The 68,711-nt window shown below is 53.0% G+C and overlaps 3 protein-coding genes and 1 long non-coding RNA gene across 5 annotated transcripts in view; 2 read left to right on the forward strand and 2 right to left on the reverse strand.

Moving 5' to 3' along the window:
- Positions 1 to 230: 230 nt before the first annotated feature.
- On the reverse strand, positions 231 to 15,842 carry LOC119848768 (phytanoyl-CoA 2-hydroxylase interacting protein). The gene is made up of 5 exons (XM_038384969.2): positions 15,336 to 15,842; positions 5,210 to 5,393; positions 2,856 to 3,030; positions 1,432 to 1,549; positions 231 to 875 (listed from the first exon to the last, which is right to left on the reverse strand). The coding sequence occupies exons 2-5, from the start codon at positions 5,372 to 5,374 to the stop codon at positions 341 to 343; spliced, it is 993 nt and encodes a 330-aa protein (XP_038240897.1). The 5' UTR covers positions 5,375 to 5,393; positions 15,336 to 15,842; the 3' UTR covers positions 231 to 340.
- Positions 15,843 to 19,780: 3,938 nt separating this feature from the next.
- POLR3D (RNA polymerase III subunit D) lies at positions 19,781 to 33,148 on the forward strand. The gene is made up of 9 exons (XM_038384967.1): positions 19,781 to 19,887; positions 21,141 to 21,318; positions 22,729 to 22,772; positions 23,058 to 23,209; positions 24,535 to 24,659; positions 25,396 to 25,567; positions 28,543 to 28,814; positions 29,872 to 30,024; positions 31,074 to 33,148. The coding sequence occupies exons 1-9, from the start codon at positions 19,796 to 19,798 to the stop codon at positions 31,194 to 31,196; spliced, it is 1,311 nt and encodes a 436-aa protein (XP_038240895.1). The 5' UTR covers positions 19,781 to 19,795; the 3' UTR covers positions 31,197 to 33,148.
- A 2,284-nt stretch (positions 33,149 to 35,432) lies between these two features.
- LOC119848566 (profilin-2-like) lies at positions 35,433 to 35,864 on the reverse strand. The gene has a single exon (XM_038384534.1). The coding sequence runs from the start codon at positions 35,862 to 35,864 to the stop codon at positions 35,433 to 35,435; it is 432 nt and encodes a 143-aa protein (XP_038240462.1).
- Positions 35,865 to 63,593: 27,729 nt separating this feature from the next.
- The window catches only part of LOC122457543, a 14,308-nt gene continuing 9,190 nt past the window's right edge, over positions 63,594 to 68,711 (forward strand). The window contains exons 1-3 of one of the 2 annotated variants that reach the window (XR_006277111.1): positions 63,594 to 63,979; positions 64,411 to 64,540; positions 65,955 to 68,428. This is a non-coding gene — a long non-coding RNA (uncharacterized LOC122457543). Of the gene's footprint in view, positions 63,980 to 64,410; positions 64,541 to 65,141; positions 65,394 to 65,824; positions 68,429 to 68,711 lie in introns of those variants that run through there. The other variant, XR_006277110.1, reaches the window with a different exon arrangement.

The following is a 68,711-nucleotide window of genomic DNA, read 5'->3' on the forward strand; positions in this document are numbered from 1 at the left end:
TGGCGTGAATCAGATTAGCAGCCAGCTCAGGTGTTTCCCTTCTCATACTGACAGAGGTTTGTCTGCAGGAGTCAACGGAGGCCAAGATCCCATCTGAGCAGTACCGGAGGTCCTCTCCTACTAGGGCCGGGATCCTGCCAAGTCCATATTTACATTGGACAGCGAGATTGGAAATCCACAGTCCACGCTCACTCCAGCCACAACTCCCATACAGGTCCCGGTTTCCACCCCTGGCCCCATCCCAGACCACGTTCATTGCAGAGAGCCTCAGGTTAGTCCAGTCCTGCCTCATGCATGCCTCCCCCCACACGCATCCCCTCCAGCTCCCCCCCTCAAGTCACTAGCGCCCCACGCTGATATTGCACGTCTTGCAGCTGGGGTCCTTTTTGGCATCAGCAGTGGAGAGGCTCATGAGTTGGTGGCCGCTGATCTCTCCCAGTACGCCCAGGCTGAGGTCGACGGGCTCGGTGTATATGACCTCCAGGATGATGTCCTGGGCGTGGTGATAGACCAGCTCGCCGTCCTCTGTGCAGCAGGTCAAGAACTTGTTGCAGGAAATGTCCAGCTGGGGCAGGCGCTCCCGGCAGAAGTGGTCTCCCGGGGAGCCCTTGGGGGCCAGCACCAGGACGACGTAGTGGTAGGCGGTGTACATGCAGTAGAAGTCCGCAAAGTAGAGGTTGGTGTTGGGGCTGAAGAGGCGCTGGGCGGGAATCTGGAAGCGGTAGCGGCCGTAGGGTGAGTCCTGGGGAGGCTGGCCTGTGTTGAACTCGGTGTTGCAGCTGAAGAAGATCCCGTGCAGCATGCCGCTGGTGGGTGAGCCGTGGCTCCCGCTGTTGTCCTTCAGGGAGGGCTTCATCATGTTCCCACAATGCATCCTGAGAGGCAGGGGGAGAAAGAGTGAGCTGCAGCCTGTCAGCCCAGCGAAGGGGGTATGGCTCTTGTGCTCCATCTGCCACACTAGAGACTAGCTGCTCCTCAGGGTTACCCCAGCACGCCCCACTGAAATCTGGGTTCGGATACTATTTGCTGGTGTGGGTAGAACACAAGCTAGTGTTGGGAGACTAGTGGTTAGAGCAGGGGGTGGGATTGGAGTCAGGACTCCGGGGTTCTATTCCCAGCTTTGAGAGAGGGGTGGGGTCTATGGGTTAAAACAGGGGACTAGGCATCAGGACTCCTGGGTTCTATTCCCAGCTCAGGGAGTGTGTTTGAAATCAGTTTTACTTTAGAGCGGTGCAGATAGGTCTGGGACAGGACAGAGCCAGAGGGGAGATCAGCCTTGCAGTCCCAGCTCTGTGTTCTTTGTGCTCTCTCATTCTAGGTCAGGAAAACATCTCCTGGAGATGGTGCTTCTCCCCCCAGGCTCCCTGCATTTGCTAGGCTGGGTGCGTGTTCCAGCCCTGCTAGGGGAGCCTGGGCGGGTAGGGGTGTTACCTGACATGCTGGAAATATTCCTTGTGCTGGTTCCTATAGAAGACAGAGAATCTGAGCATCCTGCCCGCAATGAGCTCAGCCTTCTCCTGCAGCTGGGCCAGGTGCTCCTTGGCATAGTCTGCAAGGGGGAGGGAGACATTTGCCATCAGTGCAGCCAGCTCCCCTCCTACCCACCCCTGTGCAACCTGCCAGGCCCCTCCCCATCCCCTCCAGACAGCTGGCTCCCCCTCTGCACCCGTGGCAACCAGACAGCTCCCCCTCCCCATTCCCACCTTTCTGCCTCCATCTGATGGCTGCAGCCAGCTCCCCCCTCCCCTTGTTTATTCTCTCCCCTGCCTTTACAAACGGTTCCCACCCTTTCCCCTAACTGGCAGCAGCCAGCTCCCCCTGCCTTTGCTTCCCCCTCAGGGTACGACTGGCTCCCACACCCTAAGCCTCCCACTCTTCCACTGTTGCTCCACAAGACAGGATTTTGCTAGCTCTCACCTCCCCACCGCCATCCCGCTTTCCTGTCAGCCTCTGTTCTGCCCAGAGTCAGCAGCCCCCGCTGCTCTTGGGTTTTTTTATATGCCTTTAGCCCAGGATGCTCCCTCCCCTCTTGGGCTGTCCTGCACCCATTCCCCTCTTCTGTTCCCTTTCCCCTCACCCCTTCACCAGAACACCCACAGCCTGCAAATAGGCTCCTGCCCCAGGGGCAGAGGGTCTGTGACGGCAGAGGATGACCCTGGATGGCAGCACCATTGCCCCTGAGGTGCTGAGAGGACAGGGGATTGTTGGGGAACAGAGAGCTCCCTGGGAGGGGACGGGGGACGGGCAGAGGCACACACAAAGCCTCCCTCTGCTGATTGTCACTATGGAATTGAGGTGGAGGATCAGTGGAAAGGCTGTGGGGGGCTCCAACCTGTGTGAGAGCAGAGCAGGGGAGCAACAATTCCCCCCTATGCCCCCACCCCAGCTAATGCAGAAGAAAGGAAATCTACTTGTGGGCACCGTGCTGGTGGCAGCTGGTCTGTGCCAGCCCCCTCAGACTTGGCAGCAGGCCCATTAGGGAGCAGTCGCTGGCTAAGAGAAATGGCTGCACAAAGAGGCTGGAGCCCCAGGGGGGCAACCCATGGACAGCTCATTCTCATTTAATATTCAAGCAGCGTGAACCACCCCCCCGCCAGGGCTCGCACAAGCAGCATGAACTCCCCAGACCTTGCATAAGCAATATAACATGACAGAGTTTTTTCCCCCCAGGGCAGATCCAACGTGGGTCCACAGTGAACTCAGCTCTGAGAACCAATTCCCCTCTGTGGTGCAGCAGGCTGGAGATTCCCTCCCAAGGATGGGACGTAGGGGCTCATCACAGTCTGTGCCAGCTGGGCACGGACCATGTGGCTGAGGTTCCGCTACCAGTTATTGCACACGCAGGGCACACTCACCCCCCGTGCAGAACTCCACAGTCTCGCTCCAGCCAGACACCAGGTACTCCCCATCACTCTGCTTCACCGCTGTCTGCACTGCCACGCTGTACTCTGTCCTGGGGCTCAGGAACCAGTGGCCCCTCACAGTCATGGGCAGTGGGACTGCCTTAGCGACCAGCTTGGTGGGCACATCCTGTTCAAGGGCAAGAGCCATGCAAAAATAAACCAGGCTTGGGATCAAAGCAGTATGGCTAGTGATCCCCTCCGCACCACAAAGCCTCCTCCCACAAGGAGCATGACACCCGGGCCATGGTACCCTGGGAAATACAGCACCCATCCAGGAATAGCCTCAGAGCATTGCACAAGGCTGATCTGGCAAGACCCTCCAGCAGCTCTGCTGAACTGGAAGTGCATGCCCATGATGAACAGAGAGGCACGTCATGGAGACCTTGGGAAAACCCTTCTTAAAAACAATCCTAGTCTATTACAATGACAACAGCCATGGCTCCACAATCTGCTGTACAGTAAGCTGCATGACCTACTGGTGTGGAAAACTGTTGGATATATTGCTGCAGTGGCCACTACTCTAAAACAACTGTCACTATTAATACGTTGCTCTTAAATAGCATAGACTGACCGAGAATGCTGCCGAATTCTCTATAATAGAATACCACTGCTGTCTAGCATCACCCTCGCACTCGTTACTGTACTACACTGCAGAGGAGCACCGTTACTAATTTCTGTAGTATTTGTTGCCTAGTATCTACTGAAGTGGAATACTGTCATATCTGTTACTGCAGAGTATTATAATATTCATTAGCATGGTATTAATATCTGTGGAATACTCTGGTACTTGTTATTGCAGAATAATTTATTACCATGGTATTTACTGTTGTAGTACCTGTTACTGCAGAATATGTAAAAAAGAAAAGGAGTACTAGTGCCACCTTAGAGACTAACAAATTTATTTGAGCATAAGCTTTCGTGAGCTACAGCTCACTTCATCGCTCAAATAAATTTGTTAGTCTCTAAGGTGCCACAAGTACTCCTTTTCTTTTTTGCGAATACAGACTTACACGGCTGCTACTCTGAAACCTGCACAATATGTAGTATCTATTGATTCATTGCAGTGGAATATTGCAGTACTTGATATTGCAGAACACTGTTGTCATTATTGCCATGGCATTCATCACGGTGGAATACTGTAGTACGTGTTACTGCAGAATGCTGCGGTAGCCATTAACATAGTATTCAGTCCTATGGAACACTAATTCTTTTTCCGTTTGAGCCATGTCTGAGATGGTGCCTTCTGTGTTGCACCACTCAGGTGCCAATATACTTCCCACCCCACCCGGCAAGAGTTGTGCCCAACTCCTCTTGCATGCAAGATGGGCAAAGAGCCCTGGAAACAGCCAAACAAGCTCCGAGGTGTCCTGAAAACCTTTGTTTTAAGGAATAAATTGCCGTGTCAGTAGGCCACGAAAGCATCAGTGCAGTGCAGTGCTGTTTCTGTGGCAACGGCAAATGCTGAAGAGTTAGGAGACGTGGGGGAAAAAGACGCTTATTACTGGGGAGGGGAAAAAAATAATGTTTAGCATTAAATAGCATCACCGTGGTAACCATACTGCTAAAAGGATCCTGAATTAGTGACTCCGTGCCAGAGGGAGAAGGAAGAATGAGTAATTCACTCCACGTCTCCTCTGGTTCTGTGTTGGAGGGTAGGTTTAGCACTCTTCTCCATACTGATTTGCGGGGTACAGCTACCTCCTCACCAATCCCCACACTGGTTCACGGGAACAGGCCCCAAGTCTCCCAGGGCTCTGTCCCCCTGGCATCAACTCTCCTAGGCAAAACCTTTTAACTTCACAGAAGAGTTGGGTGGGGAAAGGAGGTTCTTTTTCCATTAAAGCCTGGCTCAGGCATCTCGGACTGGTGACACTAGTGGGCTGAGAGTCCGAGGGGCTGAGATCCAAATCCTCCTCCCACTGAAGGATTTTGACATCAGTAGGACCTGGATTTGAACCTGACTCTTCTAGTTACCCACAGCAGCAGGCACAGCGCCCCCACTATGTTGTCTCCACCCATGAACCCAGTCCCTACCCCAAAGGGACCCCTTCCATGCTCCATAGGACATGCACCCCTTGGGTCCTCCACTGAAGCTGCCAGCAAAGGGACCCAGTATGGAGGCATCTGGGATGCAGATACGCAGCTGGAGGAAGAGATGGCAGCTGATGGGCTACACGTGGAGTGACTCAGCGCTGGGCTGAGTACTCGGAGAACACTCATTGGCTGAGGGTGGCCACAAGCATCCAGTCGCTGCCCACGTTTTCCCCCAACCCCACCCCCACCGGGCCACCCCACCCCCTGCTCACCCTGTGTTTGAATTTATTGGAGTTCTTGTTCTCCTTCTTGTTGAGGTCGATGAAGTAGTGGGTGACTCGCTCCAGGTCTCCCCCATCCATGGCCCAAGAGATCCGGAACGAGTCGCATGTGATGTTGTTGATCTCGATGCTGCGGGGGGTGGAGAGCAGCTCCATGGTCCAACCCGCCTGGCTCCTACGGCACAATGAGGGGATCAGTACGGTGACAGGAAACCAAGGGGTAGAGGCCATAAAATCAATTGGCCTCATGACCAGATCCAGAGCCCATTAGAGGCAATGGACAGACTTCCCTTCACCAGAGTGGGTTTAGCCTCCAGCCCACAGCATGGCCCCAGCAGAACCCCCTGACCCAGCATGGGACTCCGTTGCAGCTTCCCATCCCTGATGTGAGAATTTGGGGGGGTGCTCTGAGGCAGCCTCTCTGCCAGCACGGGAGAGAGAATACTCCGCGGAGGTGTATGTTTACACAGCTATCTGGATGTACACACAGCTTCTGTGGGCACAACTCTGCCGATGGGGAGTGAAAATGCTGGCCCTAAATGGGGGGGGGGGCGCAGAAGAGCTGTGACTTGGGAGGCATGGGCGCTTGCATGGCTAGGAGGCCAACCTGGGAATGGCTGAGCACGGCCCAGCTGTAGAGGAAGGCTGACCTTGTTGTTAATGCACTGGCCCAGGACTCGGGGGGAACTGGATTCCATTCCTGGACTCCCTCAGCGCTTTACATATATCACTTACCATCCGATTTCCAAAGAGACTGTGCTGTGTGTCCACCCCTGATAGGCACCAGACTGGCAGCACACACCGTGTTGAGCGCTACAGAAAAATCTGGCCCCTGCTGTGGGTGGTGAACCCTTGAAAACTGATCCCTCACTGCTCTGTGCTTCAATTCCCCTGCTGTAAAAGGGGGGGCTACTGACACTTCCTTGGCGGGCCTCATCTAGCTAAGGTGTGAGCTCTGTGGGGCAGGGGCTGTCTCTGATCCTGTGGCCGTGCAGGGCCCAGCATGATGGGCAATGATCTCGGTTGGAGCTACTGGAATACAAGTAATAACACAGAGAATAGCTCTTCCCAAAGAGCAGCAACTCGGGCAGCTTCCGTCATTCTCACACTTCCTTTCCCCATGTATGTGCCCCTCTCATCGGAGCCCTAATTAATTCCATCTGAATCCATGGCGCCAGCTGAAGAGCGGGTGTCAGCCCACATGGAGGTTTGACAAAGCAGCCGGCACCTTGCAGGTGTTGGTGCCAGCAAGTATATCGCAAGCCTTGAACGGGACAGATTCAGAGCAGATGGTGCTGGGGAGGGAAGGGGCTCTAGGCCAAAAGACGCGAAAGGAGGAGGGATTTGAGGGGTTTTTTTTGTTTTGGAAGTAGAGGAATTGCAGGCAGGGAGGGGTTGGAGGCTGTGAATGCCAGGAGCTAGAGAAGATGTGAGAATGCCAAGAGGGGGATCGGTGTGGTATCTGGGTAACCCCCAGTTTTAACATCCTGGCCTTTGTCATTTCAGGCACTGCTTCTCACAGTGCTTAAAGCAGGTTGATTGCTGTTGTTGTACAGAGGGCAGGGTGCAATGACAGATGGCCATATGCTGCGGATACAGTGGAAGTGGGGGTTTCTTGCACATGCACGCAGTGTGTTGTGCATGGATCTGGCAAGGGAAAGTGAACAGCATATGCAGGGCATGCAAGGTGCATGTATGTGCAAAGAATGGGTATGAACCGGATGCAGATACTGTCCAGTAAGGTGTGTTTTGGTTGTGTAGGTGGTATGTTTGGAACATGTGCATACAAAGTACATGCGGTGTGTGAGCAGAGGTAACAGGTTCACATGACACCTGCATGTGTTACATGTGTGTGTAGTGGGCAGAACCCAAGGGTACATGTGGCATGGATGTAATGTGTGTGTGTTCATGCAACATAAGTGTGTGCTCTATGTGTAAAAAGGGCACCTGGTGAATTGTTGACATAGGCAGATTCACTCTGGATACAAGCCCTACATGAGGCCTGCTAATGAAGTGGGTTCTGCTATGTATTATTAGCTACTGATGGCTGCCAATAGGCAACTTTGAGGTGTACATGGAACCTGAGTGGTACAGGGGCAGAATTTCACGCAGCATTCAGCATGAGTGCAAACAGAACAGATTTCCCAAATGCACTCAGCCCCCAACAGCCCCCATGGTGATCCTGGGAGTCCAGTGTTCAGAAAAGCCCAGCATCCAACATCCGCTCAGCACGCTGAGCTCTGGGCCAACGTGTGGTGTCTGGAGAGGTTGCATGACATTATTTCTTCCATGCCTCTTTCATTTGCAGTGTTCTCAAGTCTGTGACCTTCATGGATGCCAGCAGCTTTGATGTAGGGATTATTTAAGAAGCAAAAGGAAAGACAGCCTAGGGCTGGCCTGAAGCTGAAGTTCCTTGTAGCATTATGAGGCCTGAGAGGAGTTTTTTCCATAAGGAGGAACTAGGCATGAGACTCTAAGCTCACACCCAGAGGTATAAATCAGGAGATATTTCACTTCCACCCACTTGGCACTGAGGGTGGTGGTGGGGAGATGTGACTTGGGGAGGCATGGGTGCTCTTCCCATGCAGCACTCCCTGGGCGGAGGGGAAGGTACCCTGCAACCCTTATAATCTGGGTGTTTCTCTTTAAAGGGATGGCACTATGTTTGCTTAACGTGGTGGGGGGGAGGGGGCGGAAGAAAAACAACAACATAGGACTTAGAGTTGGGGAAATGTATAATTACATGTACATGTTCTCCCGCACCAGCTGTTTGTGCTACAGGGAAAGCTGCTTTTATGCCCAAGGCCCAGCTAGCACTGAGGCCTCTGGGCTTGATTCTGGACTCTATCCTGCCACTGATTTGTTGTTTGATCTTAGGCAAGTCACTTCCCCATCCTGCTCTGTGCCTCACTTTTCCCATCTGAATAGTGGGGATATGGACTACTGCTCTATTTCATGGGGGCAGGGAGACTCTGCCCGTTGATATTTGTAAAGTGCTTTGAGATTGATCCTCAGATGAAAGGGGACAGAGGTATTATTGGCTGAGGTCGGGCACACCGAGGGGCACACTGAGTCAGCCCTGGTGAGTTTTGCATTCACTTCACGTTGCTCTGGCTTCTTTGGAAACAACTGTGCAATCAGTTTCAAAGGGTGAGGCTTTTATCTGGAGAAAACAGGTCTGATCGCCTGTGCTCCCGTGGGGAGGGGCACTGGGTGAATCACCGAGCAGCTAAAAGGCCTAATTCATCTTCCCTTTGCTCTTAGTGCCTGTGGCTGAGCCCTCCCCAGTTAAGGAGGCTGGGGCCTGGTCAGTGCTTGGATGGGCGAGCTGCTGAGTGAACAAAAGTGGTGCTAGCAAGTAGGCATAGGATGTTTGGAGTCAGTACTGAAAAGCTGGTTTCCGATGAGAAGTAAAATCAAGCTCTAACTAAGCTGCTGTGGCCATTAAAGATCCCTTGGTGTTTCTTCCATTAGCAAGACCAGCATCTACTCTCCCAGGGATTCTACACGGCCTTTAGAAGGATGGATTTGCAAATGTTTCTCTTTTCTCTTCCCCGCCCTGTTCCATCTCTCCCCTCCGCCCACCCCATGCTCTCTCCCATGGGCACCGGCTCCTGCAGCAGGATCACAGTTTGTTTCGTGTCAAATTTTCCTAATTGTCTTTCTTCTCTTCCCCCCTGCCGTGATAGCTCCTTTGTGTTTGGGAAGCAGGTGCTTTTATTTATAGCTGCCACATGAACAGCCCACACCTTCGCGTTTTGTTGCGATTTCTCAGAATTCAGCGCATCAGAATTTAACCCTGCGATGACTCAATATATCCAACCATAGGGAGTGTAGTTGTTGCACAGCAACAGGTGCTAGCTGAGGGGGGAAAGGCTGTTACCTGGGTGACGCACTTTTTAGAGGGTCAGTGCCACAGTTAACAAGGATCTGAGAAGGGCCGCTTTTGTTTGCTTATAGCTGCATGCAACAAAACCAAATGGCCATAAACTCTTTTTTAATATGAGGGGAAGAGGAGGAGAGGAGATGAATCCAGGCATCAGTTTAGCAACCCTACAATAATAACCAACTAGTGTCAAAGCAACTCGAGAATAACAATCAACCAGTGTGCACATCTCATAAGCAACCCTACAATAATAATCAACTGGTATGTAAAGCAACTTGAGAATAACAACCAACCAGTGTGCACAGCACTTCTGAAGAACCCTACAACGACAACCAACCAGTATGCACATCTCATGAGCAACCCTACAATAACAACCGAGTGTGCACAGCACTTGTGAAGAACCCTACAGTAACAACCAACCAGAGTGCACAGCCCAAGAGCAAATGTACAATAATAACCAACCAACATACACCACGCATGTGAGCAACCCTACAATAATAACCTGCCAGTATGCATAGCCCTGGTGAGCAGCCCTAGTGTGTGCCTCCACTAATACCAAACCATCATGCACATGGCTGAGAGCAATTGGGCGACAGGAGTGGCAGCCTGAGCCCACTGTGGACATGGTGCTGTTAACGACTGAATGGGAGATAATCCCCAACCCCAAATCTCTATTGGCTGGATTCTCCCGCCAACCACCGTAACATGGGCAGAAAGCTCTGAAAGCCACAGCTCTACATGGGTGGGGGCCCAACCAGTGTGAAGCACCTGCTGATAAATAGCCAGCAGCTGCTGCTGGTCTCAGCTGTGCTGTTTGCTCAGAGACTGATCCTTGGGGATCCGGCCAGGCCATTAACACTGTCCTTTAAATCAGCTGCAGTCCAACCTGCCAGCAGGCTGCCTGGTTTAATGAACAGAGCTGTATCTTGTGACTGTGGCTGAGGGCCTGATGCAAGGTTCCAGGGAGCAATTCATTGGCATCCTTCCAGCCCCGCTCGGCTCCAGCATGGGTCTCATTCACTCAGCACCCCCAGACATTACCAGTATTTTTCCTTTCTCTATTGATGCTTTTTTTCTCCCTTCTCTAGAGTGAATTTAGCTCTGGTGAAATGTGCTGGGCTGGCCGCACTGGGGAGGAGCAAGGCCCTCTGGCTCCAGGTCTGATGCCAATGGCTCTCTGGAGCAAGAGGGGAGTCCAGCCTCCATGCCGCATTCTGTCTTCGGCCTCCCTGCTGAGGCTGCTGGCAAATGAAAGGGAGGTAGTTGTGATGGTCAGTGGGTTTGTAATAGCCACCGCTGTCCACTGAGAACTCTCTACGAATTCACAGATCCAGTGCACTGATGCCATTTTCCTCCAGCACCTCCTGCTGGGAGAGGCTTATCTCTGCGGCATGATACTGTCCAAGGAGAGGAGGCTCTTTGTGCAAGCTCAGCACTTCCTGATGATCAAGTTTGGCTTCGAAGCAGCTGCATCAGGTAGGCTAAAAGCTCAGCCCTTTGGCTCTGTCTGGTTCAGGGTGGCAGAGGATGCAGGAGGAAGAACTTGGGGAGAAATTGCTCCAGAGCGATATTTCTCAGCCTGGCTGTTCTTTCCTCTGGTATCTGGAGGGAGGGGGGCAAAGGCATGGCAGCCAGAAGCGAGGGGTGAAGGAGGGATAAAACTTTGTGGCCCCTTGGTGTGGCTGCCTCTGCTCCCTGCACAACCTGTTCTTAGGGGGAAAGCACTGCCAGGAATCCAAACAGAGCGGGAGGGAGGCTGGGTTAGGCTTGGAGCCTGGAGCTCAGGAGCAGATGGAGAGAAAGAGAGCGGGAGGTGGATGGGACAAAGGAGGTAGAGGCTGGGGGAACAGACCCTGGACTCCCCCATGTGCCCTTTTGATGCACTTGGGCAGAGCTTGGCCAATGCACTTTACAGAGCTCAGAGCTGACCAGGCCCCTGCCCCACAGCACTTACAGCCCAATAATGGGCGGACAGGGAGGCTGGCTGAATGAATGATCTGAAGTGAAATGTGCCTCTCCAACCGCCATGCAGGGAGGCAGTCAGCATCCGGCTAACCTGGAGACCCATCTCCGCACCAAGCGGGGCTTAGCAAAGCATAAAACACTGTCAGAAGCAAGTGCTTGCTGCTCTGCTTTTGAAAGTGCTCCACAGGGATCTGGATGCCCTGAAGTCCCAAGTGCCATTGGAAGCTACTCAGCCAGCATTTCCAGTACAGGTCCTGACCTGCACTGAATGCACAAGCAGCTCTCACTGCGGATGCGGAGTGTGAGAGTGCACAGCTAGGGCCATGGGATTAGTGAGCAGTGTGATTCCTGTGTACCCCTTAGCAGGGTCATCCCTGGGTTCCCCAGCAGTAACACAGAACAGTCCAGAGGTCCAGTGAGGAACCCTGGTGTGGTGCATATAGAGAAGCTATGGTTTTGGAAGGGAAAAGATACACACACACAGGTCTCATCATGCATGGGTTGCCACCAAACAAAGTCTAATCTGCAGCCATGAGGTCAAATTTGGTGCAATGTGTACATGTGTTTTTATTACGCAGATCTTGGCAACGGGGATCAGTGAGGGGATTTGGATGGCCAGATCGGATCAGTCTCTGGCAGCAATTGGCATAATGTTCCAATCCATTGTTAGCACCAATTAATAAGTGGCGTTTGAAGAATGCATAGCAGGCTGTTTGGCTCGTCTGATGCACATGGGCTCATGCAAAGTTAGTCATAAATGCATGCAGATCTCCCACATGGGCAGAGACGTGAAGGCACGTGTGGCGATCCACAGAGAGAGGGAGAGAGGAAAAGGTGCATGTGAAGAAGGAGAGATTCCTACAGGAGCATGCTCAGATACAGAGAAGTGAGCATAAAGAGAGAACAAGCCTGGCAGTGCACAGACATGAAGACATACAGAAAGACAGCCACATCAGGCATGCATGCAAAGCTATTGTTTAGCTTGTGTATGCACAAGTAGACAGAGACACATACATGTATGGCAAAGCACATATATGAACAGCGACAGGCATATGCAGATACACACATGTGCAAGTAATTGCTTGGTCTCTGTTATTGGAAAATATATGCAGATATGTACAGGGGAAAAGGCACATACACAAATGGGGATGCACATGCATGACCAATTATAAAGAGACCCCTGACCAGAGCGACATACCCAACTGTGTGTGTAGCTGTCACAGAAAAAGAGCTGTACGCATGCATGTATAAAGCAAGGCATGAGTGAATAGCATTATATATATATATGTCCAGTAATGGAGAGGAAAACACTCATACTCAGGGAGATGCTGGTACACACGTGTGAAGCTAGTGCTTTGCTTCTGTGTATGCAAACGTGCATGGGGATGCACACACAGGAAAGGGGCAAATGGAAGCACATACATGTTGAGCGATCACCTTATCCTTGACAGGTTTCAGAGTAGCAGCCGTGTTAGTCTGTATTCGCAAAAAGAAAAGGAGTACTTGTGGCACCTTAGAGACTAACAAATTTATTAGAGCATAAGCTTTCGTGAGCGGATGCATTCCGATGAAGTGAGCTGTAACTCACGAAAGCTTATGCTCTAATAAATTGGTTAGTCGCTAAGTGCCACAAGTACTCCTTTTCTTTTCACCTTATCCTTGTACATGGTCAGAGAGGTGCCAATGTGCATGTACAAAAAGACATACAGACACATACAGAAATGGAGACACATACATATGCACGCCTGTGTAGCTCTCACTATATCTCCCTGCATGCTCAGGGCACACCGCACTGCCCAAACAGAGGCAGGCACATGTATGAGGTGCACATGCAGGCAAAGAGAGCCCAAGGAATGCACAGATGCAGCTGTCACTCCCTCTCTGTGCCTGTTCAGAGGCAAAGAAAGGCAGAGAAAGAAATATACAGAGACACACTCATGCAAAGACACTCACACAGGCTCAGAGGAACGAGTTACCTACGCTATGCATAGGCAGAGGAAGACCTGGACTGGGACATAAACAGATGTGCACATGTGTATGCACACACTCATGTAATTGTGCACACCCATTTCACACACACACACACGCACACACACACCCCACCCCGCCATTAAAGAGGGTTCTGTTCCAACCTCTGATTTGTAAATTAAAAGCCACTTGACTAAAGGGGAATGAGGAGCCTTGGCCAGTACTCAAGGGAGATAGTTCCCACACTTCTAGCCCAGATCCAAAGCAGGGTATGGAGAGAGCCAGGGAAATGCAGAATGTGTGTGGGAGGAATGGGGAGGGCGCTGGTCTCCTCAGGGACTGATGCAGTACAAGCCTAGCAGCCTACCTCTGATGTGAATGCCACTTCAAAAGAAGGGACGTGGGAAGCAAACCTAGCCCGTCCCAAACCCCTGCCTCATGATGGGGACAATTCTGACCTCCTTGGCTTGTTCCCCTGCATCTCTGCCTCTTTAAACTCCAGTCCCTCTCCCCACATCAGCCACCCATAGGGTCTCCTTCCAGCCCTCTTACCCTCTCTCAGAACAGCAGGCTCCATTTTCACCTGTCTGAGCCAAACCAGGGAGATGGAGCAGGAGGCTGTTGGAAGAGATGTGCTCCCTGCTGTTCAACAGATTGGCTGGGTGGCCTAGGGTTTGTACTGGCTGCCTATAGGAAAGCAATGGCCCCCTCTGTCCCCTAGGCTGTTGCAGAGAGAGTAATTCCCCGAGCAAAGCCTGCCAGCAACTAGAGAACCTGAGCTGTAGGGAGCCAAGGTCACCAAAGGCAGCATGTTACCGAACCTCAGAGATGAGTGCAGGCAGTATGAGGGTGCATCTTATAACCCCCCACTCGCATGCAAGCCCTCCCTCCTCACAGCCCTGTCACCCACATGCAGACATACTCCCCACTGCCTGTACACAAGCACATACATATGATCCATACATACCCGCTCACAAGCAGGTACACACAAATAGATGCACACCCATTCACAGCCACTCAAACACCTGAGTATACACACACACACGCCTATGGAAACATACATAACGACAGGCATACAAATACAAACACACCAATTCACATTAGTGCGCACAGCCACATACATACACACACATTTCTAACTGTATACGCACAAATACAGTCACACAAACACATATGTATGCATTCATACAAACCCACTCACCCACATATATTCACAACCACCCATCCACAAGCACATACATATTATGCATCCATGCACACACTCACAACCACACACATGTATCCACTCATATCACAATCAACGCATCTGCTCACACCCTTGTACACATAAGTACATATACACCTGCTCACAATCACCCATAAACATGTATACATAAAACACATCCCTATATATACATACCATACATACCTCCACATGCATGTCCATACATGCAAACGCAGAGAAAACCATGCACATGCATGAATCAAACTCATGCATAGACATCCATTAACATACATACATACACACCCTGCACCCATATACTTGCGTACACACTATACAATCATGCACATACAGTACATACACACCCATTCAGAGATACTCCATACTCACATATATCATGCAAGCACACCCACCCACTCACAGACACCCATTAACACATATATATGTACACCCCCCCCTACATACATCTATGTACACCTGCACACAGACACACCAATCTGGTCTCTAGTGGCAGCTCTTTTTAAGAGCATGGGATTTTAGACTGTCAGAGCTGCATGGCACATTAGCCCCCATTCATGGAAACCCAGTTAAAGTTCTCCGATCTTCCCCATTCCGATCGGCTGTGTCGTGAAGAAAGGAGAAGGTCGTTTCCTTGGGGAGAGTGAAAAGCAACGTGATAGGTACAGCTGTCTTCTCAAGCCCTTGGAACAGATTCCAGGGCTTGGAGAGATTGACAGATGGGGCCCTTGCCTGGGCTGCTTAACCTCCCTTCCCCTGCTGTACTGTCTTATTATATGGGGGCTTTTGCTGCCTCAGGGTTTCTGAAGCACCATCCTCTCTATTATCACTTACCTAGTGCTTCCTTTCCTCCATGCGCTTCACCAGACTTGACCAATTAATCCCTGGGAGGGAGGGATTTCTTTCTCCCATTTAACAGATGAGGAAACAGAAACATAAGTGACTTGCCCAAGGCCACGCAGTGAGTCAGTGTCACATCTGGGCTCAGCACTCCGGAGTTCATGGCACCTGGTCTGGTGCTCAGAACCACACACACACACACACACCCCATCTCCGAGTACAAGGTACAAGTGCCTTACCTCTCTCCACAGGGAACCTCTGACGCTAAGAAGTTAGTGTGGCTGCCTTGAGTATTAAATGTGTGTCAGACACACAGCTGGGGTGAGGTTTCTGCTTCACAAAAACTTGGCTGCAAAAGCAGTCTCTCCAGCTAGGTGCTGCTGCTTCCCATGCAGTCCCCTGCCTCCTGGGCTAATGCTGCTCCTCTGCTTCCGGCTGCTATTGCTGCTACCCAGATTCTTGCAAGTGCTAGGAAACAGCAGACACCCTAAAGAAGAGGAGGAAAAAAAAAATCAAAGCAGCATGGAGGAGAAAAAATATACAGTCCTTCTCCACCAATCAGGTCTCAGGCTGCAAAGCATCAGGTGATGAGCAACCACATTCCCTGCCTAGTTTCCCCAAGCTGCATCCTCCCGCTGTGCAGGGATAGCAATGTGAAATTATAGAGGCTTTTCCTGTGGTGGAGGGTGGGGAGTCACAGGATCTTGGGCAGGATATGGGGTAGGGAGGGGAATGCGGCCTCAGGATGGGTGCAGAAGTGTGACGTACTGCACGCATGGTACCAAAAATGGGGAGAGATTGGTGGTCACTAAGCAACGCTGAAATCTTCTCTGAAACTTCAGAAGAATGGGCCAGACTCAGCCACTGGTTTGACAGGAGTTGCAGCAGTGATGTATTTGAGCAGCTTTAGGCACCATGCTTGCATTTATACAGCAAGCCCTGACTTTATTCACACCTGGAAGCTTATTGGTTAACTGGGAATTGTTAACTTTGTTGGAACCTCAACCTTATTCAAAGTCAAAATTTTTCACAATCCCCTTATATTTACTATAAAAGTAAGAATAAGAAATGTATTGATGATAATATAATCCCATGTAATTTATATGTGTGAGTGTTTTGAGAGGTTGGCATAGCAGACTTGTCCTTGAAGGGGAAGGTTTTGTGAGGAGTGGAGAAGCGAGATTTTCTTTGCTTTAGAACTGTAGTAAAATTTTCAGTGCTTCATGACCCCTCTGGCTGCCTTTCATCACACACATACACTGTCCACATCCCACCGTGGGGTTGCAACCACTCATTTGAGAAGCGCTATCCTTATGGGTAGAGTGGGGTAATTATCAGGATTCCTGGGTTCTGTTCCCAGTGCTGGGAGGGGGGTGTTCGATTCATAGAGTTTAAGGCCAGAAGGGACCATGAGATTATCTAAACTGCCCTCCTGTAGATCACAATTTCACCATGATGCTAGTATGGAGCTCAATGTGTTGTGTTTGGCTAAGCCATCTCTTCCAGAAATGCAGCCAGGCTTATGTGAGTTCCTCAGCCGGAAGGCCCCTCAACATCCTGCCAGGGCTCCTCCTGGTGCAGGGAGTGCAGTACAACTTGCAGAGGAATCGCAGAGAGCGGAGGTGGGCCTGGGATGCTGGACTTTCCCTGCCCACATGGTGGAACAGTTTCACATTCCTAGTGGCTTGGATGGAAAAACCGGACGGTCAAGTGAAGGGATTTCAGGTTGAATGGAAGTCTCTCCATTCTCTTCCCCGACCCCACAGCTGCCCCATCGTGTCACAGAACAGCATCCCCTGGTCTGCAGCTGGGACCCGCTCAGTTGCACATTGAGTAGAGGTAACCGAGATGCTGGTAATTATATCATCCACTTAGCTGTCAGCAATTCAAGGGCAGCCGGGATGCTACCACAGCTGCCCGGCAGAGCTCCTAATGATGTTTCTCTGTCACTGTTCCCTCTGTTAGAATCAGAGCATGGCGGAACTTGCAGCGCTGCCAAAGGATAGTTCACCTGTCCTAGCCTTGGGCTTCCCTCAGCCTTAGGCTCATTGCCAGGGAAGCAGAATGGGGGCAGGGAGAGAGCAGGTGTGAGGGATACATGTGAATGGTCATCTCATTGAGTGTTTGTGTGAATCTCCGTGTGTGTGAGTATTTGCATAAGTGTGCAACTGCTTATGAGTGTACATTGATTTGGCACCTAGATACCTTGGGCACCATCCCTCTGCTTGTGTTACCCCTGTGCAGTGAAGATCAGCTATGACCTAGTCCCTGTGCTCCCTCAGCGTGCAAGTTGTACCAATTTACAGCCCACGTAGATTTAGTGATATGGAATGGCCATATATGCCCGCTGTGATTTGGCTCTGTGTGTATGCGTGTGTGAGTAGGAGCACAGAGGTAGGAAACAGCTCAGGCCTGGACCAAGTGAAAGTCACCCATTAATTCTTACTAAGTGGGCCCAAGTGGTTCATTGGTCTTGGACTGGCCTGCAGCACAGGGGAGAATTCACCTGAAGAGCAGATGTGATCCTTCTAAAAGGTTTGTAATTAGGCATTACTATCATCAGCTTATTCTGGACAAGCAAATCTGAAATTTCCTCTCTGTGTTCTGTTCCCCACCTACAGTGCATAATGAAAATTAAGGTTAATTAGGAAAGGATGAATCTAGAGGTACATGAGAGATTGTCAAACTTCTAGAAAGTATTTTTTGTAAGTGTGGCTTTGTGAAACGTTTGTGAGTTTTGCAAAATGTCTAACTGCATTCTCAGCTGATGCAAATCAGCATAGCTCCATTAAACAGATCCCATGTATACCTTTATTTTTCAAGGGAACTCTTACTGAAAATGGTGAGACCAATTCTGATCTCCTTTACACTAGTATCAACATGGGATCTTTCTATTTATTACTCCGAATTACACTAGGAAAAGTGAAATCAGAGTTGGACCCATGCATCTATTTCTAATGAAAAGAAAGCCTGTGCTATGCAGAGAATAGAGATTCTGGTTTAAAAGTAATTCTTGAGTGGCTTCTAGCCTCTTACAAAACAAAATTTAACAAAAGAAATCATGTTACAGCCCAAAATTTGTGTTTGGACAGAGCTAATAAGCAGAGCCTCAGAAGTCCTGTTCGAAATCTAGAACCCATGATTTTCAAATAGGATCAAATTTTGGCAAAACGAGTTCTCTCTTCCCTCCAATTAATGGGTTTTACAGGCACATTCAGGGGTGACCGTACAAGCACAATTGCCACAGAGATGGGGTGGATACTGCAGGAAACAGGACAAAGGAATATGGAGGTGCACAAGGACCGACTACAGCAGCATCCTCTTCAATTTACCGCTCTTATCCTGAACAGTTAACATGCTCCATTACTGCAGTTTCATGGCACAATAGAGGTAATGAAGGAACATTTTATTTCTGAGGGGCTGGTTTCAAAAACACATTTATCTTGATGCGTGAAAAATGAATTTGATAGCAATAATTTCATCTAGTAGGATTTTCCCTTAAGTTTGGAGAGCCCACTTTCGTTGCTGATATACCTCCCTTCCTGCAGAGGTGTTAAGTTAAAGCCCAGCACGACTATAGATTTTTCTATTTTCACTTAGCACTAGCAAGGAGATACTTGAGGCTCTTTTGTAGAAGGCAGCAGCCACTGACAGGAGCAAAGGATTGTTTTGGTTTTTATAGAGCCAGGGCTTGATTTTGAAAAGAAGCTTTGGATTTTTCTCCAGCAAATAATTGCAGGCCTGCAATTTATGGGGTCAAATAATTGGATGAACCATGCTTTGACATGTAGCTGCTTGGCTGCCTCCTGGAAACCAGGTGATTGGACATCACAGCACTGTAAAGAATGTCTGCAAAATTGTGTCTGAGTGTATAGTTGTGTGGGTGCAAAATTGCTGTTGCAAGTATTTCCAACCCCCAAGCATTCAAAACTCAAGAGCCAATCCCTGAAAGAATCATTATTGGCCTAAAATTCATGAGATTTAAAAAAAAATAATGTTTTGTGTTTTGGTTTCTGAGCCTTTGGAATGCATTCAGGTCACGTTCTCAAGCTTTTTTCCAAAATGAGAGCTAGAAACATACTTTTTTCTTTTAAATTAAAAAAAAAATCAGTGAAATCTCATGGAATCCGTTTCCTCCCGGAGCTGGGGCTTTTAAGAAAAACAGTAAGTATTGCAAGAATTGGCAACACTGCTTTGCAGAGAATGAGACGAGGGGCATCAGGTATTTAAACCATGGATGCCACTAGTAAGCTTCTAGCAGCATTTACCTCCTCTCATCCTGGGGAATCATACTAGTGACAGACAGTCTATCGTACAATTCTTAACATGGGCATTTCGGTGCCAATGTGATCTAGAGGGTTGGCAGGGTGATTGTGATGTTAGCATAGGTAGGTTTTAATCGCAGTAGGGGAGGAGAGTGAGTGGGAGTCTGGACTCCTGGGTTCTCTGCTTGATTTGCCCACTTATGTCCTTTGTCCCCCTGGCAAGTCCGTGCTCTGCCTCAGTTTCCCTCCCCGCCCATTAGCTGCAAGTATTTCCCCAGTGCAGTGGTCGCCCCTCACAAACATGGCGCCTCCTTCCTCCTATGCCAGAGGTCGCCCCTCACAAAGATGGCGGCACGCTCTTTTCTCCATTACGAGTGCGTGCCCCTCACAAACATGGCGGTGTGGCGGGAGTCCTGCCACTGCCCCTCACAAAGATGGCGGGCGCATGCGTGCGGGCTAGAGTTGAAAGGTCAATCGTGGGGTCACGTTTCTTCCTCTTTGTTGCTGCTGGTCGAGGCTGGGATAGGTAACAAGGATTGGGGTCTGGACGGGGGGGGTCATGAGCCCCCTATGGGGGGTGCGTGTCTGGACGGGGGGGGTGTCAGCCCCCTATGAAGGGGGGGTGTTTGGACGGGGGGGCGTCTGACTGGACGGGGGGGTCCTGAGCCCCTTATCGGGGGGTGCGTGTCTGGACGGGGGGGCTCTGAGCCCCCTATGGGGGGGTGCGTGTCTGGACGGGGGAGTCTCAGCCCCTATGAAGGGGTGTGTGTTTGGACGGGGGGGGGTCTGAGCCCCCTATGGGTGGAGTGTCTGGATGGGGGGAGGAATGAGGTGATTGAGCTTGCTATAGGGCGTGTGCCTGGAAATGAGAGTAGGTTCCCAGGCTCCTATGGGGTGTGTGAGCCTGACAATGAGTCGGGTGGTGTCAGAGCTCCCTATGGGGGTGGTGCATACCTGGAGATGGCAATATGGGGTTGAAGCCTGCGGGGGGATGGGGGACGGTAAGGATTGCATGCCTGGAGACGGGTGGTGGGGTATGAGTTCCATATGAGGGTGCCTGGAGATGGGGGAGCCTTGAAGGAGAGGTGTCTGAGACCCCTGCTGGGGGATGTTGAGCCCCTAGAGTGAGGGGCCTAAAGAAAGGGGGAACTCTTCCCCTGTGGCGAGGGTGAGTTCCCTTATAACCTGGATGCTGGGTAATTGAGCCCCTATGTGTGGGGAGAAGTGAAGGGGTCAAAGCCCCCATGTAATGAGAGGGATCTGACCCTGTACAGCAAAGGGTCCAGATGGGAGGTGGGTGTGAGCCCTGAAATAGTGAGGGCTGGGTATGTGGGCGTTCTTTCTGATCCCCTTTTGGGGAACTGGTCCTCAGTCCAGCAAAAGGCGGATGACTTGCAGAAAAGATCTCCCAGCTCGAGCTGTCGTCCTGTGTTCAGTGTACCTTCCTTACCTGCAGGCCGCCCTGCCGCCCCCCTCCCCCCACCTTCCGAAAGGCCCTTCAGTTAATCATGCCCCTGGTATCTCAGGTCTCTTTTGTCCCCTGTGATTTGTTAATTTCTTGCCCTAGCAATTATCCTTATTCCCTCTTCTCCTGATAGCAACAAATTCCTAATCCTCTTCCTCCTCCTGACTGAGCTGTGTCTGGACAGAAAAGGAGTCGGCATGGCTGTAGCACCACCTCCATTCCTTCCAGCTCAGGAAACGGGTTTCCAGGTGTCAGCTCTTTGGGTTGCTGGAAATTTCAGCTGTGTTGTTCCCTCTGATATTTCTCTTCCCCAGACAACTGGAAAGGATGTCGGAGGGGAGTTCAGGCAACGACGCTGGAAACCCAGGCAGTCTCCGGCCTGGACTCACTGGGGCACGAGGGCTGATAGGGAGAAGACCTGCCACCCCCATTACCCCCGGGCGCCTCCCGTCCATCCGTTCCCGAGACCTTACCCTTGGAGGAGTAAAAAAGGCAAGTGTCCCCAATTATATAGAGAAGACTGCCCTCCTGACTTTCTTTAACCAAATAAGTGGCCTATAAAATAACTTCGATCTCATTTTATAGAACCTGATCCTGCACCCACCAGGATCAGTACCACTGACTTTACTATGTGCTGGATCTGGCCTGTAGTATCCATGACTTGGTGCTGTACAGTGATCAAGAGCACACAGTCACTGCCCCAAAGAGTTTGTACCCTCAACAGATATGCTCAGTGCTGTTACAGTGACACTTCTTTGAGGGATGCTGCTAATTGTTCTTGGCTCCTTTTTGGAGTCTAACGAAAGATGCCTCCTCCTGACATTAAAAAGCTTAGAGACCTGATTTTTATTACAATAATTCCAGTGTCAGCTTGTTTTTTGCATCTTTCTGCCTGTCTCGGATGGAGGAAGGGGCGTAAACTAAACAGTAACTGCTTGGGTTAAGAAGAAAGTTGTCCATTTTGGGGTGGTTTACACCTTCCTATGCAGCATCTGATAAGGAGGAGACAGGATACCACACTAGATTGAGCACTGGTGTGGTCTGATATGGCAGTTCCTATGTAGTATAGTTGTTGCATCAGGAGCCTTTGCAATCAGAACTCCTTGTTCTGTTCCCTTCTCTGACACTAAGTCCTTCTGAGGCTTTGATCAAGTCACTCTTTCTATTTCCTTTCCCCATCTGGAAAGTGGGAGAATACGGATGTACTCGCCTTATAGGGCTGGATGTGAGGGTTAATCAATGCATGTCTGGAGAGCAGATGGAAAACAAGCCTTAGATAAATAGCATTATTCTTTTTTGAACTGGCAGCCTAGGGATGACCTTGCCAATCCCTGCATGTTTCCATGTCCTCTGTGGCCTCTTCTTTCAAAGGCTACCCTCTAACCCATTCCTGATGCCACATGAGCTATTTGTGTAACTGGGGCTGGCACCTTCTGTAGCAGTAACTGGGTAGGGAGTTGTATGGAACACACTGCATTGTCTGAGTCTGTAATGCAGCCAGACTGGTTCTGTCCCAGGCTTCCTCACTTCTGTTTGTAAAGCATCTTTTCATCCATAAATGCTCAAATAGTCAGAGCCTAGACAGATATTCGGGTGCCTGTGCATAAGATGGCTTGTAAACAGTACCTCCAGTGGGGAGAAACTATTGGACCATGATAAAACAAGAATCTGATGTAAAGTACCTCCAGAAGTCAAGATTTACATCAAGGGCCCAGGGCCTGGCTCCCTTCAGCTCCTACTGAAATCAGTGGGAGCTGAGGGCTCTCAGGATCTAGCACCATGTTACAGAGCTCAGCAGCAGATGGTGGGGGTCATCAAATAGCTTTCCGTTTGTTTTCTGTGGCTTATATTTGGCACTTTCTGAACAAGAGACTTAATCATTTTTTTGTTTTTGTTTTGTAGAAAACTTTCACCCCCAACATAATTAGCAGGAAGATCAAAGAAGAGTAAGTGGCCACCTTATATTGTCTCAGTGGAGTGGGATGTGATAATCTAAAACCCAAATTAACGTGTACTGGCTGCACTGCACTATTAAACAGCCTCCACGTTCCACCCCAGCGGTGGCTGTTTTGCAGTGATTGCTATAGACAGCTTGTAAAATATTCTGCATCTTCTTAGTGTATGTAACCACACTATAAGATGTGAGGATGGATCATTTCAAGTGTGTTAGGATTTAGCAGGAGCGTTTTAGGCTTGCAATAAGCAATACCCCATCAAACCTTTTTCTCCAGGCCAAAAGAGGATATCTCCATCAAGAAAGAGAAGAAAGAGAGAGATCGGGATCGGCAGCGAGATGGCCATGGACGAGGCAGGGGGAGGCCGGAGGTCATTCAGTCCCACTCCATCTTCGAGCAAGGCCCAGCAGAAATGATGAAGAAGAAGGGTACTGTTAGCAGAAGCATGGACAGCACTTATGGCTGTGGGGGCAGGAGGGTGTCACAGAAGCCTCTTTTCCCAGATTTCAGAGTAGCAGCCGTGTTAGTCTGTATTCGCAAAAAGAAAAGGAGGACTTGTGGCACCTTAGAGACTAACAGATTTATTTGAGCATAAGCTTTCGTGAGCTACAGCTCACTTCATCGGATGCATCCGATGAAGTGAGCTGTAGCTCACGAAAGCTTATGCTCAAATAAATTTGTTAGTCTCTAAGGTGCCACAAGTCCTCCTTTTCTTTTCCCAGAGTCTCCCTTCTGCTTTGCTTCTCCTCCTTGGAGATGACTTACAAGGAAGGCCAGTGGTGGGGAGAGATGCTGCATTTCAGTGGCAACTTGAATGATCCCTATGTCCGGCTTGCATGTATCTTTTTGCCAGAATTGTTAAAGCACTTTGGAATGAAAGGTGCTGCCATGGGTAGATTGTTTTTGTTAACGTGGGTACTGCCTTTTTTTGCAAAGGTTTGAAATAAAATGATCTGGGGTTTGGAAGGGCTCAGTGATTCACGTTGGGGTAAGAGAGTTCTTCACCACAAGGTTACCAGTTTCAATCCAGCCCATTAAAGTCACCACTGTTCAATTCATTGCGTGGTGGTTCTCAGTGTGGTTTCTAGTGGGCAAATGTCCTGGTGGCTTGTGCAACATGCACTTGGGGAAGTTAAGACTGGAGAGTCTTCCCTGGAGAGTGAGGCCTTGTCTTCATAGCAGTGTGAGTTCAAACTGTAACTCAAGTGTTATCTCAACCCATCTCCTGTTTGCACGCACACCCCTGGCTCGAGTTACATGGTGCTTTAAAGGCAGCTGAGCAGCGCTGTTGCAGGGTGTGAGTTGATGCTCAAGTACTGCTAATGCTCAAGCTACGAATGCAGTGGGGGTGCAGCAGCCTAAGTGGTGATAATGCATCAGCTGCTGATCCATTCACTCTACGGTACTTGGGTGTTTTGCACTGTGATCACGCTCACTCGAGTTAAGATAACTCGGGTAATAACCTGAGATAACTGTTGCAGTGAAGACTAGCCCTGAGCTGCCCTCTCTCCCCAGAGGTGCAGTTCCTCTAGGCCAGGGTGGAGGCACATTGGCAGGTTAGTGATGGGGAGAAGCTTGCACTGCTTGTGCTGTTCTGTTCTAGAGTTGAACAAGGGGATTCTGGGCTGCAGGGCTTTGAATCTAGAACCACTTAATTCACACCAAGAAAAGGGGGATTGAAGTACAGTGCTCGGCCATGGGATTATCCCTGTTCCAAACTTTCACTCCTGCACTCTCCTTCTCTTTCACATAGGCACCTGGGATAAGACCGTGGACATGTCAGACTTTGGACCTTCCCACATCATCAACATAAAGAAAGAGAAAAGGGAGACAGACGAGGAGACCAAGCAGATCCTGCGTATGCTGGAAAAGGATGATGTAAGCAAGGCTGGGAGAAGGGGGCAGTACCATCTGGGACGCAGGGCTACAATTCTCCATCCGGCTGGAACAGAAGAGCCTAGTCCAGGATTATTCCATTACATGGGAGCGGGGAGATTGAGGAGGGAGTTTAAGGCTTCCAGTTCCCTGACGTTTGTTAGTCTAGGAGTCCCCAATTCTAGCCCTTCCAGCAGGACACCTAGGGCCTAGTGGCTGTTTCCCCAGAGGGAGGGCATCCCTGCTGCTCCCCAGGAGTCAGTTTCTGCACCCAGCAGCAGCTTCAGGCTCACCACTGGTTACTTTCCTGATTTCACTGCCGAGAGGAGAGGATACTCACGTTACCTGATCCTGCAGCAGTCACGGACAGCTCCTGTTGACTCCTGTGGGGTTGGCTTGTACACAGATCAGACCAAGCACTCTTACAGATGGCATGGAGTCATAGGATTACAGTATCTGGGCATGGTTGGTGTGCAGGACTGGAAGGCAGGATTCCTGGGTTCGGTCCTTAGCTCTACTGTCAACTTGCTATGTCAGTGGCAACTCGCTTCTCCTCTGTACCTCAGTTTCCACTTCTGTAAAATGGGGGGGGGGGGGCTATCTGCATAGGGGTTATGAAGTATTTGTCCTCTCTGTGTCCGATGGCCCTGGTAAGTCCTTGCTGGCGGCTCTCGTCTCTCTGGCACTGAGGGATATTCTACCTTCTGACTCTTCTCCCTCTCCCGCTTTCCTCCTTCAGTTCCTTGATGACCCACGCTTGAGGAATGACATCCGGAACAAGCCAGTTCAGCTGCCCCTGGCCCACTCAGGCTGGCTGTTCAAGGAGGAGGGCGATGACCAGGAAGATATGAAGCCTTTGGCCACCAGCACCAAGGAAGAGATGATGGAAGTGGATTTGCCTTCAGTAAAAGGTACCGGATCCAAGCCCATCATGGTCAGACTCTGTGCTGGGATCCTTATGGGGATACACCCCAGGGGCTAAGCTCACCAGCCCTAGCTACAGCCTCGCAGCTTGAATGCTTGGGGTAGGGGAACATGGAGCTGATTTGTGCCAGTGTACTCACAAAATCCAAGCATTCAGCTAAGGGTACTGCCTATTGACTGAAAAGTATCCCTGGAAGGCCTCCCTAGCAGGACTCATACATTTGGTCTGGTCATTCTACTTCCAGCCTCCCCACCCCAGCGAATGGGGAGCAGAGGCATATCAGGGGTTCCCTGATCAGAAGAGAAGCAAGGTACAGAAGTTGCAGGGGGTGGACGGAAACCACATGGGGATGTGACCTCTTAGTATGTTGGACCATTCACAGCAGCCCAAGAAGTATGGTGCTGTTCAAGCCTGTTTGCTCTGATTGAGGATGGTTCTTGTCTCCAGCTCTTCAGAAGGGGATGAAAAACCACCCAGAACCTAGGGTTTATTCAAGAGGCTCAGTGTGTAGCCCAGACATTAACTACGTGTGACCTTTCCCATCATCCTAGTCACTAAGGGTCAGGTCCTTCATGGTGCTGAGAGCCTCAGTTCCCACCTTGCATAATGACAGGTTTCAGAGTAGCAGCCGTGTTAGTCTGTATTCGCAAAAAGAAAAGGAGTACCCGTGGCACCTTAGAGACTAACAAATTTATTAGAGCATAAGCTTTCGTGAGCTATACCTCACTTCATCGGATGCATTTGGTGGAAAAAACAGAGGAGAGATTTATATACACACACAGAGAACATGAAACAATGGGTTTATCATACACACTGTAAGGAGAGTGATCACTTAAGATAAGCCATCACCAGCAGCGGGATGGGGGGGAAAGGAGGAAAACCTTTCATGGTCACAAGCAAGGTAGGCTAATTCCAGCAGTTCACAAGAATATCAGAGGAACAGTGGGGGGTGGGGTGGGGGGAGAAATACCATGGGGAAATAGTTTTACTTTGTGTAATGACTCATCCATTCCCAGTCTCTATTCAAGCCTAAGTTAATTGTATCCAGTTTGCAAATTAATTCCAATTCAGCAGTCTCTCGTTGGAGTCTGTTTTTGAAGCTTTTTTGTTGAAGGATAGCCACTCTTAGGTCTGTAATCGAGTGACCAGAGAGATTGAAGTGTTCTCCGACTGGTTTTTGAATGTTATAATTCTTGACGTCTGATTTGTGTCCATTCGTTCTTTTACATAGAGACTGTCCAGTTTGGCCAATGTACATGGCAGAGGGGCATTGCTGGCACATGATGGCATATATCACATTGGTAGATGGGCAGGTGAACGAGCCTCTGATACTGTGGCTGATGTGGTTAGGCCTTATGATGGTGTCCCCTGAATAGATATGTGGACAGAGTTGGCAACGGGCTTTGTTGCAAGGATAGGTTCCTGGGTTAGTGGTTCTGTTGTGTGGTGTGTGGTTGCTGGTGAGTATTTGCTTCAGATTGGGGGGCTGTCTGTAAGCAAGGACTGGCCTGTCTCCCAAGATCTGTGAGAGTGATGGGTCGTCCTTCAGGATAGGTTGTAGATCCTTGATGATGCGTTGGAGAGGTTTTAGTTGGGGGCTGAAAGTGATGGCTAGTGGCGTTCTGTTATTTTCTTTGTTGGGCCTGTCCTGTAGTAGGTGACTTCTGGGTACTTTTCTGGCTCTGTCAATCTAAACTAAACCCAACCCAACTAAAACCTCTCCAACGCATCATCAAGGATCTACAACCTATCCTGAAGGACGACCCATCACTCTCACAGATCTTGGGAGACAGGCCAGTCCTTGCTTACAGACAGCCCCCCAATCTGAAGCAAATACTCACCAGCAACCACACACCACACAACAGAACCACTAACCCAGGAACCTATCCTTGCAACAAAGCCCGTTGCCAACTCTGTCCACATATCTATTCAGGGGATACCATCATAGGGCCTAATCACATCAGCCACACTATCAGAGGCTCGTTCACCTGCGCATCTACCAATGTGATATATGCCATCATGTGCCAGCAATGCCCCTCTGCCATGTACATTGGCCAAACTGGACAGTCTCTACGTAAAAGAACGAATGGACACAAATCAGACGTCAAGAATTATAACATTCAAAAACCAGTCGGAGAACACTTCAATCTCTCTGGTCACTCGATCACAGACCTGAGAGTGGCTATTCTTCAACAAAAAAGCTTCAAAAACAGATTCCAAGGAGAGACTGCTGAATTGGAATTAATTTGCAAACTGGATACAATTAACTTAGGCTTGAATAGAGACTGGGAATGGATGAGTCATTACACAAAGTAAAACTATTTCTCCCCCCCACTCCACCCCCCACTGTTCCTCTGATATTCTTGTTAACTGCTGGAATTAGCCTACCTTGCTTGTCACCATGAAAGGTTTTCCTCCTTCCCCCCCCTGCTGCTGGTGATGGCTTACTTTAAGTGATCACTCTCCTTACAGTGTGTATGATAAACCTATTGTTTCATGTTCTCTGTGTGTGTATATAAATCTCTCCTCTGTTTTTTCCACCAAATGCATCCGATGAAGTGAGCTGTAGCTCACGAAAGCTTATGCTCTAATAAATTTGTTAGTCTCTAAGGTGCCACAAGTACTCCTTTTCTTTTTTCGGTTCCCACCGACTCCCAATAGGAGTTGAAGGTGCTTAACATCTTGACAGGTGAAATAAATGCACCAGAAGTCAGTGTTCTTCCTGTGCCCCTGGCTAGTCTGCTGCAAGGGAGCAAGATTTGCTGGAGGTGGCTAGAGCCTCTTCTCCCCTGTTTTCCCCCCTTCCGCCCCCCGGAGGTGTGAAGCGGACACTCCCAAAGCATGGGAAGGTGCCTGTTGTGTAACAGGGCGTTCATGGTGGAGTGGGGGATAACCCTGCACAGGTAGCCTGTGACCTTGTCTGCACCCCAGTGAGCTCTGCTGTTTTGTCTCTGCTCTTAGTAAAAGAGGAGCCCCGCGATGAGGAGGACTCTGAGGAGCCACTGGTGGTTGCCAAGCCATCTCAGGCAAAGGCACCTCCCAGCTACCCCCAAGACATCTCCGTGGCAGAGCTGCTGCAGAGTCTGAGCCTGACCAAGGAAGAGGAGCTGGTCTTCCTGCAGCTGCCGGACACGCTACCTGGGCAGCCGCCCACGCAGGACACCAAGCCCATCAAAACAGAGGTGCAGAATGAGGAGGGGCAGATGGTGATGGTGAAGCAGGAGAAGAACCAGGTACAAGGTCAAGCGGGGCCCTCACTGAACCCTCCCTGGTATGGGAATGAGATGGACACTGTAGCAGGGGGGTTGTCTTGCTGCGCATCACCCCTGTTAGAGGGGAGCTGTGTGCATATATTGTAGCTAGGCGCTAGGGAAGCATGTGGACTCGGGAGGCCCATCAGCAGAACTCGTAGGTAAAACCGAGCTAAGAGCTGAGCCCTGTCAGACAGAGGCTCCCTCCGGGGCACTGTGCGTGTGCAGTGGAAGGAGCAATGCAACGAGGGACAGCATCTGTGCTGGCATTTCTGGGGAGTTTGCTGTATCCAGTGATGAGAGACCTGGAGTAGGGGAGGGCACACAGGCAACTTTAACAATGCTCCCCAATCCTTTCACTGGGTCCTTCACACACTCCCGGAAAGCACCTAGGATTTCATCAGTGCAGTTTCTGTAAGTATTTCAGTCTGCGTCTTGGCTCGTGGCAAGTCCCACTTCCCTTATGCAAGTTTCCCAAACCTGTTGGCCTTTGACATCCAACCAGCTTGAGCCAGGTGGCAGATATGCTCACAACCTCAGCACATAAGGAAGGCTCTGGTTTTGATGGAGGCTGCTTTGTTTCGACACTGATCGAACTTCCATTAAATTCTGAAAGAGGCAATTAATGACTCTTCAATGATACAGCACACCTGAGCCTCATTGCATGGGGGTGGAGGCATATCTTACAGGGTCTCTTACTCCTCTTTGGAGATTTCAGAGTAGCAGCTGTGTTAGTCTGTATTCGCAAAAAGAAAAGGAGTACTTGTGGCACCTTAGAGACTAACAAATTTATTAGAGCATAAGCTTTCGTGAGCTACAGCTCACTTCATCGGATGCATCCGATGAAGTGAGCTGTAGCTCACGAAAGCTTATGCTCTAATAAATTTGTTAGTCTCTAAGGTGCCACAAGTACTCCTTTTCTTTTTCCTCTTTGGAGAGACTCCTTCCAGGGAAGGCATGAGCATCCCAACTCTTGACTGGAGAAGAGCACTGGGCAAAGGAGCTGCATCCCTCTAACCCCGAATGTGTTTCCCCACAGGAGGCCAAGCAGGCTGAGAACATCTGCACCCTGGGGGACCTGCCAGAAGGGCAGGTGGGGAAGCTGCTGATCCGCAAATCGGGAAAGGTGCAGCTGGTTCTGGGCAAAGTGACTCTGGACGTGACCATGGGGACCCCCTGCTCCTTTTTGCAGGTACAGCTCACTCAGCGGCCAGCATGCATGGGAAATGGCTCGTCTTTGCATCTATGGTGAATTTAGTGCTGGTGAAAGGTGACATGCTGGCAGCCTTGGGAGTGCTTCCTCCACCCCCAAACGCTTGCTTGCTGCCCCGTGCCTGTGTGTTTGAGTCATGGCTTGGCCTTGAGGGACCCCTTCTATGCTTGAGAGGAGTGTTCTCTCTCCAGGGTCTGTTCAGACCTTGGCCTCTCGACTGAGATGGTAGTGAGAGCTAGTTGTTGTACTGGATTTTGTTTTTCATGATGTCTATCTCCGTGGTATATAAACACCATCTTATCGACTCCTAACTGCTAGGAATTGGGCTGAGGCTCCAAAACTCATTTCATGCGGGGCCCATCCAGCAGCCCTCAGATAGCAGTGACTTTAATCTACTCTCCACTTGGGCCTGACTTGAACCTGCGCCCCGGAGGTGTAAGGTTCTGTATCCAAATCTCACTCCCCTGAGCCATCCACTTGATGTGCCCTTTGAGGACTGAGAAGAGCTGCTGCTATCTTATTTGGGGTCAAGAAGAGGCCCCATGATATGAAGACTTATAGCATCCACACCCCAGCATTGGAAGTGGGGAGGTTATCTCAGATACAGTGGATGAGAGCGAGAACCCCAGCTCACTTGCTTTGGGAGGAGGTGGACTGGAGGAGCCTATAGTTTAGCAAGGATTTGGCCTACCCTAGTCATCTACTGGCTTTTTCTGTAACCAGCGCAGGGGGGATCCTGGTGCCCAGGCAGCCAGAAGATGAGTTTCTGGGCTCAGCTCTTCCTGCTAGGAAGGAAATGCTTCCCCTTCAGAGTTCAGATGCAAACAACAGAGCATTAGAAATCGGTGCTTGACGGGAGTGTAACTCACTCATGCAATGAATCAGGGCCAGGGAGTTAAGCTACTGCATGGCTGTCTCGAGTGGTCATGAACATAGTTTCCCCAAGCCAGGGAGATGCATTTTCTTTATACTCATGGGCAGAGTATGAATCTGGCTGTTTTTAATGGTTTCTCCTGTATTGTTGAAAGGAACTGGTATCTGTGGGCACTGGAGATGGCAGGACTGGAGAGATGATCATCTTGGGACATGTGAAGCACAAGCTGGTGTGTTCCCCAGACTTTGAGTCCCTGCTGGAGCACAGGCATCGATAAGAGAAAGGAAAGAAGGGGCGGAGTTCTCCGTGGGATTCTCCTCTCCTTTGCGGAGGTTCAGCCCAGAGGTGGGCTGCTCCTCTCGTCGGCCTGGGATGTCCATCCCAGTTCAGGTTCTGTTCTGGCTACAGGAAGCAGGTGCATGTCAAAGAAGGGTTTCCCACTGGGGCCGTGCAATGCCGTCTGTACCACTACGCTGCCCACGGGCATCTTGCTCTTAGAAGCCTCCCATCCATTTTCTTTACTGGCTATGGTCAGAGCGAGGGGAGTTGGGAGGGCTCCTCCCCTCCAGCTGTAGCTATAAACAAGAATTACAGGGGACAAATGCACTCCTGTCCCCACTGACACAAGTATACATATGTTCCCACCCTGTGTATATAGAAAAGCTACGGTGACTCCAGCCTCTGCCTGTGGACCTAGCTCTGGACTTGAGACAACTGGGGTTCGGGTTTCAAGCACAGGTGAGGTGTGCCATAGCCTTTTGGTACCAGTGAAGGAGATTTCCTTCCCCACTCCTGACTGTATACATGCCTGCAGCCTCCTACCACGTCCACCTGCCTTGCATTGCCAGAGTCCCTTCATCCAGCCACCACCATTGGGCTGAAGGAGGACTGGTCCAGGAGGCACGACAAAGCAACTCAAGCTGCTTCCCTCTGCTCCCTGTGGTTGAGTGAGATGCTTCTGCCACCCTCCCAAGCCCTGCTGGGAAGAGCCCGGAAGCCAAGCCCGGGCCCCCATCCTAGAGACTGTTAAACTTTCACCAGTGGTTTCTCTTTTGGCCAGAGATACAAAGTGAGCTGTTCCTATGGGCTCTCTGATCTGCCTGTCAATACCCAGACTGAAATTCTGACTCCATTGCTGTACAGCCTGTGTGTGTCTATAGGGTGTTCGCACTGCAGTTAGACACCCACGGCTGGCCCATGCTGGCTGACTCAGGCTCTGTCTAAAGGGCTGTTTAATTGCAGTGTAAACTTGCAGGCTTGGGCTGGAGCCTGGGCTCTGGAACCCTCCCATTCTCAGGGTCCCAGAGCCCAGGCTCCAGTTCAAGCCCGCAAGTCTACACTGCACTTAAACAGCCCTGCAGCCTGAGTCAGCAGGCACAGGCTGGCACAGGTTTTTATTTGCAGTGTAGAAATTTAGGAGGGGTGTGTAGTCATTCAGGGGCTTGCTTTCACGTCACCAAGTGATTGCCCAGAGAGAGACGCTGCCTCTCATCCTTGCGTAAGTATTCCTTTAAAAGGCTAGGCCCTGTGCCCAGTAAATGTGTGATATGGCTTTGTGGGTGAATCTCCCCCATCTGTGAAGGTGAGGGTCCTGTTTGCCTATGTCCAGATAGCACTTTGAACTCCTAAAGTGCTGTCCACGTACGAAGCGTGTGTTCAAATTTTCCAGCCTGCACCACTTGGAAGCCATGGAAGAATGTGCCAGTAACTTTACCAGCTGCCAGTCTTGCGTTTGGGAGTTTAATATTAAAATGTGGCCTTGGTCCAAAATGCATTCAGCACCCTTCAAGCTCCCCCACCTGGCTGCTGACAAAACAAGTTTCCAGTGCATTCATTTTATTATTGAGGCTGTAGAGAAACAGGATGGCCAACACCACCTGGGTTTAATGACCGCTTAGGTTCTGGAGTACTCCACAGAAACCACCTAATTCCACCTCTTCTGCTGAGTCTTCAGACACCCCAAACTCCTCCTCCGGTTTATGTGAGCCGCTAAAAATAGCTTTCTACCTCCTACAGCCGCTTGTGCCAATGAAGTGGTTTGCCACTGGGGCAGTGGCTCTTGGAAGACCCAGCAGCTTGTCTGTGTGGGCTCTGCCTGGTGGAGCCACTGGAAAGAACAACACTTGCTGCAGTGTAGTGTCAAGGCTGCTGGATTCTACGGGGAGCATTGCATGGGTTGCATGTGGAAATCAAAGTGGAATAAAACTGCATCCCTGTGCACATGTGGTATAGGTGTGTGGGCTACAGATTATTCCTAGCAGGCTATCCTGGGTCCTCTCTGTACTTAGTATCTTGTGTGCTCTCCTCTCCCTGAAACTCGCTATCTCCTCCACCCAGCATTTGGGAATCTGTTCTTCCTTGCTGCACAGTTTTCTAAATCTTGTCATCCGAGAAGCCCCCTTTTTCCATCCATCTGCCCTCTAGCTCCCTGCAATGTTGCAATATCTTTCCTCAGAAGTATCTTCTATGCCCTGTTTGCCCAGCCCTCTATCTGACAGGTTGGATGTACTATCACAAGCCAGATCAATAGAATCTGGGTGCTTTCTGTGGGGTTCATCTTTTCTCCTCCACCATACCTGTTGGTTGAGATGGGCTTGGTATCCTAGTCTGCTCAGTCCATAACTCTTGTTTAACATGCATTATATACCGATACTACTGTAGGAGGCAAGGAGAGTCATTAAATACAGTTGAGCATAAGCTTTCATGAACTACAGCTCACTTCATCACATCCGATGAAGTGAGCTGTAGCTCACGAAAGCTTATGCTCAAATAAATTTGTTAGTCTCTAAGGTGCCACAAGTACTCCTTTTCTTTTTGTGAATACAGACTAACACGGCTGCTACTCTGAAACCTGTCATTAAATATAGTATTCACTATCTGGTTAAAACAAACAGCCGCTCCTGGCAGGGCTTTGAGCTGTACTCAGGCTCCAGGCAAAAACCTGCAGCTCCACTGCTCCGCGCTCCAGCTCCGGGCTCCGCTCCAAAGCCCTGGCTCCTGGTGCCACCGCAGTTTTGATAGAAATGTGTGAAATCTGATGGGAACATAAAACATCCCACTCTCTGCAAATCAGAAGGCAGTAGCAAAGTCTCACTCATCCAGATAATCCGCTTTATTGGCCTGAAAATTAAGTCTGCATGCTGTGAGGGTATTAGAGGTCTGTCCGGCTGCAATTGCTAAGACCATTGGACATGTTTCTGCTGGGGTGAATGACAGTGTAATGGTCAACCTCTGAGTTGGGCTCTATGGCTTAATGTTCCCTTGACTCAAATGAGGGTAAAATAAGGGAGAAAGTGCCCATCTTTGTAAGCCCAACTTGCTTCTGACAGTTTGGCTGTCTTCCGATGCAAGTCCCCAGCACATCCATGGCATTGATGTGCTACACTTAAGACTTATGAGGAGAGGCTAAGGGAACTGGGATTATTTCGTCTGCAGAAGAGAAGAATGAGGGGGTATTTGATAGCTGCTTTCAGCTCCCTGAAGGGGGGTTCTAAAGAGGATGGATCTAGACTGTTCTCAGTGGTACCAGATGACGGAACAAGGAGTAATGGTCTCAGGTTGCAGTGCGGGAGGTTTAGGTTGGATATTAGGAAAAACTTTTTCACTAGGAGGGTGGTGAAGCACTGGAATGGGTTACCTAGGGAGGTGGTGGAATCTCCTTCCTTAGAGGTTTTTAAGGTCAGGCTTGACAAAGCCCTAGCTGGGATGATTTAGTTGGGAATTGGTCCTGCTTTGAGCAGGGGGTTGGACTAGATGACCTCCTGAGGTCCCTTCCAACACTGATATTGTATGATACACCAGTGTTTCTCAATCTTTTTGATACCCAGGACCGGCTTGCTGCCTTCCTAAACTGTCAGGGAGATCTCAGGGACTGGCGCCAGTCCAGGCCTGGTCATTGAGAAACATTGCTCTACACAACTATAATGGCCAGGAATGTCTTTATTATTAGGAAAGCCTAGTGGTTGGGATCTCTGTAGAAAGGCTTTTAATTCTCAGAATTTGGGTATTGTCTGTGTTGAAAGTCGTACTGTTGCAGCTCGTATCTCTTACGTGGCAAAACGTCAGAATCTAGGGCCTAGGCCCACTAGCTATTGCATTGTCCCCTACAACAAGGATACTGGAGGAATGTGCCTTTCTGACAGCCGAAGCTGCAAGCAAGTCCTGTTGCTGGAGGGTGATCCAGGCTCTCGGGAGTTCCTTAGTGTGCTGTATGTGCTCCCTCCCCTTTCTATTAGCCAATTGGCTGCTGCCTTGCATAGCAGGTAGGTTTGGCAAAATGCACCTGTAGAGCTGCCCCATAGATCAAATCATTCCATTGGTACTTAACTACCATAGGATGCTACCACATCTAGCCTTGGTGCCCAGAAGGAATGAAGTTAATGAACTGGGTGCTCTAAGGGCTGCTCTGTACCTGAGTGGGATGTGCAGAGTAACTGGAGGTGCTGCTGTCCTGCAGATATAGGAGTAAAGAGGAAGTCATGGCCAGGGGAAGGAGGTCGCTCAGGATTTGTCTTTATTGGTGCGTTGAGTTCTTAATGTAACGCACCATCTTGAAAGCCTTCAGGTTCAGTGTTCCTCCCTGGATCCCCTTTTGGCCCACTAGGATGAGGCACACTGGGTTGGCCAGGGCAACAGTAATGGCGTAGGTGCAGGTGTCACTGTTCTCTTGCTGTTTGGTCCGGAGGTCCATGGTGTAATTGTGGGTGTCTGTGTAGAGATTGTCCCGGATCACCAGACACCTGAGCCCACCCAGCGTGGCTCCCTTGGTGAGAAGGGTGTCTCTATTCCTACCCAGGAGCACTTGGATCTCCAGTTGAGTCATGTTTGCCAGAACCCCACCTGGATGGGCAGCCAGGAGCTGCTGGTGAGCCACGGAGATCACTGCTGCATCGCAGCACAGCCCATCTCTCATCAAGCTGCTGATGTACTCCTGCCAGCCCGACATTCTATGATCTGTGGAGCAATGTGTGCAGCTATGCCCACCTTGCTGACACGGAAAGGTGGAGAGGAAGGTTCCTCTTAATGTCTCTGCTGGTAAGGAGGTCCCTTGTTCTAACCTCCAGCTTGGTCTCAGAAGGGCAAGGCACACATTCAGTCCATACAGTCTCTTTTCATGAATGAATGGCTTATTTCAGGCCAAGAGGAGAGAGAGGCTTTCACTACTGTGACATCATGCGCTTCCTCCCAAGCACAGTGTAAATCCCTGGTGCTCACCAAACAAGGATGCTTCAAAGCCAGATTTCCAGATGCTAAGATCCTGCAGTGTTTTTTCTCATCTGCACTGAGCAACCTCCACCGACACCCCAAGCAGCTGGACCCTGGGTGTGAAGGCTTAGCTGCCCTCCATGGCTTCTGATCTCAACCCGGGAAACAAGCCAGTGCTATGACGACAATGAGATCATTTCTCCCTGTGATGTCACAGTGCATCCTAACTGATGTCTGTCTAGTAAGTTGATTCATTCTTTGCTGTGTATTCAGGACTTTCCTTAACATTCATTTTCCCTTCTGCCCTACTTGAGAGAACATGTACTGGTGTAGTTGTCAGGTCCTAATCCACCAGTGCACTCATGCTATTACCTGCTCTAGCTCCTGTGTGGGAAACTCCTCCAGAGCCAGTGCTTCTATAGCAGCTTTTACATTCTGGACTTACTCTGTAAGGAAGTACCACCCCAGAGATCACCAACCTTTCCACCCCATGGAAAAATGTTCTATTGCAATTAGCATGCAGGGCTTCCTGGATCGCCGCTGACCTACGCCCTCATCAGTTTGCTACTGTTCTGTCCCACCTGTGTCAGTTTCATCTGTTCGGAGATGCTGGTCTAGGGTGACAACCCTATTCCCTCACATCCAATGCTCCCTTGGCTACCGGGTTTTGGAGCAGTGCCGCAGCCAGGGGAAGGGCAGGGCATGGAACTGTTTTCTGCAAGAAGAGAAGGAGCAATACTCAAGAATTTACAAATGAAAATAGAGGTTAAAGGGGGCTGTGAGCAAATGCCTCATTTATTACACAGACAAGCTGAGTGAGATAATATATTTTATTGGACCAACTTCTGTTGGTGAGAGAGACGAGCTTTAGAGCTGCATCGAGCTTATTTTCATCTATTACACGTCTACAGTTCTTACAAACTGGTTTCCCTGGGTGTTAGCAGCCGTCTACATGGCAAAGGTTGAGTGAAATAGCTAAACTAACTGAGAAGACAGCAGGGACTGGGCTCTTCAGACAGCAGCTGAAGCATTCAGTCTGTCTCTGATTTGTAGCTAACAGTGAATGTGCCCTCTAGCATTAGCGGCTGGAGTGACTTTCTTGGGCAATCGCACCATGGAAGGGAGGTAGCAGGAAGCAACCCTGAGTCTATCGCTCTCCCCAGAGGCTGAGGAAGCTTCTCCCAGCAGAGGGTTGCAAGTAGGGGAAAGGGAGGGAAGAGTTTGACATTGCCCTTTCTTCCCTGCCTTCTGCAGGCCTGTATGCTGCTGGCGGATGATTTATTAGCAATGGGGAAATGTTGACCCCATCTGAAGAAGCATGCTGCAAAAAGGTCTTGGCCCCTTGCACAAGCAGCATGCATGCTGCTGTGACCCCTGGCTGGCCATAACTGGTGGCCAACTCTAGAGGGGGTGTGAAATATTTCCACGCCCGCGGAGGGAAGTCTTTCTCTCTCCTACCCCTGGCTTTCTTCCTGGCAGCACAGAACTGAGGGTGGAAACAACCTATTGCTGAAGGACCAGTGCCCTGTCCTAGGAGCTTTAGCCAAGTACCTCCAAGTGCAGGAATCGATCTCCAATGGAAGTGCTGCAGCTGGGGCTAGAGGATAGCTAAGGACTGAATGAGCATAGAGGACAAGTCCTATCCTCCCCGACTCAGCCAGAGGAGTACACCCATAGAGGCAGTCCCTTTAATGGCAGGATAGGGATGCACCAGCTCCCACTAAGCGTAGATGAAGTCTCAACACTGCAGTCATCTGTTTTGGCCAACTGGAATTTGATGTAGCTTCCAATATGATAGCTATCACCTGATCTGCCGTGCAGCCCACAGCAGTAAGGGTGCTTAGCCAGCCAGTTAAGGTATAGTTAGCTCTTCCATATCTACTCTCTGCTTCCACTCTACATTTTGCTGCCCCAGTATGCTACTATAAATGGTTCCTGCTCTTGTTTTCTTTCACTGGGAATTATTTTCTCTAGCTTAGTGCAAGCCAGGACAGTGCCTTCCTTGCCCGTTTCACCTTGCTCTAGTGTCTGCTCCACGAGGATCTCCACGCACCTCACAAACATTACTGATGGGGAAACAGAGGCAGAGTCGGTGAAGCATTTTGCCCATGGTCAGAGAGGAGCCATGTGGCAGATAGGGAGCGTGTATCTAGATCTCCTTGGTCGCTGTGTTTATCCTTTAACCACCTGGGCCACCCTCTTTCTCCTTTTTCATGTCCTAGCTGTCTTGTGCATAAAATACATCCGCTATTGGTACTAAGCTGGTGCAGATTGTGCTTTACTAACTTCTAGTACTCTGTTCCCAGTGCACGAGGAGGTGTACACCACTCACCTGCTGCACCCCCTCTTCTGAAGCAATTAAACTTCCTTCTCATATAACTGGGCCCAATCCAAGAAGAAGAAATAAATTTCCTCCTTTCATTTACTCATTTTGCCTTATTTTTGTTAGCTTAGCTGTGATTCCTCCCCTCCACCTTATTCATTCCTCCCCACCCATCCACCACTGCTCAGCCAGAACTGAGCCAAAGGCTTGTAGCCTGCTGTGTTCCTCCAGGTCACCTTCTTGCTTCCAGTCTGCCAGGAACGCTAGGAACAGAACCTCCCAGACCACCTCTGCAAGTGACGTTCTCCGGCCTTCTGGCGCAGGCAAACTGGACAGGCCAATGCGTCAATCCAGCGCTGCCTTCTTCAGCATCGGGGTAGTTAGCATTACCCCATTAACCATCTTCATCTTCCCCAGGGCAAACATCGGTCCAGCTGCGTGAGTGGTTGCAGCCTTTTCTCCACTGCCCTGAGGCAAAATCAGAGCCTACTCTTTGGGTTGGCCTCGTCCTAAGCTTCAAGCTGCTTTTTATGCCTATTTCCATTCTGCATCCTTCCACCCTACTGAACCTGCCCATGGTGGGTCCCATTTCCTCAGCCTCTTGGTGTATCTGCAGTGACCCTCAGTCTTTCATCAGTCTCTAGCTATAGAGTGTGGGGGTTAGGAGGAAACCTGGCCCATGGGGAAGTTATCCCATAAGTGCCTTCTTCACAGTATCTTGCCCTTTCCTTTGTAGTGGCTGCTGTCAGAGACAGGAGGCAGGACTAGTTGGCTGCTGGGATTTGATCCAATAGGGTATTTGTTCTGTTCACCCCACTGCAGCCTCTACAGACCTTGCAACCTCACTACCTGGGTAAAGGCGTTTGCCTAGGGCTCTGACACATAACAGGAGGCAGCGACATGTCCCCTGAGGGCTGGAAGCAATGTGGTCTGTGCCAAAGCACTGAATGAGATGGGAGAGAGTATTGGCTCTGGAAAAACCTCAGCCATATCCCATAAGGGGGGAAAGAGGTGTGGCTTGCCTGGGCAACTATGAAGAGACCACCCCATGCTATGATGCAGGAGACGGGGTCCTGCTGCAGGAGGGGGAAGTAAAGGCAATAGGTCAAGCCCCACCTTTCCTCAATGGAGTCCTCACTATCCTACAGCATCTGGGTGATTTGCTTTATCTGCTGCTTGTGGAAGTAGTCACGGGCATGTGATACATGGTGGTACCCCTGCACCGCTCCCACAGGTCACTGCTCGAGTAGCTGGCTGTTTTCTCCACCAGCTCCTTCAGGTTCACAGCATTGCTGGGGGCAGGGCTGGTGCCTGTGCCAACATGCCAACCTGACCATTCTCACCCCCAGGGCTTGGGTCCTGATGCCAGCCTCATCCAGATGGGGAGAGAGATGGCACTTTGAACTGGGCACTGTGAGTAGCTGACCCTTCCCTATTCCCTTGGGCCCCTCTTGCTAATACCGCCATGACTCTCAGCTTTGCTAATCCTGCTGTAGGGGAGTTATCTTCACGCTGGCTTCTTCCACTGCTTTACTACTCATAGACTGAGGGCTGGTATGGGAACACAATGTAGGCTATCCATTGCATGATGCATGGGGTATGCTCATCTCCCCTGCCTCCCGCTTCTCTGGTTGGGAAGAACTTTGCATTGTCAATGCGAGCTGTTTCCTTCTCCCCACCTGCCACCCATGGGCTGGTCACTCTTGGATCATGGGCATCTTGCCTTTTGGGGGGCCGTGCCCCTTGCCAGGCCACAGGTCTGCACTGAACAGAGCAGAGAACAGCCTCCTGAGCACAACGCAGAAGGAGCAAAGTGCGGAGATCCTGCTGTTGCCTCAGCAGCTGCAGGGAGAGAGGAGGACAGGGCGTGAGTGTTGGGGTGGGTTTTCTTACAAGTAGACCGATCTGGAAGGTGGCAGGGTCTACGTTGTGAGGGCTGTTGCTCGCTCCAAGCACCATCACCTTCGACACAATCAGAAACAGAGATTACGTGTTGCCAGTTGCAGCCTCTGAATCTTGGATCTGGTGGGAAGTGCTGGGATTTGATCTGCTGCAGCTCCCCCTAGAGATAACAAACTGGAACAACAAAGCACCAAGCCAGGTACAAAGAGGAAACCAAAAACACCCGCTAGGCTCCCAACAACAGTACTGCCAACCCTAAATGTTCAAAAATCATGAATTAGGCTTACTAAAAATCATGAGATTGGCTTTAAAATAATAAGATTATGTAAAAATAATAGATTTGGTGTTTGTCTTATGCTTTTTGAGCCTTTAGGGGGCACTGGGGCCACATTTTTAAGCTTTCTTCACAGCCATGAGGGCTAGAAACTTACTTTTTCTTTAAGAGGGAAAGCTGAAATCATCACATATCCACTTGACTCCAGGAGCTTGGGCTTTAAGGAAAACAATCATTATTATTAGATTCATGACAAAATCATGAGAATTGGCAACACTGTAACAACTGCCCTCTCCCCTATCTGCTGGTACCTGGCAGTAAGATCTGCTCTCTAGCCCATCCCAGAGGCTCATGAACTGGGCTTTGATCATGGCATTGGCTTCATCATCAGCGCTGGAACAATTCTGCAGAAAGGAACCTGTCAGGGACAGGAGCACAGGTACAATTTGCAAATACAGACTAACACGGCTGCTACTCTGAATACTATAGCTGGAGCTCCAGCCTCATCCTGCCTCCCATCCCCCTGCACCACTAACAACCTTACCCCAGCACTTCATCCTGACACCCCTAATTTGCCCCTCTCTGCAAAAGTGATGGCATAATGCCTAGACAAGAACATCTATTCAGGGACATCAGTATGGGGGCAGGAGACCCAGACTCTATTCCCAGCTGAGCTGGTTCTGCTATGGATTCAGTATGTGGATCTGAGTGAGATGTATACCCTGTCTGGGCCCCAATTTCCCCTTTTGTAAAAGGAGCTAATTATATCCCCTCTGTACAACAGTTTGAGAGCAATGGGTGAAAAGGGTGATCTAAAGGGCTGTTACTATAGCATTAGACCCTGCAAGCATAGGGACCCTTTGCTTTCAGCCCTGAGGCTTGGCGGCATCATGGTCCTGGGGCCTGAGCCTAGGAGCTTGTATTCCTGGGTTCAAATCACAGCTTTGCCAGTGCCTTTCTGTGGCCTTGGACAAGTCATTTAATCTCTCTGCATCTGTTCCCTGTTTACCTATTTTATCAATGAGGATGATGCAGAGCTGGATCTTGGTGACAAGTAAGAAAACAGCTGCTGTGAGCTTCTGTGATTCCCTGTACCGCTTGTCAGCCAGGGACGATGCCTGCAGGTGTATAAACTGGCACCCTGAGGCCTGCACGATTGCCTTGGCAAAATGGGTCTTCCCACAGCCAGGGGAGCCATACAGAAGACCCTGCAGGGGGAGATACGTCAGCACCGCCTCACAAGCTGCCCTTTTCCATCCCTGAGAGCCCACTCGTACCAGGCTAAAATCCCAAAGAAGAGCTCAGCTAACTGGGCCCCATGTGACCATGCTGGAACCAGGAGGGGAAGGGAGCTACGCTGCCTCTTAATCAAACAGATTCCTAGCTAGATGCTCTCCTTGTTTGCATTGGAGGGCAGGCCCCTCTCCCAATGCAAAGTGCTCTGCTGCTATTGGAGATGTCTCAGCCTAGTGGGGATCCTTGGGGACTGTTATCAGCCTGAGTGAACATCAGGCCTTGGGGGTGAATGAATGTCCCATTCAGCCTTGCCTCCTTTGGCAGGAAAGAGTGGTTCTGTGCAGAGAACTGCTGGATCTTCGTTAATTAAAACCCAAGGAATGGAAGGGGAGGGTCCATTCCTAACCCTGCCTCAGAACTCAGGCTCCTATTAGTTTAGCCTCAGTTTGAGGGTGGGGAGAACAAGGAACTTTTCTGTCCCCTCCCTACCCCACCTATCACCTGATCAATTAATTTACATTTCCCCATCGACAGCTACAACTTTGATTTATCATTTACCTTTTTTAAAAAAAATTAGCTCTTTCCAAACAGATGATTATAGTTGAGCATGAATAGCTGGTAATTGGGATTAAATAGTGTGGGGGTAATTCATTATTGATTATATGTGGGGGCATTATGGAAGACTTGCCCTTTCTATCTATTCCATCTCTCAGCATGCTGCCACCTCCTTATTCTGGGTCCAGCAAGGAAAGCTTCCCCATCTTTCCTATTGCTATTTGGAAACCCACCTATCATTGTGACCTTTTAGTCCCAATTAAACAAGAGGCCTAGGAAGCTTTCTACAGCCCAGTCCATAAAAGCCAAGGGTGCAGGAGGATTTAGGTTTGCTCCAGATAGATCCTGCCTCCCCGCCAAAAAATCTAAAGTGTGAGTAGATCAATTTACCCTCACTAAGAACTGCATGTAGCATATTCTATTTTTTAAGGGGGAATAAAGGACAGAATTTCCATTTAACTCAAGTATGGTTTTAAATTAAAGGTACTGGATTGTGACATTTTGTTTCCTGTAGATATAAATGTGAAACTGTAAGCTTTTTCTTTTTGTGTACAATAAAACACGGGTTGAAAGTCTTTTGCCTAGAAGATTTATTTACACCTCTATGGATAAAAATAATAACCCCGAGAACATGCTATACTAATGTATTGATAGCACCTCAGCACATTTCAGTGAGCAGGTAATTCCCTTTCTGCTGCCTGTGCAGGGGATATCTATTTACAGTAGAAACTTTTGCTGTATCTTTTGGCCATACTGGCCCAGATCCTCAAAGGTGTTTAGTCATTATGGGAGTGAGGGGACTAAAAGCCATGGAGGATCTGCGCCGCTGTCTCTTGGCTTCTCTTTCCCGTCAGTGGAGTCTGGCTGTGCAAATGGGAAATTGCTGCCTAAGGCTGGGAGAGGCCCAACTCCTCCCTGGGCTGGTGATGGGCTCTGCCAAAATGCTTTGGGTGGCACCGTGGTGCTGGGGACGAGGGAAGCCAGGGTGGGCTTGGTGCTAGAGCCTGGGCAGTAGGGATGGGGCCAGGCTTGGCGCTATGGGGAAGCAGATGCAGGCAGGCTCTGTAAGCTGCTGAGGGACAGCAGGGGATGGTTTGGTCCACTCTCCCCACAGAAAGAGGCCAGGGTGGGCGCAGTGGGAGGTGGCCTGAGAGGTGAGCTCTGCCCCTTGCACCTCTGGGGCCAGCTCCGCTCAGCACCGACCCCGCTGCCACCACGGCACCAGGCACCAAAACAGCCCCGGGCTCAAGGGCTGGATGGAGCCCTCAGAGGGCCACCCGGGGGCAGGGCTCGGGCTGGGCGGGAATGGGTTGGAGAGGGAGGGTGTTTGGTGTGAGGGAGCCCGAGTGAGCTCGAGCCTGGGCCGGGGTTTAGAGTGAGAGGATGGTGGGCGCCGACTGTGAGGCGACACTGAGAGAGAACCGCTGAGGCGGCACGAGCCGGGACGGGGCGCAGGGCCGAGGGCCACATATCCAGGTGGGGGCCCTGGTCTTTGAAGCGCTGACACTGCTCCAGGCCCTCAGGGAAGGGGGAGCCCAGCGGGGAGAAGCGGCAGAGGGAGGCCGCCCCAGCACTTGGAGCTGGCGGCAGAACCGTGCAGGAGCCCCCTGCCCCGGAGCAGCAGGAAGGTTGGCGCCAGATGGAACAAGTGCCACAGGCTGGGCTGGGGGGCACAGACCAGGCTCCCACATGGGCAGAGCTATGGGGCTGTGGCGGGAAGGGGTGGAAACACCACAAGGAGGGGGGTAGGAAGCAGCGAACGGCGCTGCCTGAGAAGGAGGAGCGGGTGGCTGGGCTGTGAGGTGGCAGGAGGGGCAAAGGCAAGTCTGGAGCGAGAGGGCGGGAAGCAGCTGGGCTCTGGTGGGAAGCTCTGAGGTGGCGGGAGCCGGATCCCGCGTTGGGCGGTAAAGAGGGACGCAGGACGGGCACTGAGGCAGGAGGCATTGAGGTGGCTGCAGAGCGAGAAGGGGCAACGCTGAGGGGGTGGGAGGAGGCTGGGGACAAACCCAGAGAGGGGGTACGGGTGGAAGGAAGGGCTGGGCTTGAGGGGGGAAGTGCTGAGGTCACTCGAGGGGGCGGGGGAGTGTCTGACGGGGCACCAGAGGGCAGGGATCCAGCTAGGCACGGAAGGGTCAGGGCACAAGGGGGGTTCACGTTCAGGCAGGAAATGTTGACGTCACTGAGGGAGAGAGGATGGCGATTCGAGACAGCAGGTTGGGCAAAGACCTGAGGTGGCACGAGTTCGGGGATGGGGCTCAGAGCCAGGGAAGGAAAGGCTGAGGTGACATCAGAGGAGGGCTCAGGGTCTGGGCGGGAAAGGCTGAGGTGATGCCGGAGGAGGGCTCAGGGTCTGGGCGGGAAAGGCAGAGGTGATGCTGGAGGAGGGCTCAGAGCCAGGACGTGAAAGGCTGAGGTGATGCCAGAGGAGGGCTCAGGCTTTGGGGAGGAAAGGCTGAGATGATGCTGGACAAGGGGTCAGGGTCTAGGCAGGAAAGGCTGAGGTGATGCCGGAGGAGGGCTCAGGGTCTAAGCAGGAAAGGCTGAGGTGATGCCGGAGGAGGGCTCAGGGTCTGGGCGGGAAAGGCTGAGGTGAGGCCGGAGGAGGGCTCAGGGTCTGGATAGGAAAGGCTAAGGTGATGGTGGAGGAGGGCTCAGGGTCTAAGCAGGAAACGCTGAGGTGAGGCCGGAGGAGGGCTCAGAGCCAGGGCATGAAAGGCTGAGGTGATGCCGGAGGAGGGCTCAGGGTCTGGGCGGGAAAGGCTGAGATGATGCTGGAGGAGGGGCTCAGATCCAGGGTGGGAAAGGCGGAGGTGATGCTGGACGAGGGCTCAGGGTCTAGCCAGGAAAGGCTGAGGTGATGCCGGAGGAGGGCTCAGGGTATAGACAGGAAACGCTGAGGTGATACCAGAGGAGAGACTCAGGGTCTAGGCAGGAAAGGCTGAGGTGATGCCAGAGGAGGGCTCAGGGCCAGGGAGGGAAAGGCTGAGGTGATGCCGGAGGAGAGCTCAGGGCCAGGGCGGGAAAGGCAGAGGTGATGCCAGAGGAGGGCTCAGGCTCTGGGGAGGAAAGGCTGAGGTGATGCCGGAGGAGGGTTCAGGGTCTGGGCGGGAAAGGCTGAGGTGATGCCAGAGAAGAGACTCAGGGAATAGGCAGGAAAGGCTGAGGTGATGCCAGAGGAGGGCTCAGGGCCAGGGCGGGAAAGGCTGAGGTGATGCCGGAGGAGAGCTCAGGGTCTGGACGGGAAAGGCTAAGGTGATGGTGGAGGAGGGCTCAGGGTCTAGGCAGGAAAGGCTGAGGTGATGCTGGAGGAGGGCTCAGGGTCTGGGCAGGAAAGGCTGAGGTGATGCCGGAGGAGGGCTCAGGGCCAGGGCGGGAAAGGCTGAGGTGATGCCGGAGGAGGGCTCAGGCTCTGGGGAGGAAAGGCTGAGGTGATGCCGGAGGAGGGTTCAGGGTCTGGGCGGGAAAGGCTGAGGTGATGCCAGAGGAGAGACTCAGGGTATAGGCAGGAAAGGCTGAGGTGATGCCAGAGGAGGGCTCAGGGCCAGGGCGGGAAAGGCTGAGGTGATGCCGGAGGAGAGCTCAGGGCCAGGGCGGGAAAGACTGAGGTAATGCAGGAGGAGGGGCTCAGAGCCAGGGTGGGAAAGGCAGAGGTGATACCAGAGGAGGGCTCAGGCTCTGGGGAGGAAAGGCTGAGGTGATGCCGGAGGAGGGTTCAGGGTCTGGGCGGGAAAGGCTGAGGTGATGCTGGACAAGGGCTCAGGGTCTGGGCGGGAAAGGCTGAGGTGATGCCGGAGGAGGGCTCAGGGTCTAGGCAGGAAAGGCTGAGGTGATGACAGAGGAGGGCTCAGGCTCTGGGGAGGAAAGGCTAAGGTGATGCTGGAGGAGGGGCTCAGAGCCAGGGTGGGAAAGGCTGAGATGATGCTGGACGAGGGCTCAGGGTCTAGACAGGAAAGGCTGAGGTGATGCTGGAGGAGGGCTCAGAGCCAGGGTATGAAAGGCTGAGGTGATGCCGGAGGAGGGCTCAGGGTCTAGGCAGGAAAGGCTGAGGTGATGCTGGAGGAGGGGCTGAGAGCCAGGGCATGAAAGGCTGAGGTGATGCTGGACGAGGGCTCAGGGTCTAGGCAGGAAAGGCTGAGGTGAGGCCGGAGGAGGGCTCAGGGTCTGGATGGGAAAGGCTAAGGTGATGGTGGAGGAGGGCTCAGGGTCTAAGCAGGAAAGGCTGAGGTGATACCGGAGGAGGGCTCAGGGTCTGGGCGGGAAAGGCTGAGGTGATGCCAGAGGAGAGACTCAGGGTATAGGCAGGAAAGGCTGAGGTGATGCCAGAGGAGAGACTCAGGGTCTAGGCAGGAAAGGCTGAGGTGATGCCGGAGGAGAGCTCAGGGCCAGGGCGGGAAAGGTTGAGGTAATGCAGGAGGAGGGGCTCAGAGCCAGGGTGGGAAAGGCTGAGGTGATGCCAGAGGAGGGCTCAGGCTCTGGGGAGGAAAGGCTGAGGTGATGCCGGGGGAGGGTTCAGGGTCTGGGCGGGAAAGGCTGAGGTGATGCCGGAGGGGGGCTCAGGGTCTGGGCAGGAAAGGCTGAGGTGATGCCAGAGGAGGGCTCAGGGCCAGGGCGGGAAAGGCTGAGGTGATGCCGGAGGAGAGCTCAGGGCAAGGGCGGGAAAGGTTGAGGTAATGCAGGAGGAGGGGCTCAGAGCCAGGGTGGGAAAGGCTGAGGTGATGCCAGAGGAGGGCTCAGGCTCTGGGGAGGAAAGGCTGAGGTGATGCCGGAGGAGGGTTCAGGGTCTGGGCGGGAAAGGCTGAGGTGATGCTGGACAAGGGCTCAGGGTCTGGGCGGGAAAGGCTGAGGTGATGCCAGAGGAGGGCTCAGGGTCTAGGCAGGAAAGGCTGAGGTGATGACAGAGGAGGGCTCAGGCTCTGGGGAGGAAAGGCTAAGGTGATGCTGGAGGAGGGGCTCAGAGCCAGGGTGGGAAAGGCTGAGATGATGCTGGACGAGGGCTCAGGGTCTAGACAGGAAAGGCTGAGGTGATGCTGGAGGAGGGCTCAGAGCCAGGACATGAAAGGCTGAGGTGATGCCGGAGGAGGGCTCAGAGCCAGGGTATAAAAGGCTGAGGTGATGCCGGAGGAGGGCTCAGGGTCTAGGCAGGAAAGGCTGAGGTGATGCTGGAGGAGGGCCTGAGAGCCAGGGCATGAAAGGCTGAGGTGATGCTGGACGAGGGCTCAGGGTCTAGGCAGGAAAGGCTGAGGTGATACCGGAGGAGGGCTCAGGGTCTGGGCGGGAAAGGCTGAGGTGATGCCAGAGGAGAGACTCAGGGTATAGGCAGGAAAGGCTGAGGTGATGCCAGAGGAGAGACTCAGGGTCTAGGCAGGAAAGGCTGAGGTGATGCCAGAGGAGGGCTCAGGGCCAGGGCGGGAAAGGCTGAGGTGATGCCGGAGGAGAGCTCAGGGCCAGGGCGGGAAAGGTTGAGGTAATGCAGGAGGAGGGGCTCAGAGCCAGGGTGGGAAAGGCTGAGGTGATGCCAGAGGAGGGCTCAGGCTCTGGGGAGGAAAGGCTGAGGTGATGCCGGAGGAGGGTTCAGGGTCTGGGCGGGAAAGGCTGAGGTGATGCTGGAGGAGGGCTCAGGGTCTGGGCAGGAAAGGCTGAGGTGATGCCGGAGGAGGGCTCAGGGTCTGGGCAGGAAAGGCTGAGGTGATGCCAGAGGAGGGCTCAGGGCCAGGGCGGGAAAGGCTGAGGTGATGCCGGAGGAGGGCTCAGGGTCTGGGCAGGAAAGGCTGAGGTGATGCCAGAGGAGAGCTCAGGGCCAGGGCGGGAAAGGTTGAGGTGATGCCGGAGGAGGGTTCAGGGTCTGGGCGGGAAAGGCTGAGGTGATGCTGGACAAGGGCTCAGGGTCTGGGCGGGAAAGGCTGAGGTGATGCCAGAGGAGGGCTCAGGGTCTAGGCAGGAAAGGCTGAGGTGATGCCAGAGGACGGCTCAGGCTCTGGGGAGGAAAGGCTAAGGTGATGCTGGAGGAGGGGCTCAGAGCCAGGGTGGGAAAGGCTGAGATGATGCTGGACGAGGGCTCAGGGTCTAGACAGGAAAGCCTGAGGTTATGCTGGAGGAGGGCTCAGAGCCAGGACATGAAAGGCTGAGGTGATGCCGGAGGAGGGCTCAGAGCCAGGGCATGAAAGGCTGAGGTGATGCCGGAGGAGGGCTCAGGGTCTAGGCAGGAAAGGCTGAGGTGATGCTGGACGAGGGCTCAGGGTCTAGGCAGGAAAGGCTGAGGTGATGCTGGACGAGGGCTCAGGGTCTAGGCAGGAAAGGCTGAGGTGAGGCCGGAGGAGGGCTCAGGGTCTGGATGGGAAAGGCTAAGGTGATGGTGGAGGAGGGCTCAGGGTCTAAGCAGGAAAGGCTGAGGTGATACCGGAGGAGGGCTCAGGGTCTGGGCGGGAAAGGCTGAGGTGATGCCAGAGGAGAGACTCAGGGTATAGGCAGGAAAGGCTGAGGTGATGCCAGAGGAGAGACTCAGGGTCTAGGCAGGAAAGGCTGGGGTGATGCCGGAGGAGAGCTCAGGGCCAGGGCGGGAAAGGTTGAGGTAATGCAGGAGGAGGGGCTCAGAGCCAGGGTGGGAAAGGCTGAGGTGATGCCAGAGGAGGGCTCAGGCTCTGGGGAGGAAAGGCTGAGGTGATGCCGGAGGAGGGTTCAGGGTCTGGGCGGGAAAGGCTGAGGTGATGCTGGACAAGGGCTCAGGGTCTGGGCGGGAAAGGCTGAGGTGATGCCAGAGGAGGGCTCAGGGTCTAGGCAGGAAAGGCTGAGGTGATGACAGAGGAGGGCTCAGGCTCTGGGGAGGAAAGGCTAAGGTGATGCTGGAGGAGGGGCTCAGAGCCAGGGTGGGAAAGGCTGAGATGATGCTGGACGAGGGCTCAGGGTCTAGACAGGAAAGGCTGAGGTGATGCTGGAGGAGGGCTCAGAGCCAGGACATGAAAGGCTGAGGTGATGCCGGAGGAGGGCTCAGAGCCAGGGTATGAAAGGCTGAGGTGATGCCGGAGGAGGGCTCAGGGTCTAGGCAGGAAAGGCTGAGGTGATGCTGGAGGAGGGCCTGAGAGCCAGGGCATGAAAGGCTGAGGTGATGCTGGACGATGGCTCAGGGTCTAGGCAGGAAAGGCTGAGGTGATACCGGAGGAGGGCTCAGGGTCTGGGCGGGAAAGGCTAAGGTGATGGTGGAGGAGGGCTCAGGGTCTAAGCAGGAAAGGCTGAGGTGATACCGGAGGAGGGCTCAGGGTCTGGGCGGGAAAGGCTGAGGTGATGCCAGAGGAGAGACTCAGGGTATAGGCAGGAAAGGCTGAGGTGATGCCAGAGGAGAGACTCAGGGTCTAGGCAGGAAAGGCTGAGGTGATGCCAGAGGAGGGCTCAGGGCCAGGGCGGGAATGGCTGAGGTGATGCCGGAGGAGAGCTCAGGGCCAGGGCGGGAAAGGTTGAGGTAATGCAGGAGGAGGGGCTCAGAGCCAGGGTGGGAAAGGCTGAGGTGATGCCAGAGGAGGGCTCAGGCTCTGGGGAGGAAAGGCTGAGGTGATGCCGGAGGAGGGTTCAGGGTCTGGGCGGGAAAGGCTGAGGTGATGCTGGAGGAGGGCTCAGGGTCTGGGCAGGAAAGGCTGAGGTGATGCCGGAGGAGGGCTCAGGGTCTGGGCAGGAAAGGCTGAGGTGATGCCAGAGGAGGGCTCAGGGCCAGGGCGGGAAAGGCTGAGGTGATGCCGGAGGAGGGCTCAGGGTCTGGGCAGGAAAGGCTGAGGTGATGCCAGAGGAGAGCTCAGGGCCAGGGCGGGAAAGGTTGAGGTGATGCCGGAGGAGGGTTCAGGGTGTGGGCGGGAAAGGCTGAGGTGATGCTGGACAAGGGCTCAGGGTCTGGGCGGGAAAGGCTGAGGTGATGCCAGAGGAGGGCTCAGGGTCTAGGCAGGAAAGGCTGAGGTGATGCCAGAGGACGGCTCAGGCTCTGGGGAGGAAAGGCTAAGGTGATGCTGGAGGAGGGGCTCAGAGCCAGGGTGGGAAAGGCTGAGATGATGCTGGACGAGGGCTCAGGGTCTAGACAGGAAAGCCTGAGGTTATGCTGGAGGAGGGCTCAGAGCCAGGACATGAAAGGCTGAGGTGATGCCGGAGGAGGGCTCAGAGCCAGGGCATGAAAGGCTGAGGTGATGCCGGAGGAGGGCTCAGGGTCTAGGCAGGAAAGGCTGAGGTGATGCTGGACGAGGGCTCAGGGTCTAGGCAGGAAAGGCTGAGGTGATGCTGGACGAGGGCTCAGGGTCTAGGCAGGAAAGGCTGAGGTGAGGCCGGAGGAGGGCTCAGGGTCTGGATGGGAAAGGCTAAGGTGATGGTGGAGGAGGGCTCAGGGTCTAAGCAGGAAAGGCTGAGGTGATACCGGAGGAGGGCTCAGGGTCTGGGCGGGAAAGGCTGAGGTGATGCCAGAGGAGAGACTCAGGGTATAGGCAGGAAAGGCTGAGGTGATGCCAGAGGAGAGACTCAGGGTCTAGGCAGGAAAGGCTGGGGTGATGCCGGAGGAGAGCTCAGGGCCAGGGCGGGAAAGGTTGAGGTAATGCAGGAGGAGGGGCTCAGAGCCAGGGTGGGAAAGGCTGAGGTGATGCCAGAGGAGGGCTCAGGCTCTGGGGAGGAAAGGCTGAGGTGATGCCGGGGGAGGGTTCAGGGTCTGGGCGGGAAAGGCTGAGGTGATGCTGGAGGAGGGCTCAGGCTCTGGGGAGGAAAGGCTGAGGTGATGCCGGGGGAGGGTTCAGGGTCTGGGCGGGAAAGGCTGAGGTGATGCTGGAGGAGGGCTCAGGGTCTGGGCAGGAAAGCCTGAGGTGATGCCGGAGGGGGGCTCAGGGTCTGGGCAGGAAAGGCTGAGGTGATGCCAGAGGAGGGCTCAGGGCCAGGGCGGGAAAGGCTGAGGTGATGCCGGAGGAGAGCTCAGGGCAAGGGCGGGAAAGGTTGAGGTAATGCAGGAGGAGGGGCTCAGAGCCAGGGTGGGAAAGGCTGAGGTGATGCCAGAGGAGGGCTCAGGCTCTGGGGAGGAAAGGCTGAGGTGATGCCGGAGGAGGGTTCAGGCTCTGGGGAGGAAAGGCTGAGGTGATGCCGGAGGAGGGTTCAGGGCCAGGGCGGGAAAGGCTGAGGTGATGCCGGAGGAGAGCTCAGGGCAAGGGCGGGAAAGGTTGAGGTAATGCAGGAGGAGGGGCTCAGAGCCAGGGTGGGAAAGGCTGAGGTGATGCCAGAGGAGGGCTCAGGCTCTGGGGAGGAAAGGCTGAGGTGATGCCGGAGGAGGGTTCAGGCTCTGGGGAGGAAAGGCTGAGGTGATGCTGGAGGAGGGTTCAGGCTCTGGGGAGGAAAGGGTGAGGTGATGCCGGAGGAGGGTTCAGGCTCTGGGGAGGAAAGGCTGAGGTGATGCCGGAGGAGGGTTCAGGGTCTGGGCGGGAAAGGCTGAGGTGATGCCAGAGGAGGGCTCAGGGTCTAGGCAGGAAAGGCTGAGGTGATGCCAGAGGACGGCTCAGGCTCTGGGGAGGAAAGGCTAAGGTGATGCTGGAGGAGGGGCTCAGAGCCAGGGTGGGAAAGGCTGAGATGATGCTGGACGAGGGCTCAGGGTCTAGACAGGAAAGCCTGAGGTTATGCTGGAGGAGGGCTCAGAGCCAGGACATGAAAGGCTGAGGTGATGCCGGAGGAGGGCTCAGAGCCAGGGCATGAAAGGCTGAGGTGATGCCGGAGGAGGGCTCAGGGTCTAGGCAGGAAAGGCTGAGGTGATGCTGGAGGAGGGGCTGAGAGCCAGGGCATGAAAGGCTGAGGTGATGCTGGACGAGGGCTCAGGGTCTAGGCAGGAAAGGCTGAGGTGATGCCGGAGGAGGGCTCAGGGTCTAAGCAGGAAAGGCTGAGGTGAGGCCGGAGGAGGGCTCAGGGTCTGGATGGGAAAGGCTAAGGTGATGGTGGAGGAGGGCTCAGGGTCTAAGCAGGAAAGGCTGAGGTGATACCGGAGGAGGGCTCAGGGTCTGGGCGGGAAAGGCTGAGGTGATGCCAGAGGAGAGACTCAGGGTATAGGCAGGAAAGGCTGAGGTGATGCCAGAGGAGAGACTCAGGGTCTAGGCAGGAAAGGCTGAGGTGATGCCAGAGGAGGGCTCAGGGCCAGGGCGGGAAAGGCTGAGGTGATGCCGGAGGAGAGACTCAGGGTCTAGGCAGGAAAGGCTGAGGTGATGCCGGAGGAGAGCTCAGGGCCAGGGCGGGAAAGGTTGAGGTAATGCAGGAGGAGGGGCTCAGAGCCAGGGTGGGAAAGGCTGAGGTGATGCCAGAGGAGGGCTCAGGCTCTGGGGAGGAAAGGCTGAGGTGATGCCAGAGGAGGGTTCAGGGTCTGGGCGGGAAAGGCTGAGGTGATGCCGGAGGAGGGCTCAGGGTCTAGGCAGGAAAGGCTGAGGTGATGCTGGAGGAGGGGCTGAGACCCAGGGCATGAAAGGCTGAGGTGATGCTGGACGAGGGCTCAGGGTCTAGGCAGGAAAGGCTGAGGTGAGGCCGGAGGAGGGCTCAGGGTCTGGATGGGAAAGGCTAAGGTGATGGTGGAGGAGGGCTCAGGGTCTAAGCAGGAAAGGCTGAGGTGATACCGGAGGAGGGCTCAGGGTCTGGGCGGGAAAGGCTGAGGTGATGCCAGAGGAGAGACTCAGGGTATAGGCAGGAAAGGCTGAGGTGATGCCAGAGGAGAGACTCAGGGTCTAGGCAGGAAAGGCTGGGGTGATGCCGGAGGAGAGCTCAGGGCCAGGGCGGGAAAGGTTGAGGTAATGCAGGAGGAGGGGCTCAGAGCCAGGGTGGGAAAGGCTGAGGTGATGCCAGAGGAGGGCTCAGGCTCTGGGGAGGAAAGGCTGAGGTGATGCCGGAGGAGGGTTCAGGGTCTGGGCGGGAAAGGCTGAGGTGATGCTGGACAAGGGCTCAGGGTCTGGGCGGGAAAGGCTGAGGTGATGCCAGAGGAGGGCTCAGGGTCTAGGCAGGAAAGGCTGAGGTGATGACAGAGGAGGGCTCAGGCTCTGGGGAGGAAAGGCTAAGGTGATGCTGGAGGAGGGGCTCAGAGCCAGGGTGGGAAAGGCTGAGATGATGCTGGACGAGGGCTCAGGGTCTAGACAGGAAAGGCTGAGGTGATGCTGGAGGAGGGCTCAGAGCCAGGACATGAAAGGCTGAGGTGATGCCGGAGGAGGGCTCAGAGCCAGGGTATGAAAGGCTGAGGTGATGCCGGAGGAGGGCTCAGGGTCTAGGCAGGAAAGGCTGAGGTGATGCTGGAGGAGGGCCTGAGAGCCAGGGCATGAAAGGCTGAGGTGATGCTGGACGATGGCTCAGGGTCTAGGCAGGAAAGGCTGAGGTGATACCGGAGGAGGGCTCAGGGTCTGGGCGGGAAAGGCTAAGGTGATGGTGGAGGAGGGCTCAGGGTCTAAGCAGGAAAGGCTGAGGTGATACCGGAGGAGGGCTCAGGGTCTGGGCGGGAAAGGCTGAGGTGATGCCAGAGGAGAGACTCAGGGTATAGGCAGGAAAGGCTGAGGTGATGCCAGAGGAGAGACTCAGGGTCTAGGCAGGAAAGGCTGAGGTGATGCCAGAGGAGGGCTCAGGGCCAGGGCGGGAATGGCTGAGGTGATGCCGGAGGAGAGCTCAGGGCCAGGGCGGGAAAGGTTGAGGTAATGCAGGAGGAGGGGCTCAGAGCCAGGGTGGGAAAGGCTGAGGTGATGCCAGAGGAGGGCTCAGGCTCTGGGGAGGAAAGGCTGAGGTGATGCCGGAGGAGGGTTCAGGGTCTGGGCGGGAAAGGCTGAGGTGATGCTGGAGGAGGGCTCAGGGTCTGGGCAGGAAAGGCTGAGGTGATGCCGGAGGAGGGCTCAGGGTCTGGGCAGGAAAGGCTGAGGTGATGCCAGAGGAGGGCTCAGGGCCAGGGCGGGAAAGGCTGAGGTGATGCCGGAGGAGGGCTCAGGGTCTGGGCAGGAAAGGCTGAGGTGATGCCAGAGGAGAGCTCAGGGCCAGGGCGGGAAAGGTTGAGGTGATGCCGGAGGAGGGTTCAGGGTGTGGGCGGGAAAGGCTGAGGTGATGCTGGACAAGGGCTCAGGGTCTGGGCGGGAAAGGCTGAGGTGATGCCAGAGGAGGGCTCAGGGTCTAGGCAGGAAAGGCTGAGGTGATGCCAGAGGACGGCTCAGGCTCTGGGGAGGAAAGGCTAAGGTGATGCTGGAGGAGGGGCTCAGAGCCAGGGTGGGAAAGGCTGAGATGATGCTGGACGAGGGCTCAGGGTCTAGACAGGAAAGCCTGAGGTTATGCTGGAGGAGGGCTCAGAGCCAGGACATGAAAGGCTGAGGTGATGCCGGAGGAGGGCTCAGAGCCAGGGCATGAAAGGCTGAGGTGATGCCGGAGGAGGGCTCAGGGTCTAGGCAGGAAAGGCTGAGGTGATGCTGGACGAGGGCTCAGGGTCTAGGCAGGAAAGGCTGAGGTGATGCTGGACGAGGGCTCAGGGTCTAGGCAGGAAAGGCTGAGGTGAGGCCGGAGGAGGGCTCAGGGTCTGGATGGGAAAGGCTAAGGTGATGGTGGAGGAGGGCTCAGGGTCTAAGCAGGAAAGGCTGAGGTGATACCGGAGGAGGGCTCAGGGTCTGGGCGGGAAAGGCTGAGGTGATGCCAGAGGAGAGACTCAGGGTATAGGCAGGAAAGGCTGAGGTGATGCCAGAGGAGAGACTCAGGGTCTAGGCAGGAAAGGCTGAGGTGATGCCGGAGGAGAGCTCAGGGCCAGGGCGGGAAAGGTTGAGGTAATGCAGGAGGAGGGGCTCAGAGCCAGGGTGGGAAAGGCTGAGGTGATGCCAGAGGAGGGCTCAGGCTCTGGGGAGGAAAGGCTGAGGTGATGCCGGGGGAGGGTTCAGGGTCTGGGCGGGAAAGGCTGAGGTGATGCTGGAGGAGGGCTCAGGCTCTGGGGAGGAAAGGCTGAGGTGATGCCGGGGGAGGGTTCAGGGTCTGGGCGGGAAAGGCTGAGGTGATGCTGGAGGAGGGCTCAGGGTCTGGGCAGGAAAGGCTGAGGTGATGCCGGAGGGGGGCTCAGGGTCTGGGCAGGAAAGGCTGAGGTGATGCCAGAGGAGGGCTCAGGGCCAGGGCGGGAAAGGCTGAGGTGATGCCGGAGGAGAGCTCAGGGCAAGGGCGGGAAAGGTTGAGGTAATGCAGGAGGAGGGGCTCAGAGCCAGGGTGGGAAAGGCTGAGGTGATGCCAGAGGAGGGCTCAGGCTCTGGGGAGGAAAGGCTGAGGTGATGCCGGAGGAGGGTTCAGGCTCTGGGGAGGAAAGGCTGAGGTGATGCCGGAGGAGGGTTCAGGGCCAGGGCGGGAAAGGCTGAGGTGATGCCGGAGGAGAGCTCAGGGCAAGGGCGGGAAAGGTTGAGGTAATGCAGGAGGAGGGGCTCAGAGCCAGGGTGGGAAAGGCTGAGGTGATGCCAGAGGAGGGCTCAGGCTCTGGGAGGAAAGGCTGAGGTGATGCCGGAGGAGGGTTCAGGCTCTGGGGAGGAAAGGCTGAGGTGATGCTGGAGGAGGGTTCAGGCTCTGGGGAGGAAAGGGTGAGGTGATGCCGGAGGAGGGTTCAGGCTCTGGGGAGGAAAGGCTGAGGTGATGCCGGAGGAGGGTTCAGGGTCTGGGCGGGAAAGGCTGAGGTGATGCCAGAGGAGGGCTCAGGGTCTAGGCAGGAAAGGCTGAGGTGATGCCAGAGGACGGCTCAGGCTCTGGGGAGGAAAGGCTAAGGTGATGCTGGAGGAGGGGCTCAGAGCCAGGGTGGGAAAGGCTGAGATGATGCTGGACGAGGGCTCAGGGTCTAGACAGGAAAGCCTGAGGTTATGCTGGAGGAGGGCTCAGAGCCAGGACATGAAAGGCTGAGGTGATGCCGGAGGAGGGCTCAGAGCCAGGGCATGAAAGGCTGAGGTGATGCCGGAGGAGGGCTCAGGGTCTAGGCAGGAAAGGCTGAGGTGATGCTGGAGGAGGGGCTGAGAGCCAGGGCATGAAAGGCTGAGGTGATGCTGGACGAGGGCTCAGGGTCTAGGCAGGAAAGGCTGAGGTGATGCCGGAGGAGGGCTCAGGGTCTAAGCAGGAAAGGCTGAGGTGAGGCCGGAGGAGGGCTCAGGGTCTGGATGGGAAAGGCTAAGGTGATGGTGGAGGAGGGCTCAGGGTCTAAGCAGGAAAGGCTGAGGTGATACCGGAGGAGGGCTCAGGGTCTGGGCGGGAAAGGCTGAGGTGATGCCAGAGGAGAGACTCAGGGTATAGGCAGGAAAGGCTGAGGTGATGCCAGAGGAGAGACTCAGGGTCTAGGCAGGAAAGGCTGAGGTGATGCCAGAGGAGGGCTCAGGGCCAGGGCGGGAAAGGCTGAGGTGATGCCGGAGGAGAGACTCAGGGTCTAGGCAGGAAAGGCTGAGGTGATGCCGGAGGAGAGCTCAGGGCCAGGGCGGGAAAGGTTGAGGTAATGCAGGAGGAGGGGCTCAGAGCCAGGGTGGGAAAGGCTGAGGTGATGCCAGAGGAGGGCTCAGGCTCTGGGGAGGAAAGGCTGAGGTGATGCCAGAGGAGGGTTCAGGGTCTGGGCGGGAAAGGCTGAGGTGATGCCGGAGGAGGGCTCAGGGTCTAGGCAGGAAAGGCTGAGGTGATGCTGGAGGAGGGGCTGAGACCCAGGGCATGAAAGGCTGAGGTGATGCTGGACGAGGGCTCAGGGTCTAGGCAGGAAAGGCTGAGGTGAGGCCGGAGGAGGGCTCAGGGTCTGGATGAGAAAGGCTAAGGTGATGGTGGAGGAGGGCTCAGGGTCTAAGCAGGAAAGGCTGAGGTGATACCGGAGGAGGGCTCAGGGTCTGGGCGGGAAAGGCTGAGGTGATGCCAGAGGAGAGACTCAGGGTATAGGCAGGAAAGGCTGAGGTGATGCCAGAGGAGAGACTCAGGGTCTAGGCAGGAAAGGCTGAGGTGATGCCAGAGGAGGGCTCAGGGCCAGGGCGGGAAAGGCTGAGGTGATGCCGGAGGAGAGCTCAGGGCCAGGGCGGGAAAGGTTGAGGTAATGCAGGAGGAGGGGCTCAGAGCCAGGGTGGGAAAGGCTGAGGTGATGCCAGAGGAGGGCTCAGGCTCTGGGGAGGAAAGGCTGAGGTGATGCCGGAGGAGGGTTCAGGGTCTGGGCGGGAAAGGCTGAGGTGATGCTGGAGGAGGGCTCAGGGTCTGGGCAGGAAAGGCTGAGGTGATGCCGGAGGAGGGCTCAGGGTCTGGGCAGGAAAGGCTGAGGTGATGCCAGAGGAGGGCTCAGGGCCAGGGCGGGAAAGGCTGAGGTGATGCCGGAGGAGAGCTCAGGGCCGGGGCGGGAAAGGTTGAGGTAATGCAGGAGGAGGGGCTCAGAGCCAGGGTGGGAAAGGCTGAGGTGATGCCAGAGGAGGGCTCAGGCTCTGGGGAGGAAAGGCTGAGGTGATGCCGGAGGAGGGTTCAGGGTCTGGGCGGGAAAGGCTGAGGTGATGCTGGACAAGGGCTCAGGGTCTGGGCGGGAAAGGCTGAGGTGATGCCAGAGGAGGGCTCAGGGTCTAGGCAGGAAAGGCTGAGGTGATGCCAGAGGACGGCTCAGGCTCTGGGGAGGAAAGGCTAAGGTGATGCTGGAGGAGGGGCTCAGAGCCAGGGTGGGAAAGGCTGAGATGATGCTGGACGAGGGCTCAGGGTCTAGACAGGAAAGCCTGAGGTTATGCTGGAGGAGGGCTCAGAGCCAGGACATGAAAGGCTGAGGTGATGCCGGAGGAGGGCTCAGAGCCAGGGCATGAAAGGCTGAGGTGATGCCGGAGGAGGGCTCAGGGTCTAGGCAGGAAAGGCTGAGGTGATGCTGGAGGAGGGGCTGAGAGCCAGGGCATGAAAGGCTGAGGTGATGCTGGACGATCGCTCAGGGTCTAGGCAGGAAAGGCTGAGGTGATGCCGGAGGAGGGCTCAGGCTCTGGGGAGGAAAGGCTGAGGTGATGCCGGAGGAGGGTTCAGGGTCTGGGCAGGAAAGACTGAGGTGATGGTGGAGGAGGGCTCAGGGTCTAGGCAGGAAAGGCTGAGGTGATGCCGGAGGAGGGCTCAGGGTCTGGGCGGGAAAGGCTGAGGTGATGGTGGAGGAGGGCTCAGGGTCTAAGCAGGAAAGGCTGAGGTGATGGTGGAGGAGGGCTCAGGGTCTAAGCAGGAAAGGCTGAGGTGAGGCCGGAGGAGGGCTCAGAGCCAGGGCATGAAAGGCTGAGGTGATGCCGGAGGAGGGCTCAGATCCAGGGTGGGAAAGGCGGTGGTGATGCTGGACGAGGGCTCAGGGTCTAGCCAGGAAAGGCTGAGGTGATGCCGGAGGAGGGCTCAGGGTCTGGGCGGGAAAGGCTGAGGTGATGCCAGAGGAGAGACTCAGGGTATAGGCAGGAAAGGCTGAGGTGATAGCAGAGGAGAGACTCAGGGTCTAGGCAGGAAAGGCTGAGGTGATGCCAGAGGAGGGCTCAGGGCCAGGGCGGGAAAGGCTGAGGTGATGCCGGAGGAGGGTTCAGGGTCTGGGCGGTAAAGGCTGAGGTGATGCCAGAGGAGAGACTCAGGGAATAGGCAGGAAAGGCTGAGGTGATGCCAGAGGAGGGCTCAGGGTCTCGGCGGGAAAGACTGAGGTGATGTTGGAGGCAGGCTCAGGTTCTGGGGAGGAAAGGCTGAGGTGATTCCGGAGGAGGGTTCAGGGTCTGGGCGGGAAAGGCTGAGGTGATGCCAGAGGAGGACTCAGGGCCAGGGCGGGAAAGGCTGAGGTGATGCGAGAGGAGGGCTCAGGGTCTAGGCAGGAAAGGCTGAGGTGATGCCGGAGGAGGGTTCAGGGTCTGGGCGGGAAAGGCTGAGGTGATGCTGGACAAGGGCTCAGGGTCTGGGCCGGAAAGGCAGAGGTGATGCCAGAGGAGGGCTCAGGCTCTGGGGAGGAAAGGCTGAGGTGATGCCGGAGGAGGGTTCAGGGTCTGGGCAGGAAAGACTGAGGTGATGGTGGAGGAGGCCTCAGGTTCTGGGGAGGAAAGGCTGAGGTGATGCCAGAGGAGGGCTCAGGGCCAGGGCGGGAAAGGCTGAGGTGATGCCGGAGGAGAGCTCAGGGCCAGGGCGGGAAAGGCAGAGGTGATGCCAGAGGAGGGCTCAGGCTCTGGGGAGGAAAGGCTGAGGTGATGCCAGAGGAGGGCTCAGGGTCTGAGCGGGAAACGCTGAGGTGATGCCGGAGAAGGGCTCAGGGCCAGGGTGGGAAAGGCTGAGGCGATGGTGGAGCAGGGGCTCAGGATCTGGGTGGGAAAGGCTGAGGTGAAGCTGGAGGAAGGCTCAGGGTCTGGACAGGAAAGGCTGAGGTGATGGTGGAGGAGGGCTCAGGGTCTGGGGAGGAAAGGCTGAGCTAACACTGCAGGAGGGAAATCTAAACTCAAGCAATGCTCACATTTTTGCATGACTTACTTGGAGGGAAGAGAATCTGCAGTGGTGATTGGATAAATAAAATGTAGCTGTTTGTATGATACTCTTAGAATAATTAAATGAATACAGCCTTTTCTGTTTAATAGTGAAATAAACGGTATTTCACAGAAATAATAATTAAATAACTGAATTTTGGGGGGAGAAGTTGGGATTTTTTCTAATGTATGTCTTCTATGACATCACTCTTATTTCCAGAACTTACAAACGCAAGACATAGAAAGTGACTGAAAATTACCAAGCAAAGAAGGGGAAGAAAAACAAGTCACTGAAGATGGAGGAGAAGGAAAAGGACTCTGGGCACAGCAACCTCCCTGTATCAGTCCTCAGGTCGTGTAATTACACTGTACGGGGAGCTTGAGCCTCTTAATATCTTGAACAGCGTGACCGTCCTGTAAGAAGGATCCAGGTCTGTGCTGTTTTATACTTTTGACATTGAGCTTTTTGGTAACTTGAGCAATGTGACCGCCCTGTAACTAGGGTCCAGCTCTCTACCCACTTGCTCATTTGGCATTACGCCGTACACTGGCTGACTACTCATCGTGACAGCCCTGTCATTTGGGTGCATGTCACAAGTATCTATCGAATGGGACATAGTGAGCCTTTTGGTACTTTGAGGAGCTTGACCTTCCTGTAATTCAGGTTACGGTCTCTGCTATTTGGCTAATCCCTGTGACCACCCTGTAATCAGGGTACAGGTTGCATCTCTCTTTTGAAATCTTTGGAATTGGCACCATTTCAGCCACATGGGCAGTTTGACCTCCCTGTAACTAGGGGTTGAGTCTTCCAGGCCCTTTGGGGCTCTTGGCATTGTGCTTTCTTCACAGCCTGAGGCGAGTGACCGCCCTGTAATCAGGGATCTGGTCTTTGCCCTCTAGTCTCTTGGCACTAGGTCAAGTGCAGCCCACTGATCTGAATGAGCACCCTGTAAACAGGGTACAGGTCTCATCAGACACTAGTTCTGGTGCCCCCATGAGACTGTGTCCAGAGTCCTGGCCCTTTGCACTGCGCTTTCAACTTGCCTGGAATTGTGCAGCCAAGTCTCCTGCTTTCTGCTCCGCTTACTGTGCTCTTGGAGACCCGACCTCCTGCTGCTGTTGCAGGTAAGCTCAGAAAGGGAGGGTCCTGTGGACTAAGTTTTGGACTAAGTCAATCCAGGCAGTTTCCCTTGTGACTATGACTTTGGAAGACTTGTCCATTAATTCCATACTGCCCTTACTCATCTAATTCCTCTTGATTTAGCATGGAGCCTGCCTGGTGTAATAGTTGTCAAGGGGAAATCTGGAGATTGTGCCTCTGGAATAGGATGGGTTTGGTATTTTTGTCACCCGGTGAAGCTTGGGAGAAGGGGAAAGTCCTTACGGAATTGTCTGAGGACCGCAGAGAACTGTCTTGGAGCTGAATGTCCAAGCTGTCTCAGACCCAGAAAACAACACGGTATCCGTAGTTTACGCTCAGTTTGGGTGGGGGATGCGGAGTTGTCGTAAGAGCTTCTGACTGACACACGCCTGTGTGCTCCCTCTCTCTGTTTCAGACAGCTCCAAGCACAAGTGGACAAGAAGGAAGTGTCAGGAATGTCAAGCAAAGAAGAGTACAAGAGGACAAGTCACTGAAGATGGAGGAGAAGGAAAGGGACTCTGGGCGCAGTAACCTCCCTGTATCAGGCCTCAGGTCGTGTAATTACACTGTACGGGGATCTCGAGCCTTTTACTACCTTGAGCAGCGTGACCGTCCTGTAAGCAGGGTCCAGGTCTGTGCTGTTTTGTCCTTTTGACATTATGCTCCGTTAGCTGGCCAGTGAGAGTGACTGCCCTGTAATCAGGGTGCAAGTCACCTCCCCCTCGCTTTCGAAGGACATTGAGCTCTTTGGTAACTTGAGCAATGTGACCGCCCTGTAACTAGGGTCCGGGTCTTTGCCCATTTGCTCATTTGGCGCCTTGCTGTAGCCCTGAAGTCGGGATGACAACCCTGTAATCAGGGTGCAAGTCATATTCCTTTTGCTTCTTGGGGATACTGAGCTCTTTAGAACCCTGAGCAGGGTGACTCACCTCCCTGTAATTCAGAGTCAGGTCTCTGCCATCTTGCTGTTTTGCCATCATGCCCTGCTGAGAGTCTACTCACTGTGACCACCTGTATATCAGGTGCATGTCACAAGCTTCTGTAGTATGGGAAATACTGAGTCCTTTGATACCTGATGGGGCGTGACCACCCTGTAATTTGGGGTCAGGTCTCTGCCCTTTTGCTCCCTGGCTTTATGCACCTTTTTCTATCTAATCGGAAAGACCACACCGTAATTTGGGTGCAGATCAAAAGCCTCTCATTTATCAGGGATTAGGGTTATTTTAGGGCCCTGAGGAGCATGACCGCCCTGTAATCAGGATTCAGGTCTCAAGTTGTCGTCTGTGATTATGCTCTTTAATTCAGCTAGTCAGAGTGACCACCTTGTAATCAGGGTGAGAGTCACCATCCCCTCGCTTATGGGAGCTACTGATGTCTTTGTTACTTGAGCTGGGTGACCTCCCTGTAACTAGGGCTCAGGTCTCTGTCCTTTGCTCTTCTGGGTTTGCGTCTTGTTCTCAGCCTGGTCAGCATGACTGCCCTGTAATTAGGGTGGAGGTCATGCGCCTCTTATTTAGGGAGGACTAGGTTCCCCTTAATGCGTTGGGCTGAGTGACCACCCTGTAAGTAGGGTTCAGGTCTCCCCCTTTTCTCTTACTTGTGATGGATTTTCCATTAATCGGCTAGCCCGAGGGACCGCCCTGTAAGAAGGGTTCAGGTCCTTTCCCCTGTGGCTCCTTTGGGTTGTTGGGCTAGTCACTTTGACCCCTCCCTGTAATCAGGGTGCAGGTCTTGTCCCTTTTCCCTTTGTTTTTTTGCGGGGAGGAAGATTGGTCGAGTTTAACACTGAGGGTCGAGTGACCGCTTTCGATGAGCTCTCTTTCTGTTCTGGGAAGTCCCCCTTTGTTTTGTACGGATGTGTTTGTGAGAGCACGTGATAGAAGTGGGTGTGCAAGCTTTTTAATTTTTAGTTATTTATTTTTCTTTTTTTAAGTTAAATCGCTGCAGCGCTTTTTCTTTACTCTTCTCCGAATCGGAAAAAGAGCTCAAAGGGTATTAATGTTTTTATCCTCCTCCTCCCCACAAAAGGGAAGAGTAAAAGCTCAGATGTCATCTTTGAGTGCCTTGGACAGCGTGACCTCCCTGTAAACAGGGATCTGGTCTCTCCTTTTAGGCTGAGTTCCATTTAGGGGGCTGATGACAATGCCTGGCCTTTAAGGCGGCGGATTTAGCTCAGGTGCCTGTGACTCACAGGAACTACAGCATCCCTTAGTACTTGGGCAGCATGGCCCCACCCTGTATCGAGGGTTCAGGTCTCTGCGCTTCATTCTTTTGCCACCATGCTACTTCAGCCGGTTGGGTTTGAGTCCTGACCTTGTAATTAAGGGATTGTCTGTGTCCTTCTGCCTTCTGGGGGATATTGAGCTCTGTGGAACCCTGAGCAGTCTGACCGCCCAGTAAGTAGGGTCCAGGTCTTTGCCACTTGCTTATTTGGCATTAGGCCATGCTCTGGTCAACTAGTCAGCGTGACGACCCTGTCATTAGGGTGCATGTCACAAATATCTATCGAATGGGACATATTGAGTTCTTTGGTACTTGGAGGAGCTTGACCTTCCTGTAATTCAGGTTACGGTCTCTGCTGTTTGGCTAATCCCTGTGACCACCCTGTAATCAGGTTGCATCTCTCTTTTGAAATCTTTGGAATTGGCACCATTTCAGCCAGATGGGCAGTTTGACCTCCCTGTAACTAGGGGTTGAGTCTTCCAGGCCCTTTGGGGCTCTTGGCATTGTGCTTTCTTCACAGCCTGAGGCGAGTGACCGCCCTGTAATCAGGGATCTGGTCTTTGCCCTCTAGTCTCTTGGCACTAGGTCAAGTGCAGCCCACTGATCTGAATGAGCACCCTGTAAACAGGGTACAGGTCTCATCAGACACTAGTTCTGGTGCCCCCATGAGACTGTGTCCAGAGTCCTGGCCCTTTGCACTGCGCTTTCAACTTGCCTGGAATTGTGCAGCCAAGTCTCCTGCTTTCTGCTCCGCTTACTGTGCTCTTGGAGACCCGACCTCCTGCTGCTGTTGCAGGTAAGCTCAGAAAGGGAGGGTCCTGTGGACTAAGTTTTGGATTAAGTCAATCCAGGCAGTTTCCCTTGTGACTATGACTTTGGAAGACTTGTCCATTAATTCCATACTGCCCTTACTCATCTAATTCCTCTTGATTTAGCATGGAGCCTGCCTGGTGTAATAGTTTTCAAGGGGAAATTTGGAGATTGTGCCTCTGGAATAGGATGGGTTTGGTATTTTTGTCACCCGGTGGGGCTTGGGAGAAGGGGAAAGTCCTTACGGAATTGTCTGAGGACCGCAGAGAACTGTCTTGGAGCTGAATGTCCAAGCTGTCTCAGACCCGGAAAACAACACGGTATCCGTAGTTTACGCTCAGTTTGGGTGGGGGATGCGGAGTTGTCGTAAGAGCTTCTGACTGACACACGCCTGTGTGCTCCCTCTCTCTGTTTCAGACAGCTCCAAGCACAAGTGGACAAGAAGGAAGTGTCAGGAATGTCAAGCAAAGAAGAGTACAAGAGGACAAGTCACTGAAGATGGAGGAGAAGGAAAGGGACTCTGGGCGCAGTAACCTCCCTGTATCAGGTCGTGTAATTACACTGTACGGGGATCTCGAGCCTCTTAATACCTTGGGCAGCCTGACCGCCCTATAAGCAGGGTCCAGGTCTGTGCTGTTTTGTCCTTTTGACATTATGCTCCGTTAGCTGGCTAGTGAGAGTGACTGCCCTGTAATCAGGGTGCAAGTCAAACCCCCTCGCTTTCGAGGGACATTGAGCTCTTTGGTAACTTGAGCAATGTGACCGCCCTGTAACGTGGGTCCGGCTCTCTACCCACTTGCTCATTTGGCATTACGCCGTACACTGGCTGACTAGTCATCGTGACAGCCCTGTCATTTGGGTGCATGTCACAAGTATCTATCGAATGGGACATAGTGAGCCTTTTGGTACTTTGAGGAGCTTGACCTTCCTGTAATTCAGGTTACGGTCTCTGCTATTTGGCTAATCCCTGTGACCACCCTATAATCAGGGTACAGGTTGCATCTCTCTTTTGAAATCTTTGGAATTGGCACCATTTCAGCCACATGGGCAGTTTGACCTCCCTGTAATTAGGGGTTGAGTCTTCCAGGCCCTTTGGGACTCTTGGCATTGTGCTTTCTTCACAGCCTGAGGCGAGTGACCACCCTGTAATCAGGGATCTGGTCTTTGCCCTCTAGTCTCTTGGCACTAGGTCAAGTGCAGCCCACTGATCTGAATGAGCACCCTGTAAACAGGGTACAGGTCTCATCAGACACTAGTTCTGGTGCCCCCATGAGACTGTGTCCAGAGTCCTGGCCCTTTGCACTGCGCTTTCAACTTGCCTGGAATTGTGCAGCCAAGTCTCCTGCTTTCTGCTCCGCTTACTGTGCTCTTGGAGACCCGACCTCCTGCTGCTGTTGCAGGTAAGCTCAGAAAGGGAGGGTCCTGTGGACTAAGTTTTGGACTAAGTCAATCCAGGCAGTTTCCCTTGTGACTATGACTTTGGAAGACTTGTCCATTAATTCCATACTGCCCTTACTCATCTAATTCCTCTTGATTTAGCATGGAGCCCGCCTGGTGTAATAGTTGTCAAGGGGAAATCTGGAGATTGTGCCTCTGGAATAGGATGGGTTTGGTATTTTTGTCACCCGGTGGGGCTTGGGAGAAGGGGAAAGTCCTTACGGAATTGTCTGAGGACCGCAGAGAACTGTCTTGGAGCTGAATGTCCAAGCTGTCTCAGACCCGGAAAACAACACGGTATCCGTAGTTTACGCTCAGTTTGGGTGGGGGATGCGGAGTTGTCGTAAGAGCTTCTGACTGACACACGCCTGTGTGCTCCCTCTCTCTGTTTCAGACAGCTCCAAGCACAAGTGGACAAGAAGGAAGTGTCAGGAATGTCAAGCAAAGAAGAGTACAAGAGGACAAGTCACTGAAGATGGAGGAGAAGGAAAGGGACTCTGGGCGCAGTAACCTCCCTGTATCAGGCCTCAGGTCGTGTAATTACACTGTACGGGGATCTCGAGCCTTTTACTACCTTGAGCAGCGTGACCGTCCTGTAAGCAGGGTCCAGGTCTGTGCTGTTTTGTCCTTTTGACATTATGCTCCGTTAGCTGGCTAGTGAGAGTGACTGCCCTGTAATCAGGGTGCAAGTCACCTCCCCCTCGCTTTCGAAGGACATTGAGCTCTTTGGTAACTTGAGCAATGTGACCGCCCTGTAACTAGGGTCCGGGTCTTTGCCCATTTGCTCATTTGGCGCCTTGCTGTAGCCCTGAAGTCGGGATGACAACCCTGTAATCAGGGTGCAAGTCATATTCCTTTTGCTTCTTGGGGATACTGAGCTCTTTAGAACCCTGAGCAGGGTGACTCACCTCCCTGTAATTCAGAGTCAGGTCTCTGCCATCTTGCTGTTTTGCCATCATGCCCTGCTGAGAGTCTACTCACTGTGACCACCTGTATATCAGGTGCATGTCACAAGCTTCTGTAGTATGGGAAATACTGAGTCCTTTGATACCTGATGGGGCGTGACCACCCTGTAATTCGGGGTCAGGTCTCTGCCCTTTTGCTCCCTGGCTTTATGCACCTTTTTCTATCTAATCGGAAAGACCACACCGTAATTTGGGTGCAGATCAAAAGCCTCTCATTTATCAGGGATTAGGGTTATTTTAGGGCCCTGAGGAGCATGACCGCCCTGTAATCAGGATTCAGGTCTCAAGTTGTCGTCTGTGATTATGCTCTTTAATTCAGCTAGTCAGAGTGACCACCTTGTAATCAGGGTGAGAGTCACCATCCCCTCGCTTATGGGAGCTACTGATGTCTTTGTTACTTGAGCTGGGTGACCTCCCTGTAACTAGGGCTCAGGTCTCTGTCCTTTGCTCTTCTGGGTTTGCGTCTTGTTCTCAGCCTGGTCAGCATGACTGCCCTGTAATTAGGGTGGAGGTCATGCGCCTCTTATTTAGGGAGGACTAGGTTCCCCTTAATGCGTTGGGCTGAGTGACCACCCTGTAAGTAGGGTTCAGGTCTCCCCCTTTTCTCTTACTTGTGATGGATTTTCCATTAATCGGCTAGCCCGAGGGACCGCCCTGTAAGAAGGGTTCAGGTCCTTTCCCCTGTGGCTCCTTTGGGTTGTTGGGCTAGTCACTTTGACCCCTCCCTGTAATCAGGGTGCAGGTCTTGTCCCTTTTCCCTTTGTTTTTTTGCGGGGAGGAAGATTGGTCGAGTTTAACACTGAGGGTCGAGTGACCGCTTTCGATGAGCTCTCTTTCTGTTCTGGGAAGTCCCCCTTTGTTTTGTACGGATGTGTTTGTGAGAGCACGTGATAGAAGTGGGTGTGCAAGCTTTTTAATTTTTAGTTATTTATTTTTCTTTTTTTAAGTTAAATCGCTGCAGCGCTTTTTCTTTACTCTTCTCCGAATCGGAAAAAGAGCTCAAAGGGTATTAATGTTTTTATCCACCTCCTCCCCACAAAAGGGAAGAGTAAAAGCTCAGATGTCATCTTTGAGTGCCTTGGATAGCGTGACCTCCCTGTAAACAGGGATCTGGTCTCTCCTTTTAGGCTGAGTTCCATTTAGGGGGTTGATGACAATGCCTGGCCTTTAAGGAGGCGGATTTAGCTCAGGTGCCTGTGACTCACAGGAACTACAGCATCCCTTAGTACTTGGGCAGCATGGCCCCACCCTGTATCGAGGGTTCAGGTCTCTGCGCTTCATTCTTTTGCCACCATGCTACTTCAGCCGGTTGGGTTTGAGTCCTGACCTTGTAATTAAGGGATTGTCTGTGTCCTTCTGCCTTCTGGGGGATATTGAGCTCTGTGGAACCCTGAGCAGTCTGACCGCCCAGTAAGTAGGGTCCAGGTCTTTGCCACTTGCTTATTTGGCATTAGGCCATGCTCTGGTCAACTAGTCAGCGTGACAACCCTGTCATTAGGGTGCATGTCACAAATATCTATCGAATGGGACATATTGAGTTCTTTGGTACTTGGAGGAGCTTGACCTTCCTGTAATTCAGGTTACGGTCTCTGCTGTTTGGCTAATCCCTGTGACCACCCTGTAATCAGGTTGCATCTCTCTTTTGAAATCTTTGGAATTGGCACCATTTCAGCCAGATGGGCAGTTTGACCTCCCTGTAACTAGGGGTTGAGTCTTCCAGGCCCTTTGGGGCTCTTGGCATTGTGCTTTCTTCACAGCCTGAGGCGAGTGACCGCCCTGTAATCAGGGATCTGGTCTTTGCCCTCTAGTCTCTTGGCACTAGGTCAAGTGCAGCCCACTGATCTGAATGAGCACCCTGTAAACAGGGTACAGGTCTCATCAGACACTAGTTCTGGTGCCCCCATGAGACTGTGTCCAGAGTCCTGGCCCTTTGCACTGCGCTTTCAACTTGCCTGGAATTGTGCAGCCAAGTCTCCTGCTTTCTGCTCCGCTTACTGTGCTCTTGGAGACCCGACCTCCTGCTGCTGTTGCAGGTAAGCTCAGAAAGGGAGGGTCCTGTGGACTAAGTTTTGGATTAAGTCAATCCAGGCAGTTTCCCTTGTGACTATGACTTTGGAAGACTTGTCCATTAATTCCATACTGCCCTTACTCATCTAATTCCTCTTGATTTAGCATGGAGCCTGCCTGGTGTAATAGTTTTCAAGGGGAAATTTGGAGATTGTGCCTCTGGAATAGGATGGGTTTGGTATTTTGTCACCCGGTGGGGCTTGGGAGAAGGGGAAAGTCCTTACGGAATTGTCTGAGGACCGCAGAGAA

The sequence above is a fragment of the Dermochelys coriacea genome, chromosome 26, assembly GCF_009764565.3.
Source record: "Dermochelys coriacea isolate rDerCor1 chromosome 26, rDerCor1.pri.v4, whole genome shotgun sequence".
NCBI lineage: Eukaryota > Metazoa > Chordata > Testudines > Dermochelyidae > Dermochelys > Dermochelys coriacea.

Excerpts from the sequence above, each read along its gene's own strand:
- LOC119848768 (XM_038384969.2), bottom strand. The coding sequence starts at position 5,374 with ATGGAGCTGCTCTCCACCCCCCGCAGCATCGAGATCAACAACATCACA. Across the intron at positions 3,031-5,209 it reads CCAATAAATTCAAACACAGG|GATGTGCCCACCAAGCTGGT; the intron begins GTGAGCAGGGGG and ends GCCCTTGAACAG. Across the intron at positions 876-1,431 it reads GAATATTTCCAGCATGTCAG|GATGCATTGTGGGAACATGA; the intron begins GTAACACCCCTA and ends CCTGCCTCTCAG.
- POLR3D (XM_038384967.1), top strand. The coding sequence starts at position 19,796 with ATGGCGGGCGCATGCGTGCGGGCTAGAGTTGAAAGGTCAATCGTGGGG. Across the intron at positions 19,888-21,140 it reads GCTGGTCGAGGCTGGGATAG|ACAACTGGAAAGGATGTCGG; the intron begins GTAACAAGGATT and ends TCTCTTCCCCAG. Across the intron at positions 22,773-23,057 it reads AGCAGGAAGATCAAAGAAGA|GCCAAAAGAGGATATCTCCA; the intron begins GTAAGTGGCCAC and ends CTTTTTCTCCAG.
- LOC119848566 (XM_038384534.1), bottom strand. The coding sequence starts at position 35,864 with ATGTCGGGCTGGCAGGAGTACATCAGCAGCTTGATGAGAGATGGGCTG.